This window comes from Caretta caretta, chromosome 2, assembly GCF_965140235.1.
Source record: "Caretta caretta isolate rCarCar2 chromosome 2, rCarCar1.hap1, whole genome shotgun sequence".
Classification (NCBI taxonomy): Eukaryota; Metazoa; Chordata; order Testudines; family Cheloniidae; genus Caretta; species Caretta caretta.
Window position 1 is genome coordinate 269,472,830 of NC_134207.1, and position 67,114 is coordinate 269,539,943.

General features: G+C 48.0%; 1 protein-coding gene and 1 long non-coding RNA gene across 5 annotated transcripts; one reads left to right on the forward strand and one right to left on the reverse strand.

Annotated features, from left to right (window-relative positions):
• Positions 1-10,508: 10,508 nt before the first annotated feature.
• LOC125633015 (GTPase IMAP family member 9) lies at positions 10,509-33,001 on the reverse strand. Of its 4 annotated transcripts, XM_075124706.1 has the most exons (6): positions 32,740-33,001; positions 28,758-28,832; positions 27,725-27,854; positions 26,972-27,006; positions 22,441-22,490; positions 10,509-11,729 (listed from the first exon to the last, which is right to left on the reverse strand). In XM_075124706.1, exons 3-6 carry the CDS (start codon positions 27,761-27,763, stop codon positions 10,819-10,821), a joined length of 1,035 nt encoding a protein of 344 aa, XP_074980807.1. In that variant the 5' UTR covers positions 27,764-27,854; positions 28,758-28,832; positions 32,740-33,001; the 3' UTR covers positions 10,509-10,818. The 4 variants fall into 4 exon arrangements, with proteins under 4 accessions (XP_074980807.1, XP_048698086.2, XP_048698085.2 ...); XM_048842129.2 differs by lacking the exon at positions 27,725-27,854; XM_048842128.2 differs by lacking the exons at positions 27,725-27,854; positions 28,758-28,832.
• Positions 33,002-58,972: 25,971 nt separating this feature from the next.
• LOC142070721 (uncharacterized) lies at positions 58,973-62,732 on the forward strand. The gene is made up of 3 exons (XR_012666671.1): positions 58,973-59,167; positions 59,751-59,836; positions 60,592-62,732. It is a non-coding gene; the product is annotated as an uncharacterized LOC142070721 (long non-coding RNA).
• The last annotated feature ends 4,382 nt before the right edge of the window (positions 62,733-67,114 follow it).

Below are 67,114 nucleotides of genomic sequence, written 5' to 3' on the forward strand. Positions count from 1 at the left end.
AAACTGTAATCTGTTGGGGTTCTTGGGGCAGTTGGCCTTTACATGCCCCAGCTCGTTACATTTAAAACATCATCCAGCTGACGGGTCACTGGGGCGAGGCGGGTTGCTGGAGAACGGGGTGGTGGAACGATAAGGTGTCTGGAGGGTTCTTTGGAAGGTAGGTGGGGCCTTGGGCGGCCCCCGGTAATAGGGTGTGGTCTGGGGTTGTCCCTTCTGGTCTCCACTCCAACTGCGACCAGTTTTCTTCTTCTCTGCCACTTCCACCCATCTGGCTCCAATCTCTCCTGCCTTGATTACAGTTTTGGGCTTCCCATCTAGGATATATCTTTCTATTTCCTCAGGAACACCCTCTAAGAATTGTTCCATTTGCATTAGGAAGGGCAAATTTACTGGAGATTCAACATTTGCTCCTGATATCCAGGCATCCCAATGTTTCACAATGTGGTAGACATGTCGGGTAAATGACACGTCTGGTTTCCACCTTAGGGCTCTGAACCTCAGACGAGAATGCTCGGGGGTTAGCCCCATTCTGACTCTCGCCTTGGATTTAAACAGTTCATACTTGTTCATGTGTTCTTTAGGCATTTCAGCCGCCACCTCAGCTAAGGGTCCACTGCGCTGCGGCCTCAGCTCTACCATGTATTGGTTGGTAGAGATGCTGTACCCAAGGCAGGCCCTTTTGAAGCTTTCTAAGAAGGCCTCAGTATCATCGCCTGCCTTGTAGGTGGGGAACTCTCTGGGATGGGAAGTGGTACCTGTAGAAGGATTGCTAGGGTTTGTTGGTATATTCTGCTGAGCCTTTACCTTCTCCATCTCCAGTTCATGCTTCCTCTCTTTTTCCTTCTCCTCCTCCACATGCTTCCTCTCTTTTTCCTTCTCCTCCTCCACATGCATCCTTGTCTCCATTTCCCTCCTGTGGGCAGCCTCCTGTACCTCCTTCTCCATCCGCATGAGTTCTGTCTGTCTTTCATGTTTTTTTTTGTTTTTCATCAGCCTGAAATCTGGCTAATTCCAGCTTTTGTTGAGCCGTGGAGTCTGTCATCCTAACCTCTCTGTTTTTAACTAACTTTACACCCGAGGTTTAGAAATAAAACAATCAAAACTTGGCTTGTAAAATTTTGCTGTGCTGGAATAGGATACCTATTCTCCGATAGTGATTGTCAGCCTACAGAAAAAGACAATTCCCTTTGTCTCTACTCTGGCCCCAAATCAAAGCAAAACCCCCAACTACTTGGAAACCTGCTTTCCAGCAGCCCCAAAGGAAAAAAAATTCCTTTTCAAATCTGTGCTCCTTTTAAAAAAAAATCAAAATGCTAAAAAAAAAAACCCTGCCACTTTTGTCTCCAGGCAAATGGGTAGAACACCCCCCTATTTACTTTTCGGGGGGAAAAAAACCTCAGGTTTGTGAAGACTGTGAATTTCCCTGCAGGAGGTTAACTACTGTGCCTCCAGGCAAAGAAAACCTGCAATTCACAAAGATAATCCCCTTTTGTCTCTGCTCTGGCCCCAAAGCAGAGAAAAAACTAGCTGCTTTCAGCTGGACCTCCTTTCCAACAGCTCTAAAGGAAAAAAAAATTTCCTTTTTAAAATCTGTTTTTCTGGTTCAAAAAATCTCAAATTGATCTCAAAAGGATTTCAGGTTAATCCCACCACTCTGCCACCATGTCAAGGTTCCTTCTCCACTCTGAACTCTAGGGTACAGATGTGGGGACCTGCATGAAAACCTCCTAAGCTTACTTTTACCAGCTTAGGTTAAAACTTCCCCAAGGCACAAACTATTTTACCCTTTGCACTTGGACTTCCACTGCCACCACCAAACTTTATCTGGATTCCTGAAAAAACAGAGTTTGGACATGTCTTTCCCCCCAAAATCCTCCCAACCCTTGCACCCCACTTCCTGGGGAAGGTTTGGTAAAAATCCTCACCAATTTTGCATAGGTGACCACAGACCCAAACCCTTGCATCTTAGAACAATGAAAAAAGCATTCAGTTCTTGAAAAGAAAAATTTTAATAGAAGAAACAGTAAAAAGAACAGGACCACTTCTGTAAGATTAGGATGGCAAATACCTTACAGGGTAATTAGATTCAAAACATAGAGAATCCCTCTAGGCAAAACCTTAGGTTACAAAAAGACACAAAGACAGGAATATTCATTCTATTCAGCACAGCTATTTTCTCAGCCATTTAAAGAAATCATAATCTAACACATACCTAGCTAGATTACTTACTGAGTTCTAAGACTCCATTCCTGTTCTGTCCCCGGCAAAAGCCTCACCCAGACAGACGCGGACCCCCTTTGATGTTCTCCCTCCTCCCAGCTTTTAAAAGTATCTTGTTTCCTCATTGGTCATTTTAGTCAGGTGCCAGCAAGGTTACCTTTAGCTTCTTAACCCTTTACAGGTGAGAGGATTTTTCCTCTGGCCAGCAGGGATTTTAAGGGGGTTTTACTCTTCCCTTTATTTTTATGACATGAGTCAACAGTGTGCTCTTGTTGCCAAGAAGGCTAATGGCATTTTGGGATATATAAGTAGGGGCATAGCAGCAGATCGAGGGACGTGATCGTTCCCCTCTATTCGACATTGGTGAGGCCTCATCTGGAGTACTGTGTCCAGTTTTGGGCCCCACACTACAAGAAGGATGTGAAAAAATTGGAAAGAGTCCAGCGGAGGGCAACAGAAATGATTAGGGGACTGGAACACATGACTTATGAGGAGAGGCTGAGGGAACTGGGATTGTTTAGTCTGCAGAAGAGAAGAATGAGGGGGGATTTGATAGCTGCTTTCAACTACCTGAAAGGGGGTTCCAAAGAGGATGGCTCTAGACTGTTCTCAGTGGTAGTGGATGACAGAACAAGGAGTAATGGTCTCAAGTTGCAGTTGGGGAGGTTTAGGTTGGATATTAGGAAAAACTTTTTCACTAGGTGGGTGGTGAAGCACTGGAATGGGTTACCTAGGGAGGTGGTAGAATCTCCTTCCTTAGAGGTTTTTAAGGTCAGGCTTGACAAAGCCCTGGCTGGGATGATTTAGTTGGGGGTTGGTCCTACTTTGAGCAGGGGGTTGGACTAGATGACCTCCTGAGGTCCCATCCAACCCTCATATTCTATGATTCTATGATTCTATGATTCTAAGGATCATTCTGCAGACCTGACATGTCCAGCGGTGGTGCCAGAATTTTACGAGGACAAAGACAATTTTCCTGGAGATCTCTGCTGCGCTCACCCTGGAGCTGCAGTTACAGCACGCCAACATCTGAGCTCCCATACTCATTGATAAAGGAGTCCCAACTGCCCTCTGGAAGCTGGGGCTGTGGCTAATAATTTGACGTGAGCAGATCAACAGTTGAGGTTGTTCTCATGCAGGTGTGTGGTGTTATGCAAAAGGTACTAGTTCACCAAGTCATACTCATAATCCTTGATAATGCTCAGGAGGTTATTGATGGCTTTGCAGGTATGGGGTTCCCGTATTGAGGCAATTGATGGAACCCATGTGCCTATCATTTGCCTCCTTCACCGGTTATCAGAGTTATAAACAGAGAGGGGTCTTTCTCGTTGGTATGCCAAGGGCTGGTGGATCACTGTGGCAGGTTCATCAGTGCAGGGTGGTCTGGAAAGAGCCACGGTGCCACAGTCTTTCAGACCTCGTGTCTGTTTGCATTAATGAACAGTGGAGAATTTGCCACCATGAGGATCACGAGGACATTAAGGGTGTGGAGATTCCTCCTGCCATCCTGGGAGAACAAGTTTATCCTCAGCTTTCCTGGTTGTTGAAGCCCTTTGCAAGGCCCTTGGATAAAAGAAAGAAGCTGTTTAGCTATTGCCTGAGCAGTTGCAGGAAGACAGGGGGGTGTCTATTTGGCCATTTAAAAGGCAGGTAGTTTTGGCTCATGACAAAGTTGGAGGCTACCTGCCTCAGATTAAAGCTGTGTGCTGGGTTTTGCCCAACATCTGTGAGAGAAAGGGAGAGACCCTGTCAAAAAATGTATGCAGTAAAACCACAAGTTTATCCTCCATATTCCTCCGTAAAACCCATCTCCATCATGCATACAGGACACTGCCTTCTGATAATGGCTAGACAAGTGGTGATTTGTGTTTACTGCGACTGATCACCTAAGAACTGTGCACATTGCAAACCTATGCTAAAATAGCCAATTATTTTTGTAAACTCATCCTTTCCCCCACCCCTCCGTCTTCTGCCACTTGTTTGTTTCACCTTGCTATGATGGGGTGGATAAAGCCCACATTGGAGAGATAAATGTGCAAGAACAATTCTGGGCCCATGAACCCCTGCCCTGACAGTTCTGCTGAGCTTGCTCCAGTTGGAGGAGGGACTTAAAGGGGAATCTCCTCAGCACAGCAGGGTGGTGGATGAAGAAAGGAAGATCTGCGCTCACTGCTACAGAGGGATGATGCCTAGAGGCTATTCCCAGGGGAGGTCTTCTGCACAGAAAAAGGACCCCCTCACTTGCTGAGACCCAGAGACCACACTGCCAGGGGCAACTGGAAGCCATGAAATGCCCCAGAGGGGGGGTAGAGAGATAGGAAGAGACCCAGAGGAGAGCATTAGCCGACTGCAGGTAGAGGACTCCTGCCTTTCAGTGCTCATGAGGGGCCCATGGGTTGGAACCAAGTAGAGTGAGAGGGACTGGGGCCCCCTAACCCCATACCACCAAGCAGTGCTGTCTCCACAGACTCTGGCCACTAGGAGAGGAGGCTTGTATTACATCTTGTGTTTTTCACTCTAAGCTTGTAGACACATGGACTGCTTTTACTATATGTTTGTACTGCACCTAGCCCAATGGGGTTCTGAGCTGGTTGAGGTGACTAGATGCTACTTCATTATTATCATCAATTATTGCATTACTATCTGGAGGGATGAACATTCGATCTTCTGTGCTTGAGTTTTATTCAGAACTGCTTTGGAGGTGCTAGGAGAGCTTTGAGACACAACGTGTGCTTTAGGCAGGTTTCTTCCTGGCTGCTGAGGCATTGGGTTCTTTACTTGTGAAGACTACCTGTGCCTCTGTCAAGGTTCCTTCCCCACTCTGAACTCTAGGGTACAGATGTGGGGACCTGCATGAAAACCTCCTAAGCTTACTTTTACCAGCTTAGGTTAAAACTTCCCCAAGGCACAAACTATTTTACCCTTTGCCCTTGGACTTCCACTGCCACCACCAAACGTTTATCTGGGTTACTGGGAAAGCATTGTTTGGAAACGTCTTTCCCCCCAAAATCCTCCCAATCCTTGCACCCCACTTCCTGGGGAAGGTTTGGTAAAAATCCTCACCAATTTTGCATAGGTGACCACAGACCCAAACCCTTGCATCTTAGAACAATGAAAAAAGCATTCAGTTCTTGAAAAGAAAAATTTTAATAGAAGAAACAGTAAAAAGAACAGGACCACTTCTGTAAGATTAGGATGGCAAATACCTTACAGGGTAATTAGATTCAAAACATAGAGAATCCCTCTAGGCAAAACCTTAGGTTACAAAAAGACACAAAGACAGGAATATTCATTCTATTCAGCACAGCTATTTTCTCAGCCATTTAAAGAAATCATAATCTAACACATACCTAGCTAGATTACTTACTGAGTTCTAAGACGCCATTCCTGTTCTGTCCCCGGCAAAAGCCTCACCCAGACAGACACAGACCCCCTTTGATGTTCTCCCTCCTCCCAGCTTTTGAAAGTATCTTGTCTCCTCACTGGTCATTTTGGTCAGATGCCAGCAAGGTTATCCTAGCTTCTTAACCCTTTACAGGTGAAAGGGTTCCTCTGGCCAGGAGGGATTTTAAAGGTGTGTACCCTTCCCTTTATATTTATGACAGCCTCTCTTGAGGAAAGAGGGTACAAATTCCTTTAATGGATGCTTGTGTTTGGCCTCAGCTCAGAAACACCTGACAGTTTATCCAATTGGGAACCAAATGTTAGTATTCCATTTTGGTTAACGTTATGGAAAAGGCGGTGCCAAAACAACTCAGATTATCCCTCAGATTTCCTGAATCCCGGGTAATTCGGTTTCTAACATGCACATGGCACAGCAACTGCTTCTGTGTCAATGGTTGATATTCTCGTCAGGATGGATGAAGATCAGGCGCTAGGTCCACAAAGGAACTTAAGCTCCTAACTGCCATATTAGATGCCTAAATCAAAAATTTAAATTCTCCAAATCCCAGCTCCACTGTCACCTAACCCTGCAGGCACCTAAATTTCCTGCTGTAAAGTCCCCAAAGTGCCCAAATTTATGCTGCTGTGTAAAGCTTGAGTCCTGACAACATCTGACTCACACCTAAGCCCCATGAGATGCGCAAACTAGTAATTTCCCAACCCTGACCTAGCTCACCTGTAGTGCCCAAATGATGGCTGAGGGAGAAGTGGCTCCCCCCCACTATGCCTGCTAGCCCAGTGGATAGGGCACTCATCCAGGGTATGGGAGAGCTAGGTTCAAATCCTTACTCTGCCTGGTATTGAACAGGGACTTGAACCCAGTTCTCCCACTCCCAGATGAGTTCCCTAATCACCAGGCTATTGGCTGTAATAGAGGGGGTATCACTCAGCCTCTCCTGTTCAAGGTGTTCCACTTTGTAGGCCATGGAATAACAGAAATGTAGGGCTGGGAACATAGGCACTGACTCTGTGGATGCTCCAGGGCTGCAGCACCCATGGGGAAAAATTAGTGGATGCTCTGCACCCACCAGCAGCCAAGCTCCGCCCCACCTCCCCCACACTTCTCCCCACTCCTCCCCCCCAGTGCTTCCCATCCACCAGCCGCCTAACAGCTGTTTGGCAGTACTTAGGACTTTCCAGGAGGGAGGGGAAGGAGCAGAGACGTGGCCCACTCAGGGGAGGAGGTGGAGAAGAGGCGGGGCAGGGACTTGGAAGCGGGTGGGATGTGGGAGGGGTTGAGGTGGGAAAAGGCAATGCAGGGGTGTGGCAGTCGAGCACCCAGCGGGCAGAGGGGAAGTCGGTGCCTATGGCTGGAAGGAACCTCAACAGGATTTGCGTGAACTTTGGTTTTAAACTGAGTTGGGATATTAGTGTGAGCAATAGGCCCAAAGCATGCAAATATAGTACCAATCTATAAAAAGGGAAATAAGGACAACCCGGGGAATTACAAACCAGTCACCTTAACTTCAGTACAAGGAAAAATAATGGAGCAAATAATTAAGCAATCAATTTGCAAACATCTAGAAAATAATAAGGTGATAAGTAACCGTCAGCATGGCTTTGTCAAGAACAAATCACGTCAAACCAACCTAATAGTTTCTTTGACAGGGTAACAAGCCTTGTGGATGGGGGGAATCAGTAGATGTGGTATATCTTGATGCAGTAAGGCTTTTGATACTGTCTTGTATGACCGTCTCATAAACAAGCTAGGGAAATATAAGGTGGGTACATAACTGGTTGGAAAACCATTCCCGGAGAGTAGTTATCAGTGGTTTACAGTCAAACTGGAAGGACATAGAAGGAGGATCCTGGGAACTACAGGCCAGTCAGCCTCACTTCAGTCCCTGGAAAAATTATGGAGCAGGTCCTCAAAGAATCAATCCTGAAGCACTTGCATGAGAGGAAAGTGATCAGGAACAGCCAGCATGGATTCACCAAGGGAAGGTCATGCCTGACTAATCTAATCGCCTTCTATGATGAGATTACTGGTTCTGTGGATGAAGGGAAAGCAGTGGATGTATTGTTTCTTGACTTTAGCAAAGCTTTTGACACGGTCTCCCACAGTATTCTTGTCAGCAAGTTAAGGAAGTATGGGCTGGATGAATGCACTACAAGGTGGGTAGAAAGCTGGCTAGATTGTCGGGCTCAACGGGTAGTTATCAATGGCTCCATGTCTAGTTGGCAGCCGGTATCAAGTGGAGTGCCCCAAGGGTCGGTCCTGGGGCCGGTTTTGTTCAATATCTTCATAAATGATCTGGAGGATGGTGTGGATTGCACTCTCAGCAAATTTGCGGATGATACTAAACTGGGAGGAGTGGTAGATACGCTGGAGGGGAGGGATAGGATACAGAAGAACCTAGACAAATTGGAGGATTGGGCCAAAAGAAATCTGATGAGGTTCAATAAGGATAAGTGCAGGGTCCTGCACTTAGGACGGAAGAACCCAATGCACAGCTACAGACTAGGGACCGAATGGCTAGGCAGCAGTTCTGCAGAAAAGGACCTAGGGGTGACAGTGGACGAGAAGCTGGATATGAGTCAGCAGTGTGCCCTTGTTGCCAAGAAGGCCAATGGCATTTTGGGATGTATAAGTAGGGGCATAGCGAGCAGATCGAGGGATGTGATCGTTCCCCTCTATTCGACATTGGTGAGGCCTCATCTGGAGTACTGTGTCCAGTTTTGGGCCCCACACTTCAAGAAGGATGTGGATAAATTGGAGAGAGTCCAGCGAAGGGCAACAAAAATGATTAGGGGTCTGGAACACATGAGTTATGAGGAGAGGCTGAGGGAACTGGGATTGTTTAGCCTGCAGAAGAGAAGAATGAGGGGGGATTTGATAGCTGCTTTCAACTACCTGAAAGGGGGTTCCAAAGAGGATGGCTCTAGACTGTTCTCAATGGTAGCAGATGACAGAACGAGGAGTAATGGTCTCAAGTTGCAGTGGGGGAGGTTTAGATTGGATATTAGGAAAAACTTTTTCACTAAGAGGGTGGTGAAACACTGGAATGCATTACCTAGGGAGGTGGTAGAATCTCCTTCCTTAGAGGTTTTTAAGGTCAGGCTTGACAAAGCCCTGGCTGGGATGATTTAACTGGGAATTGGTCCTGCTTCGAGCAGGGGGTTGGACTAGATGACCTTCTGGGGTCCCTTCCAACCCTTATATTCTATGATTCTATGATTCTATGACATATTGAATGGGGTCCTGCAGGGATCAGTTCTGGGTCCAGTTCTGTTCAATATCTTCATCAATGATTCAGATAAAGTCATAGATAATATGCTTATAAAGTTTGTGGATGATACCAAGCCGGGGGATGTTGTAAGTGCTTTCCAGGATGAGGTTAAAATTCAAAATGATCTTGACAAACTGGAGAAATGGTTTGAAGGAAATAGGATGAAATTCAATAAGGAGATAAGAAATATGTGGACAAGTTGGAGAAAATCCAGAGAAGAGCAACAAAAATTATTAAAGTTCTAGAAAACATGACATATGAGGGAAGATTGAAAAAAAATTGGTTTGTTTAGTCAGGAAAAGAGAACACTGAGGGGAGGACAAGATAACAATTTTAAATTACATAAAAGGTTGTTACTAAAAGGAGGGAGACAAATTGTTATCCTTAACTTCTGAGGATAGGACAACAAACAATGGACTTAAATTGCAGCAAGGGAGGTTGAGGTTGGACATTAGAAAAAACTTCAGGGTAGTTAAGCATTGGAATAAATTGCCTAGGGAGGTTATGGAATCTCTATTTATGGAGATTTTTAAGAGCAGCTTAGACAAACACCTGTCAGGGATGATCTACATAATACTTAGTAATGTCTTGAATGCACAAGACTAGACTAAAAGACCTCTTGAGGTCCCTTCCAGTCCTTCGAGTTTATGATTCTGTGAAATGATGTGTGTTCATGAGCAGATTCAAATTTTTGTTGTGATCTTTTTGGACATTTTGGACTGAACTAAGTAGTTAACTGGTGTTCAGCAGCATTCTCAAAGGAGAAACATGAACTTGTTGACAACTTCTCACAGTTCTTCATGGTACTCCCTCCAAACCCTCACTTGAACCTCAATCTCTTTTGCACATGCAGCCACCAACAAGTCACAAGTTGTACATCTCTCTGATCCATCCACCTCTCCAATAAAACAGACTCAGACTACTTGACCTAATGTCTCCAGACACCCAAGGCGGCAATGTGTCCTTCCCTCAACAATACCATTCCCTTGTCTCCCCAGCAGCCATGCTGCCAACCATGTTCCTTCCTTCCCACACTTCTACCTCATTCTCTTACCCACCCATTCATCCCAAGCCTATGGCCACGGGTCATCAATGAAGCAAGCAACATGGGAGGTCTTCAGACAAGGGTCTTATTGAAGTTTCCCCCTCTATTGGCATGTTACAGTGAAGCTCCTGATAGCATGTTATACTGCATCCTTCAGTCGTCAGCAAAACTGTGGCCCAGTCATTTTGCATATTTTAAAATTGATTCACACCTGTGACTGTGTAGGGAAGCAGCCATCAGTTTCTGGATCAGCATCTTTTAAAGTGACTGTGCAGTAACAGGACTTCGGTGTGTGTAGAGCGTTATTTCTTACAGAGCATTCTCTGCGAGGGGCTCTGACCTTTGGAATGTCGCCTTCCACACGCTGGTCCGAAACAGCCTGACACTGCTCACCTTCTGCACACCCTGCAAAGTTCACATTCTAAAAGACAGAAGCAGTTGTAGGGGGCTGCTCTATTGGGGAGAGAGTCCGGTGTGAGGGGAGAGTTTAAATCTACACTGGGCGTGCTGACTCTTCATCGCTATAAATTATGTGTTGTTTGAAATGACCAAAATTTGATACAATGAGATTTTAATGGAAATGCTGCCATGTTTATTATACTGCCACCATTTGGTTTTCCATAAAAAAAGTACAGATTTGACACATCTGTTTACAATCCTTAATGGAATCTCTTGTGTGAAGTTATTGTAAAACAAATCTAAATGACTTAATCTAATCATAATTTGCATGTTTGTCTTTTGCTGTACTCGTGGTAAGAAGCTGAGCTATAGAACATAGGAAGCTGTAGAATTAGAATGAAGAGAAATTCTGTCCATGATTATTAATAAACTACATTTCAACTGCAAGAGAAAAACAAATAGGAAACTGAGTTATCATCATTAACCAAACCAGTAATTATACAATGAAAGAATGCACCTCCATCCTCTCCTACATATAGCACATCCTATCCTACATATAGCATATATCACAAATATCACAGGTCTCCATAGATAAACTGTAATTATACGACAACATGCTTTCCCAATTCTGTTTAATACCCCACAATGCTCAGATTCTGCCATGTCTTTTTGGTTTGTGATGTGCTGTTTCACGTCTTCTCCAAAGTTTTTGCATTTTTCTTCAAAGTTTCCATTAACATCACTGAGCACCACCTCTGCCTTAAAATATAATTCGCTAGTATAATATGAGTTTCCGTTTTCCCACACCATTCTCTCAGCTATTTCTATCAGCTTACTAACCTGCTCTTTCTGTTCTGCTCCAGTTGCTTTGTTATTGAAAGCACAGTATCGGTCCCCACACTTCTGAATCAGCGTCTGGAGATCTCTGTTATCCGAGTGTCTCACATAGTCACTCAGTGAACCATCCCCTAAATCTTCTTTTCGGGTGAACAAGACGATCATGTACCTCATGGCCTCAACTCCAAAAATCTCCTCTACTCTCCTCACTGCGTCCTTGTCTTCTTCAGTGTAACGGCCCAGCTGGGTCACCAGCACCAGAGCGTGCGGGCCTGGGACAGAGAGCGCGATACAGCGACTGATCTCTTGGTAAGTGTCTGTGCTACAGATCTTTGGATCAAAAATTGCAGGAGTATCAAGCACTCGAACTGTCTTTCCATTCCAGATCCTACTGCCAGCTTTACAAATCTTAGTTACTGTCTGTGCTCCCAGTATGGATGCAAACACTCTCTCACCAAGGATGGTGTTTCCTGTTGCACTTTTCCCAGCTCCTGTTTTACCTACAAGGACGATTCTCAGTTCTGATTCCCCGTATTGGCTGTGGTAACACGAATCTGTTCAGAACAAAAATAGTAATGTCACTTCAGAGATAACAAAGTTCAGCCATGGGGGAGAGATTGATGTTTTGACATTACAGCAATGACAGGGATTTTTTGGGTGCAATCTTGCCTCCCGCTGCTTTGCTGTGTGGCCTCCCTGTGTCTCAGTACCACCACCCCGTAAAGGAGTCGCAGTACTGCTATAGTTAGGGCTGAGAATCACTTATTGTTTAAAGGATGACTTTTCTAAATCCTCTAAAACCTGCTTGGATTGTCTCCACATTTGCTGTGCCTCCTGGAGATCTAGGGCAGGGTCATTGATCTACATTTGGGGTAATTTGAGCCAGGAGTTCCTGACAGAAAGCCCCCCTAAAAATATCATGTGACATCAACACTTTTTGATTCTTCTAAGATTTGTTTTGCCTGCAGCTGGGGCTCCGACTGCGATGCTGATCCTCCCTAAACGGGGATATAACCCATTCAGGATTGATCTCGGCTAGTGCACCCACCCAGGTCTCCTTTGGGGAAGGAATACTGAACCAGCTATTGCGGCTAAAGTGTAGAACTCCAGTATGGGCTGACTCAAACTGATGCTCTAGAGCAGGGGTCGGCAACCTTTCAGAAGTGGTGTGCCGAGTCTTCATTTATTCACTTTCATTTAAGGTTTCGCGTGCCAGTCATACATTTTAACGTTTTTTAGAAGGTCTCTCACTATAAGTCTATATATTATATAACTAAACTATTGTTACATGTAAAGTAAACAAGGTTTTCAAAATGTTTAAGAAGCTTCATTTAAAATTAAATTAAAATGCTGATCTTACACCCTGGCCCGCTCAGCCCGCTGCCAGCCTGGGGTTCCGTTCACCTAGGCCGACAGCAGGCTGAGTGAGGCCTGCGGCCGGGACCCCGGCTGGCAAGGGGCTGGTGGCCAGAACCGCAGACCGGCAGTGGGCTGAGCAGGGCCGGCGGCTGGGACCCCAGACCGGCAGTGGGCTGAGCGGCTCAGCCCGCTGCCACTCAGCCCGCTGCCAGTCTGGCGTTCCGTCCGCCGGCTCCTGCCAGCCACGGTCCCGGCTGCCGGCCCCACTCAGCCTGCTGACAGTCTGGGGTCCCGGCCCTGTCCACATAGAGTGGGTACCTACCTTCTCCCTGGTTCTAGCCATTCTCTTCCTCTCTCTGCACTGAGATGAGGGTGGGAGTGTGCTGAGAACAGGGCTGGGGGTGAAGGAGCAGGCTGGGGGTTGGGGTGCAGGGTCTGGCCAGGAGCTAGAATGAGGGAGGGGGCTCAGGGTTGGGGCAGGAGGTTTGGGTGTGGAGTGCTTACCTGGGCAGCTCCCATTTGGTGCGACGGGGGGAGGTGGGAATGTGGATGTGTGTGTGTGTACAGGCACTCCCGTTTGGTGCTCAGGGTGGGGATATGGGGGGTGCAAGAATCAGGGCATGGGGTATGGGGGGGCTGGGTATGTGTGGGGGGTGCAGGAGTTAGGGCAGGGGGCTGGGGTGTGTAAGGAGGGTACAGGAGTCAGGGCAGAGGGGGCTGGTTATGTGGGGGGGGATGGGGGTGCTGGAGTCAGGGCTGGGGCTGTGCGGGGGGTGCAGGGGTCAGGGCACAGAGCTTGGGTTTGTGCGGGGTGCACGGGTCAGGGCACAGGGCTGGGGTGTGTGAGGGGGGTGCAGGGGTCAGGGCAGAAGGCTGGGGGGGCGTGAGGGGTTCAGGGGTCTGGGTAGAGGGATGGGGGGTGGGCTGGGGTCGGGGGGGTGCTCCCAGCCCCCTGCTCTGAGCGGCTCACGGCAGGGCGCTGGAGGGGATATGCCAATTCCACTCCCTTCCCCAAGGTCCAGCTCCACTTTTCCCTCTCCCCCTCCCTCGCAAGGGCCATCGGCGGCAGGGAGAGAGAGGAGGAGGGGTGGGAACCCGGCAAGCCTGGGGAAGAGGCGGGGGGAGGGGGAAGCTCGCCTGCCCTGCACGGAGAGAGCCGGGGGTGGGGGGCGGAGAAGAGTGGGCCGGGCCGGGCCGGGCAGGATTTTTAATGGCATGCTGCTGACTGCCGGGGTCCACAGCGTACCATTAAAAATTGGCTCGCTTGCCGTCTTTGGCGCGCGTGCCATAGGTTGCCGACCCTGCTCTCGAGAGAGTGAAATGGGCATGTGCGGCAGCAATGGGGCTCTGTTGCAAGCCAGAAGCTTGCAGGCTCTGTAGTTACTGCAGCTTGATGGCTCCAGGTGACATGCTGTGGTCGTTGAATCTGAACACTTCTGGTTTAAGAACATATTTTAAAGTGCTCTAAAATCCATGTGCAGACTCCAAGTTTAGGGCATGTTTACACTCCAAAATTAAGTTGACCTAACTTATGTCGGCATAAGCGGCTACAGTAATTAGATCTCTTGTGCGTGTCTATACTTAGCTCCTTGTGTTGGCGATGTACGTCCTCACTAAGAGTGCTTGCACCAAGTGAACTGTCAGTGAGGGGCATTGTGGGACAGATTCCGAAAGCCACCAACTGTCAGTGTGAGCAACGCAGCGTCTACACTGATACTGCATCAACCTAACTACGTCGATGTTGACTCTACGCCGCTCACGGAGGTGGAGTTATTAAATCGGTGCAGTGGGAGAGTTTCGTCAGTGAGAGTGAAATGTTCGTGTAGGCACTTACAGAATTAGTCGACATAAGGTGCCTTGCATCAACCTAACTCTAATGTAGACCAGGGCTTACTTTGGAAGTTTTGTAAAGGAAAACAGCATTGATTTACTAGAGGGAAGATAAAAGACTCTGGAGACCAGTTAGGCTCATACAATCATGACTCATGCTCCTCACCTGATTCTGAAAGGGCCAGGGTTCTGTGGCTGGAAGGAGCTGACACAGGCCAGAACAATGAGGGAGAGGGACAATTTTCAAAATAGGATATACAAATGACCCAAACCCACAACGAAGCACAGACAGCCACCAGCATTTCATTAGCATAAGAAAATAAGGACATTGTCATGTTAATGGTGTCTTCGTGATCAGGGAAGTGCTTAGAATCCAAAGAGGGTTGTTTTCAGAGTTGTGTTCAGTGTCCTACAACACACACACACACACCTTGATGCACAAGGTGCTGGAAATGCTGGGTAGCAACCTCAGGGTAAGGATGGGTCTGAACTAGGGGGGTGGAAAGAAAGGGGAGAAAATTCAGTTTGTTTTTTAATTTTAAATATTCCAATCAGGTCTTGTCTGACCAGCACAAGAGCAGAAGGAACAAGAAAAGAAGGGGAACCTCTCTGAGGATTATATTCATGTATTAGACTTATAGGCCAGAAGGGACCATCATGATCATTTAGCCTGACTTCCTGCACATTGCAGGCAACAAACCTCATCACCCACTCTCCACTTTAAACCTGCAAGTGACTCAGGCCCCATGCTGCAGAGGAAGGCTAAAAACCCACCAGGGTCTCTGCCAGTCTGACCTGGGGGAAAGTTCCTTCCTGACCCCAAATATGGTGATCAGTTAGACCCTGGAACATGTCAGGAAGACCCACTGGTCAGACACCTCCAGTTCCAGTGTCCGTAACTCAAGAAGTACGTTGATAAATTGGAGAGGGTTCAGATATATAAGCCCTAGAATGTTAAAGGCCCTCTTCCCTATCATCTGAGAAAGGATTACGTCAGGTCAGTCAGGATCAGCTGAAAAGAGGTTACCTGAGGTCAATGAGAAACACCTGAATCCAATTAAGGGATTTAATTTGAGAGAAGAGAAGAAAGAGAGGGAGACAAGCTGTTACTATGTTAGTGGTGGCAGGGAAGTGAGCATCTCTGAAAGGAGAGGCTGTGCTTCTTCCCATAGGGGAAACAGACAGGGGGAAGGTTTCAGAGGGGCAGCCGAGTTAGTCTGTATCAGCAAAAAAAAAAAGGAGTCCTTATGGCACTTTAGAGACTAACAAATTTATTTGGGCATAAACTTTCGTGGGCTAAAACCCACGTCATCAGATGCAAGCAGTGGAAAATACAGTAGGAAGATATATATATACAGAGAACTTGAAGAGATGTGGGTTGCCATACCAACTCTAACGAGACAAATCAATTAAGGTGGGCTATTATCAGCAGGAGAAAAAAACTTTTGTAGTGATAATCAGGATGGCCCGTTTCAAACAGTTGACAAGAAGGTGGGAGTAACAGTAGGGGGGAAAATTAGCATGGGGAAATAGTTTTTAGTTTGTGGATGGGTCATTACATACTTGACCCTCTGCTATTTAATATTTTGATTAAGAACCTTGAAGAAAACAAACATTTGCAGATGACACAATCACTGGGGGAGTGGTAACTAACGAAGAGGACAGGTCACTGATACAAAGCAGTCTTGCTTGTGTGGTAAGCTGGGCAGAGGAAAACAACATGTGTTTTATTATGGCTAAATGTAAATGTGTACATCTAGGAGCAAAGAATGGAGGCCATACCTACAGGATGGGGGATTCTATCCTGGGAAGCAGTAACTCTGAAAAAACTTTGGGAATCGTGGTGGCTAATCAGCTGAACATGAGCTCTCACTGTGATGCTGTGGCCCAAAGGGCTGTTCGGATGCATAAACAGTGGTACCTCAAGTAAGAATAAAGAGGTTATTTTACCTCTGTATTTGGCACTGGTGCAGCCATTTTTGACACGGAACGTAACTCTTTCACCACTTGTGCCCATAGGCACCGACTCCGTGGGTGCTCCAGGGCTGGAGCACCCATGGAGAAAAATGTGCGGGTGCTCTGCACCCACCGGCAGACAAGCTCCCCCGGCCCCTCCTCTTCCCTGCCTAGGGTGACCAGACAGCAAGTGTGAAAAATTGGGACAGGGGATGGGGGTAAAATAGGAGCCTATATAAGAAAAAGACCCAAAAATCGGGACTGTCCCTATAAAATTGGGACATGTGGTCACCCTACCCCTGCCTCCTCTTCCCCCGAGCGTGCCGCATCCCCGCTCCTCCCCCACCTTCCCAGCACTTCCTGCCTGCCAGCTGCCTAACAGCTGTTTGGCGGTGCTTAGGACTTTCTGAGAGGGAGGGGGAGGAGCAGGGACATGGTGTTGTGATGTTATTGATAGTATCTCTAACCATATAGATTGCTGTTGCAACCACTGTTATATATTTGCAGTAAATATTGTACAAAGGTTGTCGTGTGAGGTTATGATTTGCTGGTTATGATTATGCTATCTGTATATGTGTATCATTTTTGTAGTTGAAGTTATGAATATTGGCTGTATACTGTCTGTATTTCAAACTTATGCTATGCTTCTGGGTGACACCCCAGACAAGTTGGTGTCAGCTCTGCCTAGCCTGCTTGATGGCCCATTAAGGACCATCAGCGATACAACTGACCCACTGAGAGGAGGCAGATATGCCTTGTGACTTAGCAAAGTATGCAGGGACTTGCCCATGTGACTCCAAACTCCATTTTGCTGTACTTTTCCACAGTAAGAACAAAGAGGTGTTCTTACACCTGGAAAAGACTATAAAAGGCTGATGCCTCATCTCCATCTGGTCTTCAATCCTGCTGCTTACCTCTGGAGGGACTTTGCTACAAACGGAAGTGCTAAACAAAGGACTCATGACCCATCCCAGCTGGGAATGTACTCCAGGGACTTGATTTGAACCCACAGTTTATTCCATCACTGCTACAAGCCTGAACCAAGGACTTTTCCATGACTGTGTGTCATTGATTCCATTGAACCCATTCTAGCTCTCATCTCTATCTTTTTCCTTTTATGAATAAACCTTTAGATTTTAGATTCTAAAGGATTGGCAACAGTGCGATATGTGGGTAAGATCTGATTTGTGTATTGACCGGGGTCTGGGGCTTGGTCCTTTGGGATTGAGAGAACCTTTTTTCTTTTACTGGGGTGTTGGTTTTCATAACCATTTGTCCCCAAAATGAGTGGCCCTGGTGGTGATACTGGGAAACTGGAGTGTCTAAGGGAATTGCTTGTGTGACTTTCTGTTAGCCAGTGGGGTAAAACCAAAGTCCTCTCTCTTTGGCTGGTTTGGTTTGCCTTAACAGTAAAGGAACCCCAGCCTTGCCCGGCTTTAAGCAATTTGTCCTGAACTGGCTCTCTCAGTTGTGTCCCGCCAGAACCAGCATCATTACAGGCATGCTCAGGGGAAGAGGCGGAGAAGAGGAGGGGCAGGGGCGGGGACTTGGGGAAAAGGGGTGGAATGGGGTGGAGAGGGGGCGGGGCTGGGGTGGGAAAAGGTGGGGAGGGGCAGGGACTTTGGGGAAGTGGTGGAATGGGGGCGGGGCAAGGGCAGTGCAGGGGCGGGAAGAGGCGGTGCAGGGGCGGGGCCAGAGGGCAGGAGTGTTGAGCAACCACAGGGCAGAGGGGAAGTCAACACCTATGCATTTGATCATTCCTAAAAAAGGTTATAACCATTGATTTTAACATTCCAATCATGGGAATCTTCCCACCAAGTTTCAGTAATACCAACTAACTCAGATTTATGCTCATAAATGAACAATTCCAATTCCTCTTGTTTGTTACCCTGGCTACTATCATTGGTGTACAGGCAATTCAAGAATTTCCTGTCTTTATGTCCTGTGGTTCCTTGATTGTTTTTTTTTTTTCTCAACATCTCATTTTTGTACAGATTGAGTGCTCAGATCTTTCCTCTTTTTACCCTCCCATTCTGTTATTAGTTTAATGCCCTGCTGAATACTGTAGCCAGCCTGTCCCCAAGTACTTTGGGCCTCCTTCTATGGGATACTCTGATGTGGGGCTCCTCAGTCCCTCCTGTTCAAGCTGTTCCACTGTGGATAAATCTATAGAAGAAGGTTCCAGGATTGTCACTCTGTCTGTGTCTTGCTCTGAAGCCTGGAATGTCTGTACAATCAACGTGACACACTAGAAACAGCTACAAGCATGGCTGGGGGCTCTTTTTGTTCAGAGTATCACCAGGTTCAATCATTACTGGGGTTTGCAGCATGACACTGCCCACTAGTTAAGTGCTCAGTGATTTTCAACTCATAAATTTTCCCTTATTTAAAATGGCCACCATCAGCTCTTACTGTCAGCCTGGGGGTGGGGAGGTGGTGCAGAAGGGGATCCTTTCTGAGCAGCCAGAGAAGGTAGTGTGGCCAGCTCTGAGGAACTGATCATGAATCACAGGATCTTGGCACGTGCAGGAGAAGCTGTCACAATGACACCAAAAGCTCCTCTGATTCTCTGGTTTTCCGGCATGTTGACAGGGCTAGAGCCCTGCCCTGCCACTCCCTGAGCCCTACCTGCATGTATGGCCCAGAGCAAAGAGAAGGTCCTTGGGCAGTGGGAGGCAGGAGAGGGGGGAATTGGCAAAGTGGTGCTGCTGAGAGCTGGGAAGAGGAGAAGCCCCCAGGGAGCAGGAAGCAGGGAAGTGCTGCTGTTTGATCCCATGGAGAGATGCCCCAGAGCAGCAGGAGGGAGAGACGTGTTTCTGCTGGGTCTGGACACTACTAGGGAATGGCGGCAGTTCCCCTCTGCTAGGGGTGAGGAAAGGGCAATTGGAGTCTCCAGCTGAGCAGCCAGGAAGAGGCCTGCATTTTTGTGTACATTAAAGTTTGACTTTTCAGCAGAGGATTAGAGGGCAGTTACAATGTCCAAAGCCAGACTATGATGAACGCAGTAAGTACGGTATAAGTGCAGAACTACACTGAGCCTGCGGAAACAGATCTTGGTTCAAAACTGTGTGAAAACATGGACAATCATCCTTAGTAATCTAAGAGACAACTGGGAGGTGGGAGTGTTTGAGTTAGGTCATAGGAGTCAAAGCTGTCACATGTGCCTGCATTGCAATTTGACAATGTGCATGTTTCGCATTCACAGTCTCTCTCTGTTTATTGCCGCATGTTTTCTCCCAGCAGTCACTGTTACTTCACCTGGCTTTACGAATTACAGCCAGGCAACACAACAGGCTTTCAGCTAGTAATTAAGTAATCATTGGTGCAGGGGGAATGGACCCTGGGTCTCCCATCTCCTAGTGGGTGCCCTAACCATGGGACTATAGAATCATTCTCCTTCTCTCTGACCCGGTGACTAAGTATTTATACACAGTGGAACAACTTCAGCAGGAGGGGCTGAGGGAGCTCATACCAGAGTATCCTGTGCTCTGGTGGTTAACGCATGCTACTAAGATGTGCAGGAGACCCCTGTTCAAATCCTCTCTCTGTCAAGAAGAAGGGGGGAAGTGAACTTGGGTCTCCTGCAGCCGGGGTGAGTGTCCCAACCACTGGGCTAACAGTTAGAAGGCACTGTCTCCTCCCTCTGGATTCTGAATGGGACCTGATCTAGCAGGCATGTTCGAGTGTGTATCCTGGACTGGGCCCTGCAGCAAGAAGGTAAGAAGGTGCTTCTCTGCCTGTCCTGTCCCAGTTTGTGGATTGCGCTGGGGCTCAGGCATCCACATGCCTAGGGTGAGGCAGCCTGTGAATGACCAGACACAGACATGTAGGCGCCTAGGAGGACTTGTGGATCTCAGTGGGCCTTAAAAGTGAGACTCAGACACCTATGTAACTTTGGGGATCGGGGATCAGGAACTTGAGAGTTCCTGCTCTAGGGGGCCCCTGTGGAGTAAGTAACATGAATAGAGTTAGCATGGCATTTTCCTTGGCTTGACTGACACAGCACATGTCTTCCCCTTCACTGAGGTGTCTGGGCTTCCTTGCTCCTCCTCTTTTAGGATATGTCTGCACTTCCAGCTGGAGGGGTAAATTCAACCTCAAGGAGACACACCTGCACTAGTTCTGATAGCATTAGCACACTAAAAGTAGTGTGTAGCCATAGCAGCAGAAGAGGCTAGCCACCCACGTACATACCTAGCGTCTTAGACAGGTACTTACCTGGGGCTGCTAGCCCGTTGCACCACTCAAATCTCTGTGACTACACCTTATATGTAGCACACTAGCTCAATCAATGTGTACGGGTATGTCTCCTGGACATAGCGTAAGTGGCCATGGGAGGTTCCTGGCTGAGTGAGACCCCGTCAGATTGACAGGCAATAATGCCTTTTAAACGGTAAGTGTTTAACTTCAGTTCGTTCTTATGCTTGTTCCACTAGGATTTAAAGGCACCTAAATGTCTACTTACATCATTTCAATTATTTATAATTAAATTATTTAAATGAAAATTATTATTTTGATAGCATGCCTATCACTGTAGCAGAGCAACTGATCCCATGGTAAGAGGAGAGAATAGGAGTAATAAGAATATAGGTGTTAATTAAAGAAAGACAAAACATTCACATGGCGTGATGCATATTCATAACGTGTACAAATGAGAGAATTCCATCGTTAGGATAAAATGTCCAGATTTCTGGACCTTCAGCCTTAACAAATAGAGTTGGGTCAAACAGGCGCTGTTAAGGGAGTGGATTAGCTGACTGCTTTCCCATACAAATACTGTCGGTCAGAATTTCAATCAGGGCTCAAGCTGTTGGAGTGTCTGTCAGGCATCTCTCGGGCATGAAGAACAAGGGGTATCCTCTGCAATACAAGTTCCAGGACAACTTAGAGGAGGACATGGATTGTCATTGCTACAGAGGGTATCTGACAGATGTGGGACTTACTCCAGGGTCTGCTGTCCTCGGAATCCAGAACTGCATTCACTTTGCCAGTGTCGATTCTTCCACACCTGCTATTCCCTATACATTGCCACTGTCCACTAAGGTACTCATAAAGCCCCATCACTGGAGTATCAGAGAATCTCAGTCTTAAGGCCAAGGTCCCCTCAGGTCACCTAACTCCCATTGAAATGGGAGCCCTGGTCTCCCACAGATTGAAGAATTGCAGGGCAAGTCCTGCTCAGCCCAGAATACGTTTCCAGTTTTGGTTCTCCCTATGTCCTGTGTGTTTGTTGTTGGGGTGAGGATGTGGAGGAGAGTAAGGTGGGGTGAGGATGTGGAGGAGAGTAAGGTGGAGCTAAGAGCACACAGACCCTGCTTCATGTGCTCCTGGACTAGCCCTGCAGTAGGGGAAGGGAAGGTGGGTGCTGGGCAAGGAGCTGTAAACTTTTGAATCTGGCAAATTAACAGGAGCTGAGTCATAGCTAAAGGGGCAGCGTCTGAGAGTATGTGAAGGGCTCCTGCTCTCCTCTGCAAGTGAGATGATGAGACATAGCCTGAACCATATTCTTTCCACTCCCCTTTGTTTTCTGTTGTCACAGATATGGGAATTTGCTGTACTAACCTGAACAAACCTTACTGAATTACGTTTAAGTAGCTTTGGAGTCCATTGCTTTAAAAAATGCAAAGACTATCTATTATTGTGAGATTGTATGCAGCTTCTCTAGGAGGGAAGTGTTCTGAGCTTCAAAGGACTCCTTCAAACGATGTGCCAGACAAGAATGGTCTTTGGGGACAATATGTGTGAAGTGGAATTCCTCAGAAGTATCTAGGGGGAGGTGAATGCAAATACCTTCCCCGTTTATGCAAAGACCCAACCTTTTGAAGCTACTCCCTGAGGAGAGAACCATTGTCTATGATTTACCCATTCCCAGATTAAAGTCCAAGGCTGTATAGGGGAGGGAATAAACATTTCATGAGCGTGCTTGTTCTGAGGAAAAGGTGTTAAGAATTTGTAACTACAGGAAAATCCCTGTGTGGGGTTTGAAGGACTAACCCCGCCAGAGCCATTATTAGTATAATTATTAGCATGTGTGTTTGCTCTTTTATCTAGAACACAGGAAAATCTGAAATGAGCCCTATGGCACAAGTGAAGGCAAAATACGATATATTGTTTTTTTACCATGGGGAGCTTCTTCGTCTGCTGCCTGCTGTTTTCTCACCATATTTTTTCTGAAATATTAATGGAAAAACAGCACCATTTAGAAATTTATAATCACCTAGAAGTGTAGCAAATACAAATGGAGAGCTAGAACACACAGTATCTCCTTACATACATTTGTGCAGTATTGATCACCAGAAATTGAGAAGGATTTGGTGGGAGAATCAAAGGTTGTCTGAAGAGTATTTTTTTCTCTCTCTCCTTTTTTTTATTTAGTTATTTTTACGATGTTGAGGGGCTCAGGAATCCTGCCCTCATGGAATTATTTAAATATTGTGTGAAAATTCTGCATGGAGACCGTGACGGTTAATCAAAGCCCTGACTGAGCTTGTTTTGGTTCTTCCAGGCCATCGGGGACCCATGAAATCAGTTGCCCCTTCTGCATAAAGTCTGAACACAAAGAGATGGGGAAGTACAAGTGGAGCCCTTCACACTGCTACAATGATTGTTGACCTCTAGTTCAGAGCTACTGTACAATGAAAAACACATGGAAAAGTGTGTGTGCGGGGGACATTTCAAACTCATCTAGGTGGCTTAAGAATCAATGGGACTTGTGCTTCTAAGTCACATGCCAGGATTTTCAAAAGTGACTCGTTAATTTAGATCAGGGGTCTGCAACCTATGGCACGCGAGCCAATTTTTAATGGCACGTTGCGGACCCTGGCAGTCAGCAGCATGCCATTAAAAATCCTGCCTGGGCCAGCTTGGCCCGCTCTTCTCCACCCCCCACCCCCGGCTCTCTCTGTGCAGGGCAGGCAAGCTTCCTCTTCCCCCCGCCTCTTCCCCCAGCTTGCCGGGTTCCCGCCCCTCCTCCTCTCCCTCCCTGCCACCGATCAGCTAACGGCCCTTGCTATGGAGGGGGAGAGGGAAAAGTGAAACTAGACCTTGGGGAAGGGGGTGGAATCGGCATATCCCCTCCAGCGCCCTGCCATGAGCCGCTCAGGGCAGGGGGCTAAGAACACACCCCCAACCCCAGGCCACCCCCCCAGCCCTCTGCCCTGACCCCTGCACCCGCCTCACATACCCCCAGCCCTGTGCCCTGACCCCTGCACCCTCCTCACACCCACCCAGCCCTCTGCCCTCAGCCCTGTACCCCCCTCACACCCCAGCCCCGTGCCCTGACCCCTGCACCCCCCCACAACCCCAGCCCTGACTCCGGCATCCCCCCACATAACCAGCCCCCCTGCCCTGACTCCTGCACCCTCCTCACACACCCCCAGCCCCCTGCCCTGAATCCTGCACCCCCCCACACCACCACCACCCCGAGCACCAAACAGGAGCTCCTGCACACACACACACCCACATTCCCACCCGCACCCCTCGCACCAACTGGGAGCTGCCCAGGTAAGTGCTCCACACCCAAACCTCCTGCCCCAACCCTGAGCCCCCTCCCTCATTCTAGCTCCTGGCCAGACCCTGCACCCCAACGCCCAGCCTGCTCCTTCACCCCCGTCCTGTGCTCAGTGCACTCCCACCCCCAGCTCAGTGCAGAGAGAGGAGGAGAATGGCTAGAACCAGGGAGAAGGTAGGTACCTACTCTGTGTGGACAGGGCCGGGATCCCAGACCGGCGGCAGGCTGAGTGGAGCCGGCAGCCAGGACTGTGGCTGGCAGGAGCCGGCGGACGGAACCCCAGACCGGAAGTGGGCTGAGCTCAGGCCACTGCCAGTCTCGGGTTCTGGCCGCCGGCCCCTTGCCAGCCGGGGTCCCGGCCGCAGGCCTCACTCAGCCTGCTGTCGGCCTAGGTGAACGGAACCCCAGGCTGGCAGCGGGCTGAGCGGGCCGGCAGCGTAAGATCAGCATTTTAATCTAATTTTAAATGAAGCTTTTTAAACATTTTGAAAACCTTGTTTACTTTGCATATGACAATAGTTTAGTGTTATAATATAGAGACTTATAGCGAGAGACCTTCCAAAAAACGTTAAAATGTATGACTGGCACGCGAAACCTTAAATGAAAGTGAATAAATGAAGACTCGGCACACCACTTCCGAAAGGTTGCTGACCCCTGATTTAGATGCTTATATTTTTGGGTGTACACCTAAGACACCTTGAAGGGGACAGATTTTCAGAGAGTGGGTGCTCAATAATTTCTGCAAATCAGGCACCTTTTAGGGGTCTCAAGTAGGGCCCTCAAAACTGAGGCATCAAAATTCAAACTGGAGGGCTACTTCAAGCAGAGAAGGGCTACTAGGATGATCCGAGGAATGGAAAACCTACTTTATGATAAAAGTGGCAAAATGTCCAGTGCACCTTATAGACTAACAGACGTATTGGAGCATAAGCTTTCGTGGGTGAATACATGACATGCATCCAACAAAGTGGGTATTCACCCACGAAAGCTCATGCTCCAATACGTCTGTTAGTCTACAAGGTGCCACAGGACTCTTTGCCACTTTCACAGATCCAGACTAACACGGCTACCCCTCTGATACTACTTTATGATAGAAGTCTCAGGGAGCTTCGCTTGTTTAGCCTAACCAAGCACAGGCTGAGGGGAAATATGATCACTCTCTACAAATACATCAGAGGGACAAACCAGGGAGAGAGAGGAGTTATTTAGGTTAAGTGCCAATGTGGACACAAGAACAAACTGGCCACCCACAAGTTTAGACTTGAAATTAGATGAAGGTTTCTGACCATCAGAGGAGTGAAGTTCTGGAACAGCCTCCCAAGGGGAGCAAGTGGGGGCAAAAAACCTAACTGGCTTCAAGACTGAGCTTGATATATTTATGGAGGGGACAGTGTGATGGGACTGCCTACAATGGCATGTGGCCCAACAGTGACTGCCAGTAGCAAAAATCCACAACAGTCAGAGATGGGGCACTAGATGAGGAGAACTCTGAGTTACTACAGAGAATTCTTTCCCAGGTATCTACCCTGGCAGGTCTTGCCCACATGCTCAGGGTCTAACCAATTGCTGTATTTGAGGTTTGTAAAGAATTTTCCTCTGGATCAGATTGGCAGACCCTGGGAGGTTTATACTTTCCTCTGCAGCATGAAGCATGAGTCGCTTGCAGGTTTAAACTGGTGTAAATGGTGAATTCTCTGTCACTTAAGTCTTTAAACCATGATTTGAGAACTTCTATAACTCAGCCAGGGGTTCGGGGTCTATTACAGGAGTGGGTGGGTGAGATTCTATGGCCTATGTTGTGCAGGAGGTCAGACTAGATGATCACGATGGTCCCTTCTGATCTAAAGACTATGAGTCTAACTCTCCAGTCATTTTGAAGAATCTTAGCTTTAGGCACTTTTGAAATAATTCATATAGAAACTGAGAAAAACTGAGAAAAAAAGTATTAAAAGGGATAACATTTTTAAAAAGAGAAATTTGTCTAAGGTACAGTAATAATTAAAGAGAGGCTAATACGAAAAGGTTAAGGATTAATAATAATGGTAATAGTTAAAAGTTAATAATTAGCAAAGAACACTCTGAGGTGGATAAAAAAAAGATTTGCATGAACTGTGCATTATCTAAACTGAATGAACAATGAGAGGAAAATGTCTTCTCTGTAATTCTATGTGAGCAGGAAACAGAGCCAGTTCCAGAGGCACAAAATAAATCAAGCTGAGCACACCCTACTTCAAAACAATTTAATTGTTAAATTAATGTAACAAATGGGCTCAGTGACCAATATGTCTTTTAACACAGCCAAATATAGTGTCACCCATTCATAAAAAAAGAATGCAAGTCCCAGTTGAAAGAGGGGGATTGTATCCAGGACAGCAGTGACTCTGAGACAGGTGTAGGGGTGCCCTAGTGCCCTAACCAGGAGATGTCACACTAAGATTAAATAGGTTTTGTAGTCAAAGAGGAAAGGATCCATTGGTGGTGGTTCAGATTGGCACTAATGACACTGCGTTGAGGGATATCTTGCAGATAGTGAATGACTTTAGGGACCTCCGAAGCATGTTGAAGAAGAATGTCCAAGCGATCTTCCGCAAGATCCTTCTTGTTCCACAAGCAAAGGAAGACAGAAGGCAGAAGTTTATGGAAGTGAACCACTGGCTAGGTAAGTGATGTAGGGCGAAAGATTTTGATATTGTGGAATACATTGCTCCACCTTCTATGGGGTGTGGAGATTGTATAGTTTGGATGGCCTACACCTCCATAGAAAAGGGACCAATTTTCTCAGGACAGGTTGGTTACAGTAGTCAGGAGGGCATTAAACCATCAATAGAACAAGAGGGTAAGAAGAGGAAAGATGAGTACTCATCACAGAATTAATATCTTGAGAACAAAAATAATCAAGGAACCAAAGGACATGAAGAAAAACATTCTTGACTTGCCTATACACTAATGGTAGGAGCATAAGTAACAAACAAAAGGAACTGGAATAGTTCATTTATGACCATAAATTCTATCTAGTTGGTATTACTAAAGCCTGAGAGATGATTTCCATGACTGGAATATTAGCATAAATCATTATATCCTATTTAGGAAGGATTGAGTGCAAATGGAGAGTGGGAGTGATAGGATGAAATATTGCATTACCTGTTTATGATCTTGAATGCTTGTGGATCAATGTCCTAAGAGATAAAAAGCACAAGATAAGGTATTAGTTGGTGTCTGCTACTAGCCACCAGATCACACTAGGGAACAGGATAACTGGCTCCTTATGCACCTGTCTATAATGTGTAGGAAAAAACCTGCATGATCACGGGGGACTTCACTCTGAATGACAAATGCTGGAGGTCTCACGCTGCCAGTACTAAAACACCCTTGGAATTTCTAAATATTATACCTGACAATTTCCGAATTCAAAGAGTGGTGCAGAAAGTGTGGTGGGGAATTCTACATTAGCCCTCATCTTGGTGGATAAAGACGAACTGATCACACAACTGAATATTTATAGTAACTTGGGTACAAACGCTCATGACATTTATAATGTAGAAACCGAATAAAATCCAGACCAGTGATATATATACTTGGTGCTTTAAAAAGGCAAATTTCACAAAGCTGATAACAATTAGAGCCAATGCAGCTGGAAGGAAGAATTTAATCAGAAAAAAATGTGAATAATAATTAGGAATTGTTTAAGAACGCTTTACTAGAAGCCCAAAAAGCCACAATCAAGGAAGAAAGCCATATTGGTTAAAATGCCAACCTGGTTTAGAGGGCAAGTGAAGCAGCTATACAAATAATAATAAAGGGGAAGTTGATAGTAATCAATATAAGGCCTAGTCTACGCTGCACAGCTTTGTTGACAAAAGAGTAGAGGTTTACACACTGAAATGCTCCTCTCACCAATGTATCTCCTCTGCTAGGCCGACATAATAAAGCCATCTCAAAGAGAGGCTTATGTTGGTGGAGTTAGGGTGAGGCAGTGTTTGTGTAGAGACTGCATTCCTTACATCAGCTGTTGGCTGTCATTCTTCTGTGAAATTGACAAGAAAGTCAGGTAGCTAGAGCCCAAATGACCCCCGCTCCTCTGGGGAGCTGGATCCCACTCATGGCTAGGAGCTGGAAAGAGAAGCCCAAATGGATGGACCCTACTCCCGGCTGGGGGTCAGAAGCCCAGGTGGCTGGACCCCACTCCTGGCTAACAGCCGGGGAGAGAAGACATGGCTCTGGAGCCAATTGACAAGGCTGTCCAGCAGTGAGCGGGTGTGGGGATAAAAGACTGGAGCAGCTGGACCCTGTTCCCTCGGGGCAAGAAGCACTGGGCAGCTTCCCACCCCTGCTCCCATTAGGGAACAGGGAGGTGAGAAGCACTGGACATCTTCACCCCCACACTCCTGGCAGGGAATGCGGAGACAAGAAACCGGGGTGACTTCTCCCCACTCCCAACAGGGAACAGGGAGCTGGATGGAGGAGGCAGATTGCTGGGAGCCTGTGGGGCAGCCAGGCAGGGAGCTGTTAGCGGAGCTGAGAGACTGGGGTCTCAGCTCCTGTCAAGGTTCCTTCCCCATTCTGAACTCTAGGGTACATATGTGGGGACCCGCATGAAAAACCTCTAAGCTTATTTTTACCAGCTTAGGTTAAAACTTCCCCAAGGTACAAACTATTTTACCTTTTGCCCTTGGACTTTATTGCTGCCACCACCAAGCGTCTAACAAATATATAACAGGGAAAGAGCCTGCTTAGAAATGTCTTTCCCCCGCCACCAAAAATCCTCCCCAACCCCTACAACCCCTTTCCTGGGGAAGGCTTGATAAAAATCCTCACCAATTTGCATAGGTGAACACAGACCCAAACCCTTGGAACTTAAGAACAATGAAAAAGCAATCAGGTTCTTAAAAGAAGAATTTTAACTGAAGAAAAAAAGTAAAAGAATCACCTCTGTAAAATCAGGATGGTAAATATCTTACAGGGTAATCAGATTCAAAACATAGAGAATCCCTCTAGGCAAAACCTTAAGTTACAAAAAGACACAAAAACAGGAATATACATTACATTCAGCACAGCTTATTTTATCAGCCATTTAAACAAACCAGAATCTAACACATATCTAGCTAGATTACTTACTAAGTTCTAAGACTCCATTCCTTTTCTGTTCCTGGCAAAACAACACACAGACAGAGAGAGCCTTTGTTTCTCCCCTCCTCCAGCTTTGAAAGTATCTTGTCTCCTTATTGGTCATTTTGGTCAGGTGCCAGCGAGGTTATCCTAGCTTTTTAACCCTTTACAGGTTAAAGGGTTTTTCCTCTGGCCAGGAGGGATTTTAAAGGTGTTTACCCTTCCCTTTATATTTATTACAGATCCCCCCACTGTCCCTGTTAGGTTGGTGGAAGTGCTCCTGGTGAGGACACACACCACTGATCCAAGGAAGGTATTGTGGACATCAGCCACCACAGAAATTATTGCAGTGACTGTAAGTCAACTGTAAGTCATAAGTCAACTTATAAGTCGACCTAACATAAGTCAACTTATCTTTGTAGTGTAGACAAGGTCTAATTCAGAAACTAGGAGTGGAAGAAAATTGATAAGGGAAGCAAAGGGACACAAGGAAAAATCTGTGGTCAACAGAGTTAGTCAATAACAAGGAAATTATAAATTATATGGGGGCAAAAGAATGCTAACAATGGTATTAGTCATTACTAGATGTGAATGGTAGAATTATCAGTAATGGTGGTGAAAGGGCAGGAGTTTTCAACAATATTTCTGTTCTGGCACTGGAGAAAAAAAATCATGTCATTTGATAAGACTCTGTCCATTCCATAGTATCTCAGGAGGCTGTTAAACAGCAGCTACTAAAGTCAAACATTTTTAAATCAGCAAATCTTGATAACTTGCAACCACGAGTTTTAAAAGAGCTGGCAGAGGAGCTAATTGAAAAATTGATATTGATTTTCAGTAAGTGTTAGAACATTGGGAATTTCCAGAAGACTGGAAGAAACTAATGCTGTATCAGTATTAAAAACAGTAAAAGGGATGACCCAAATAGTTATGCGTCTGTCAGTCTGATGTTTATCCCAGGTGAAGCCATAGAGTGGCTGATATGGGACTCGATTAATAAAAAATTAAAAGAGGGTAATATAATTAAGACCAATGTACATGCATTTATGGAAAATAGATCCTCTTAAAGTAAGTTGGTATCTTTTTTATGAGATTACAAGTTTGGATGATAAAGATAACAGGGTCGATATAGTATTCTTACATTTCCATACTTGATACCGCACAGCGTTTTGATTAAGAAACTAGAATGATGCAAAATTAAAACAGCAGACATTAAATGGATTGAAAACTAGCATCCACATTTCAAGAAGGATGTTGAAAGATTGTAGAGTGTTCAGAGCAGAGCCACGAGAATGATTAAAGGATTAGAAAACCTGCGTTAGAGTGAGAAACTCAAGGTCAATCTGCTTATCTTAACAAAGAGAATGTGAAGAGGTGACTCGATCATAGCCTCTAAGTACCGATGTGGGGAACAAAAATTTGATAGAGGGATCTTTAATCTAGCAGACAAAGGTATAAAAATATCTAATGGCGGGATGTTTGAGCAAGACAAATTCAGTCCGGAAATAAGGCACACGTTTACAATAGAGAAAAGGAGGACTTGTGGCACCTTAGAGACTAACCAATTTATTAGAGCATGAGCTTTCGTGAGCTACAGCTCACTTCCTCAGATGCATATCGTGGAAACTGCAGCAGGCTTTATATATACACAGAGAATATGAAACAATACCTATTCCCACCCCACTGTCCTGCTGGTAATAGCTTATCTAAAGTGATTTCCAGCACAAATCCAGGTTTTCTCACCCTCCACCCCCCCACACAAATTCACTCTCCTGCTGGTGATAGCCCATCCAAAGTGACAACTCTTTACACAATGTGCATGACAATCAAGCTGGGCTATTTCCTGCATAAATCCAGGTTCTCACATCCCCCCCACCCCCATACACACACAAACTCACTCTCCTGCTGGTAATAGCTCATCCAAACTGACCACTCTTCAAGTTAAAATCCAAGTTAAACCAGAACATCTGGGGGGGGGGAGGGGTAGGAAAAAACAAGAGGAAACAGGCTACCTTGCATAATGACTTAGCCACTCCAAGTCTCTATTTAAGCCTAAATTAATAGTATCCAATTTGCAAATGAATTCCAATTCAGCAGTTTCTCGCTGGAGTCTGGATTTGAAGTTTTTTTGTTTTAAGATAGCGACCTTCATGTCTGTGATCGCGTGACCAGAGAGATTGAAGTGTTCTCCGACTGGTTTATGAATGTTATAATTCTTGACATCTGATTTGTGTCCATTTATTCTTTTACGTAGAGACTGTCCAGTTTGACCAATGTACATGGCAGAGGGGCATTGCTGGCACATGATGGCATATATCACATTGGTGGATGTGCAGGTGAACGAGCCTCTGATAGTGTGGCTGATGTTATTAGGCCCTGTGATGGTGTCCCCTGAATAGATATGTGGGCACAATTGGCAACGGGCTTTGTTGCAAGGATAAGTTCCTGGGTTAGTGGTTCTGTTGTGTGGTATGTGGTTGTTGGTGAGTATTTGCTTCAGGTTGCGGGGCTGTCTGTAGGCAAGGACTGACAATAGAGAGTGTAATTAAACACTGGACTAAGTTACCAAGAGTTGTGGTGAATTTTCTCTCAATGGAAAATTTTAACTCAAGACTGGATATTTTTCTAAAGCCCCACCAAAAGGGAGCAAAGTCTAAGTAGCCCAGGAGAGCCCTGGGATGGGTTCCAATCCCTCTGAGAGGGGACCAAGCACCTGCAGCATACACATGCTCATATTTAGGACATCTTCATAGTCTGTGACTGGCATCTCAAGAGGGCAGAGTCTGGGAAGCTTGAAACGCACTAGGAGCTCCTCAGAAACCTGCTGCATCCATTCTGATTTATATGTTCACTGTCAACCACCTAGTTCTTCTCCTGGAAATCAATATCTAATGTACAATTATTTATCTAAGGTTCATTACTATCAAACAATTTCCAAGGGAATCTCCTTTCTCCTTTGAAGTTCAGGGATGATTTAGGCACCCAAATCCAGGTTTTTAAAGGTATTTAGGTGCCTAAAGGTACAGATAGCCACCTAATGTAATTTGCAAAAGCACCTAAGCAGGTTTGGTGCCTAAGTTCCACTGAAATTAACGAAAGTGCTTAAAATGCTTCAAATATTTCTTGTAAAAATGTGAGCAGACAAAAATGTAGGATCTAGCTGGTCTGCATGAAGTGAGAAAATCATGTTCTACCCAGGACTTGGTGGAATCATTGAAAATCTCACTTTTCCATTGTACTTTCATCACCTGTGGCAATGATTCAACATACAGTATGTTAAACCAAATCCCCACAAGGTATCCTAGATACATACCAGGTTTGATTCTTTGAGGTGCTGAGCGCCTGCAGAGAAGGTTTGCGGGCACTGGGCATCTCTGCACCCAGCTGAGCTTAGCACAGCGACTGAGTAGGGAGGAAGGTGGCTTTACAACACCTTTATGCCTCCTCTAACTTGGGACAAAGGCAGGAGCGGGGGGGAGGGCTGGACTCTCTCGCAGGGTAGAGTAGCCTCCAGACTGCCCAAAATGACACCCAGCTGCCTTGCGGTTGTTGCAGCAGTTGGGAACAAGAAGTTACATCATCTGTGCATTTCAAGCATTCTCTGTCGGAACTTTGTTCCCCTCACTCCCGCCCCCCACATTCTCCCATCTCAGGCAGGCTTTAGGCACCCAAATGCCAGAGAGAAACCGGCTTGTTCCCTGCATTTCCACCTGCCTAACTCAGACATATTTTCATTTTTCACTCTTTGTAGGCAGTTTAAAATACTCCCCCTTGCCAACCCCAGTCCCTCCTATACATACAACCTTTTCGGTGTCAGTTGCGTTTGGAGATCAAATCTGTGATATTTCTTCAGATGAAGCAGATATTTACAACTTCTGCACAGTCCTCCCAGCTTGTGGTATTACCCAAAAATGTCTGAAGTCTTCTGGTTCCTCTTTTTGACAGTAGTTTCGTATTAATAGTGGATGAAACTGTTGTGAAAATGAAAACGAACTACTCAGTGATTCAAATTTCTTTGTAACTAAATGCAGTGCGATGAGCCGCTGCCACTGACCAGGAAATACCTTTTGCTAAACGAAGAAGTCTGAATTTTACAGGAAGTGGGTTTGTGCTGAACGTATGAGAACATTCAGCCTGCATCCAAACTACCCTGTGTTTAAGGACAGAACAACATCAACAGCCATAAAGAAAGCCACACAAAGATTATATGAACAGCATGCAACAGATCTAACCATTTAGACATGACAAATGCTGCATTTTGGCAGGGGGTTACGCTAGATGACCCTTGCGGTCCCTTCTAACCCTATGAGTTTGCAAATATGTGCCATTTTAAGTGAGTAAATAAATACAGGACTGTACCCAGGAAGATGTATGTGTGTGAGAAACAAAGAAAAATGCACAACCAGATTCATCAGAGATCTATACAATATTTGTGTGTGTATCTATCTATATAAAAACCTTTTGATGCTCTGACAAAAGTAGCGATCAGAAATCTTGGGCTGTGATATTTTTCTCTGATGACACATTGTAACCATTAACGATTAATAATAATCATATCTCTATATGTATTATTATTTTGGTAGCATGTGAAGGCTCCAGTTGAACCCCATCATTCTGAGTAGTGTTCAGACACAGAAAAGACATACTCCCTGCCCACAAGGGCTTACAGTATAAAGACACAAACAGAAATGAAGACTAGGGGATGGGATAAAACATACAAACAAAAGAATCTGGTGAAGAATTGGGATGTACTAAAAATGTGCCAGATTTCCCCATACAGAAAACATACAAACTGCAACATGTGGGAGGCATACGGTGCATCCTTTTAGGGAGGCAACATCAGTTTGTCACTATAATTTTGCAGATATTTCTAAACTATTTTATTGACAGAAAAAGAAAAAAAACCCAGGTGAATCCTAGTAGTTTTGGCAGAACAGCAGCATCCTGGAAGGACAATGTAAAAACTGGAGGGATCTGTGAAGCCGAAGTCTGCATTCAGACAGCTAAAGCCAAATTTTCAGAAGCAGAGGGGAGAATTCTATGTGCAAATAAACAGCTGCAGTTACGCAGGAATTACTGAGATTAGACATTAACCACATACACAACTAGATACCGAACCAAGGGTCTGTGCTCTCTGGGGTAAACTGGATCTACACACTGTGGCAATCATCTCTTTGTTTTTGTACAGCACCCAACGCAATTCAGTTGCCCACTCAGAATCATAGAATCATAGAATATCAGGGTTGGAAGGGACCTCAGGAAGTCATGTAGTCCAACCCCTGCTCAAACCTGGACCAATCCTCTGCTAAATCATCCCAGCCAGGGCTTTGTCAAGCCTGACCTTAAAAACTTCAAAGGAAGGAGATTCCAGCACCTCCCTAGTGAAAAAGTTTTTCCTAATATCCAACCTAAACCTCCCCCACTGCAACTTGAGACCATTGCTCCTCGTTCTGTCATCTGGTACCACTGAGAACAGTCTAGATCCATCCTCTTTGGAACCCCCTTTCAGGTAATTGAAAGCAGCTATCAAATCCCCCCTCACTCTTATCTTCTGCAGACTAAACAAGCCCAGTTCCCACTAATTCTTCCCAGTTTGTGAGCAGCAGGTCAAGAAGACCTCTGCCCCTAGTTGGTTCCTCCAGCACTTGCACCAGGAAATTGTCCCCTACACTTTCCAAAAACTTCCTGGATTGTCTGTGCACCGCTGTATTGCTCTCCCAGCAGATATCAGGGTGATTGAAGTCTCCCATGAGAACCAGGGGCTGCGATCTAGTAACTTCCGTGAGTTGCTGGAAGAAAGCCTCGTCCACTTCATCCCCCTGGTTTGGTGGTCTATAGCAGACTCCCATCATGACATCACCCTTGTTGCTCACACTTCTAAACTTAATCCAGAGACTCTCAGGTTTTTCTGCTGTTTCATACCGGAGCTCTGAGCAGTCATACTGCTCCCTTACATACAATGCAACTCCCCCACCCTTTCTGCCCTGCCTGTCCTTCCTGAACAGTTTATAACCATCCATGACAGTACTCCAGTCATGTGAGTTATCCCACCAAGTCTTTGTTATTCCACTCACATCATAATTCCTTGACTGTGCCAGGACTTCCAGTTCTCCCTGCTTGTTTCCCAGGCTTCTTGCATTTGTGTCTAGGCACTTGAGATAACTTGCTGTTTGTCCTGCTTTCTTATTATGGGGCAGGAGCCCTCCCCTCTCAGGCTCTCCTGCTCGTGCTTCCTCCCGGTATCCCGTGTCCCCACTTACCTCAGGGCTTTAGTCTCATTCCCCCAGTGAACCTAGTTTAAAGCTCTCCTCAGTAGGTTAGCCAGCCTGCTTGCGAAGATGCTCTTCCCTCTCTTTGTTAGGTGGAGCCCATCTCTGCCTAGCACTACTCCTTCTTGGAATACCATCCCATGGTCAAAGACACCACCTGCGTAGCCATTCGTTGACTTCCACGATTCGATGGTCTCTACCCAGGCCTTTTCCTTCCACGGGGAGGATGGATGAGAACACCACTTGCACCTCAAACTCCTTTATCCTTCTTCCCAGAGCCACGTAGTCTGCAGTGATCCGCTCAGGGTCATTCTTGGCAGTATCATTGGTGCCCACGTGGAGAAGCAGGAAGGGGTAGCGATCCGAGGGCTTGATGAGTCTCAGCAGTCTCTCCGTCACATCGTGAATCTTAGCTCCTGGCAAACAGCAGACTTCTCAGTTTTCCCAGTCAGGGCGGCACATAGATGACTCAGTCCCCCTGAGGAGAGAGTCCCCGACCACCACCACCCGCCTCCTTCTCTTGGGAGCGGTGGTCGTGGAACCCCCATCCCTAGGACAGTGGATCTCATGCCTTCCAATCGGTGGAGTCTCCTTCTGCTCCCTTCCCTCAGACGTATCATCTAGTCCACTCTCCGCATTAGTACCTGTGGAGAGAACATGAAAACGGTTACTTACCTGTATCTGCATTGCTGGTACATGGACGCTCCCCTTTCTTCTTCTGGAGGTCACATGCTGCCAAATTTCTTCACCGTCCTCCTGTCCCCGCTGCACAGCCTGCTCTGAATCTTCAGAACATTGTGTCCGTAGAAGCATATCCTGACGTCTGTCCAAGAAATCTTCAGATTCTCTTATGCAACGCAGGGTCGATACCTGTTGCTCCAGACCTTGAACCTTCTCTTCCAATATGGAGACCAGCTTGCACTTTGTACAGACAAAGTCGCTTCTGTCCTGTGGAAGAAAGACAAACATGGCACATCCAGTGCAGGACACAACAGCTGAACACTCCCCATCCATATTACCTTCCTTCTAGGAGCTTCCTCAGGAGTTGTAGTAACTACTCAGAGAAGCCGGCAAGATGTCAGCCTCAGTGGGCTCTCCCCAGGCAAACTCCCAGGCAAACTCCCTATGTTAGCCTCTCTGCTGTTCACCGCTCAGCTGGTACCATGTTTTATAACAGTCTGGGCCACTCAAGGCTCACCTGGAACAAAGCACTCCAAATTCACACTGTTCAAACAACCAAGCAAGCAAGCAACACACGGTCAAACTGTCAAACTGTCCCCACAACAGATACTTGCTTCATTAGATCCTGAATTTGTGGCTTCTTAGGAGATGATGTAAAAGCAGGCTCCATTCTCTTGGCGTTTTTAAAGGGAATATTGATTAATGAGAGTGTAACAGGGGCAGGGCTTGGATGGCCAGCCAGTCATCTGGTTTGATTGCCTGGCTCTCAGCTAGGGTTGCCAACTCCCTTGAAGCGGACGCCATTTTGTGGCGATGGTGTCTGGTCCAGGACAGCTGGCAACCCTCCTCTCAGCCTCCCTGCCCCATAACAGCTGAGTGTCCTCAGTCTTTAAGGCTGAGAGATGGGTAGGGGGACTCAATCCCTTCCTCTCCACTAAGTCTCAGCCCAGGGCCATGTGCATGTCAGCCCTTGAACAGGGGGTTGGTGTCCCTCCCAGCAGGGAGTCAGAATCCGCTGCCTTGGGCTACTTCCTACCAGTCTGTTAGTCCATTCACATTGGGGCAGAGCCCCCTAGTCCAATATACCAGGCAGTTTGTTACCTGCAAGATTCCCCCGGGGGTCAGACAGCACCTTGCTGCGTTCCCAGGCTCCTCCGGGCTGGGCAGCTGCAAGCTGGTGAGGGCAAGCCCCACAATGTCTCTGGGGCTCACTCAGTTAGTAATCTGCAGTGCTGGGGATTCCTCCACAGTTGCCCTTTGTCAGGAAACCAGTGCTTGCCTGCAGGGCTGTGCTCTGTGCCTTCAGAAAGGGACCTCCCACCATCTATGCCACTTTATGTCAGCTGAGAGCTTCCCCCCACCAGGGAAGTGTTACCAGATTTGCCCATTACTTTGGGGTACACTGATTTATGAGGGTTTCTCTTCGGGGGGGAGGGGTTCTGTAATTCTATCAATGTACTGCTTGTGTCACTTGTGTTTTCATATGGAGTTCTACTTCTCCCTTCTGCAAGTCCCCTCCCAATGGAGCTTCCTGCAGGACCGAGATTCCCCAGGACTGGGTTCCTCCAGCCCCAGAACCAGATGAACACACACACACACACACACACTAATAAAGCGAGTCTGAGTGGACCGGGTCAATCAGCACTCTCAAGCTGACCCCTTATATGTCCCTGGGCTCAGTGGCCTGGGTCAAGCAGCACTTTCAAGCTGCCACCCTCGTATTTCACAGGTTCATCACGTCCCTATCCCCACTTTCATGTTACAGTTGTTCTGGTCGTAACCCACTCGATGAGCAAACTCCACAGGATTTTGGGGCACTACGGGGATCTTTATCTTAGGTAAAAGAAGTGTTGCTGCAGAGTAAATGGGGAAGCCAAAAACACAAGAGAGTAAAGTTCGGGCGGGGCGGGGCGGGGCGGAGTGGGGCAGGGGGGAAGCAACCAGCTTAACCATAAACGTTATTTATTGAATAATAGTGATAACCACACATGGAGAGCCTAAATAAACATGACAGTTACATTATTAAAGATTACAGAAGTCATATATAGAAAACTATACCTGATCAAACAAGTCAGGGTTAAAAGTTATACCTGAGGTAGAAAAGAAAACAGAGAGAGAGAGAGAGAGAGCTGGGGTCTCACCACTCCATGAAGCTTGAACTTGTGCTTCCCGGTGATGGTGGTAGCTCGGGGTCCTGAGTGCTGGAGACAGGCAGAGCCCCTAGCACGATCAATCAGGAGAAGATGAAGTCCCAGTGGGACTAATGCAGAGTTTGGATCCAGGCATCAGAACATGTACTTGAGCGTGGGTAGGGGTTTTTTGTAGGGCAACAACAGTGGTTCCAGGGAGAACACTAGATTTGTTTATGGGTAAACTGATGACTCAAGGGTTTTCTTTAGGCTAGACAATAGGAACTGATCATTCCTGGGTATGTGTTGCGGTTCAAATACAAGACAGCACAAAGCTTTAAGCAAGCAAACAGGCTGGTCTGCCAACGGACTGGTGCTGTCAGCTTTCCACCCTCTCCTTTATTCTTTCTCTCCCCCCGCGCATTACATTCTCCAACAGATAAAAGGAATACACTGGCTTTGTTTAACATTCTTATTTACCAATTTCTATCTACCGCATTCCTTGCTCTCGGGCCTTGAGCCCAGTCCTGGGAGGCTTCCCACGGTTCATGTCATCTGGGCGAGATTCCAAGGTTCATGCCCTTGAGAGGAGCTGTGTGTGCACAGCTCCTACACAACACTCCGGGTGTGCCCTGAATGTTGCCAAGTGCATGAGCCTTGTATGAATCCTACAGGTACGGGTGGTGTTCCTTCAAGGGAGCTCACAATGCAATTAGGCAGCTTCAGTATTTTGGATATCAGTCAAGGATTCACTACTAGAATTGGTCTGATAACTGTTGAGCTGGGTGTGTGCAAGCGTGGGTTCATTGACATCTGGAGAAGAGATCCCCCATGATGCATTGCTTCCCTGCTTTTCTGGTCCCAGAGTTCAGAGTGGTTCTTGCCTTGGAATCTCTGTTCTCCATTCTGTATGCTAATGGAGATGCCTCCCTGTCCCATTTTTGATGCAGATGAGGCTTGGGGAGTTGCCTTAATCCTGTCACCCTTGTCAGGAGGGGTGTCATAAATAGGGGTTTAGGTTTGTCTCCCACGGCCTTTTCGTTGCTTTCTGTAAGTCTTTCTTCTGATTGGTTTTGGTTCAAGCAGAGCCTGGGGTGTGGGGGTGTCCTTCATGAGTCAGACAGGCTGGATACTGTGCCCTGGTTCCCCAAGAACACAGAGCTGACTGGTGTCAAGTGTCCCAGACACAACCCTAGGAACCTCCATCTTGCAGTGTCCAGTTATGCCCACTGGATGCTGCAAGCTTATATGAGTTTGTCAATTTAACAAAGAAATTGATATGTACCAGGCTTGTTATCCCAAGGGGAGCCTCTGACATGCTTCAAACCAAACGCACTGCTTCAGATAGAATAAACAAACTAATTTATTAACTACAAAAGATAGCTTTTAAGTGATTATAAGTCAAAGCATAACAAGTCAGATTTGGTCAATGAAATAAAAGCAAAACACATTCTAAGCTGATCTTAACACTTTCAGTGTCCTTACAAACTTAGATGCTTCTCACCACAGGCTGGCTGGTTGCCCTTCAGCCAGGCTCTCCCCTTTGATCAGCGCTTCTGTCACTTGGTGGTGACGTCTGTAGATGGAGATGGAAGAGAGAGGAAAAGCATGACAAACGTCTCTCCCTTTTATCATGTTCTTACTTCCCTCTTAGCTTTGTCCCCCACCCCTGCTTCAGGGTCAGGTGAACATTATCTCATCGTAGACCCTGACTGACCAAGGGAATGGGGGTGACTCACTGGACAGTCCAACAGATCCTTTATTGCTGCCTAGGCCAGTATCCTTTGTTCCTGTGAGGCTGGGCTGGGTTTGTCCCATACATGCCCTGATGAGATGTGAACTGCCCCTTTGGTCCTGGAGAGTTTTGCCTGGGCTTGTTTTAAGCCATGAGGACACATTTTCAGCCTCATAACTATAAACATGAAATTACAACTTATAACATTACTACAACAACAATGCTCAGTGCATCATGAGCCTTCTGAAGACACCCAACATGACAAACTTTGCATTGGATACCACACAACCATACTATGAGGATGAACATGGGGGTGCAGGGTCTTCCCCCGAGATAGAGTGTCACACCTGCCCCCTTAGTTTACTGCAAGAGGGTTAGCCACTGACTATCTCGAAGGCAGTTTGTGTTATAGTTCTCTTGGCATCCAGCCATTAAGACCATGAGGCAGCGTGCCTCAGTTTCCCCATTCAGCAAACCAGGTTTTTTAGGGTTTCTCTGCTGTGATAAGCTTTAAACCTGTTTACAGGTATTAACTGAAAAGTAGCATTATCATAAGGTTTAACTTCCATGTCAAAATTCTTATCCCCAAAACTTAATATTAATACCAAAATTTTTATCACAGATGGGTATTTACAAGTATCTTTATGATACAATGCCCTCTGTTCAGATAGTGTAGTTTGTTCATTACCCATGGCGTCCTTTGACTCATGCCCATATAATCAGTCACTGGCTTTTCTTTCCCTCCAGTGTCCCCTCTGTGTGGACTCTTCATTTAATCATGTTTCTGGAATTTTGGTATCTCAGGATCTGGCAAGATAAGAGTCTAGGGGGATCCTGCACATTGGCTGGCCCTTTGGGGAGCAGTCTCCCAACCCCAGGACTGTACATATACCAAAAATCCAGCTCTCTTTTTGGGGGGGGGGGGGGGGGTACTTTGGGGCTGTGAACACTTATCTGCACCACCAGGGTTCCAAAAGCTTAGTTTTGCGTTTGCATGAAAGGTGCCTTTGGGGCTCTTGCTAATGCTCCGTTCCTGTCCCGTATCCTGCAATCTCAGTCAAGAACCAGTCACCTAATGTCTGATCTCATTTCCCAGAGTCAGTTGGGAACCTATGGGACAGGGGGCTGCTCTCAGCTGAGAGCCATTAGCATGAGGCAGCTAACACACGTGTAACACTAGTCCAGGATCGCCACACACACGGCTGCAGCACACAGGTTATTGTGGTTCAGCCTAGGCTGAGCCCTGGGACACACATGTTACCTAATCCCCATCTAACACGAGCTTTTCCCTAATCTAGACACAGGTGAACACCTGGTACCTCGATTTCACTGGTCCAGGTCAAGCTTCAGGGAACCTGGAGCCAGCATGGACCAGTGAAATTGAGGCAGGAGGTGTTGGCCTGCATCTACACTCGGGCTAATGTTGATATTAGGCCAGGTTTAGCTAACCCTGACCTATACTTGACCTATTCTCCACTGCTGACCCCCAAATGGGGCACCCTCACCGGGGAAGAGGAACATCCACCTGCAGAGGCAAGAGGCAGAAAGGGAGATTTGCAGAGGCACAAGGGGCCACTAGGCTCCTAACTCCCATGGAAAGTCAATAGGGGTTAGGCACCTCACAGCAATGGTGGCCTTTCACTCTGCCCCAGATTGCCCAGGCAGCCTGCTCACAGCTCCTCCTCCATCCTCCTGAGCCTTCCTGGCCCCTGCCTGGCTCTGCCGGGGCTCCAGGATTTCCCCAGAGTTCCCCTCTGCAGTGTATTGAAGGGCAGTTGCTGAAGCTTTGGGGCCTCAGACTGGGGTTATCTATAACAGGGTTTTGCTTGTGCTGCCCTCTTCCCCCCGCATCTCACCCCCCCCCCCCCGGGGCACTCGCTCATTCACTCACCTGCCCACACAGGCGACACCTGCTCCCAGGTTTGCGGGACCAGCCTGGTTTGGAGGATCTGGCCGGGGAGCTGACGAGGGCAGAACCGGCACCTGTGTGTGCTGCACCCCCTGCCTGTGACGTCACCGTGGGGCTACTGCTGGGGCAGCCCCTCCTGGTGCGGGGTCCGTCCTGGGGGACTGATACTCACATGGCAGCTCCGTGTCCCGTCACTGCCCCAGTGTGGGGACTGCAGCATGCGCCCAGCTCACTCTGTGTCCTCACGTGGGGGTGTGACACACCAGCCTGGTGTCCTAGTGTGGATGCTGGGTGCTGAGGCCAGTCTCATGTATGGAGTCGTGTGGTCCTGACACAACACGGCACCTCTGGAGACTCAAAGCACTGGGGACCCTGCTTGCAAGAGGCGGACAGACCCATAAAAACCAGGCCTGTCCCCGGATCTCAGAGGGGCTGGAGCCCCCACTCGGTGCCTGGCTAAAGGACGTGTTCACTTCTCTGCCTGGCCAGGGTGTGCTGCGGGGGGGGGGGCGGTCAGGGGGTGGGGAAGGGGTGTTATGGGGGGGAGCGGCTAACAGCAGCCCCGAGCACTGCAGCTCTGACAGGCTGACAGCGCACCTCGGGCTCCCTGGCTCCCATGGCCTTTCTGCAGGTCCCTCTGCAGCACAGGGCGTGTGGCAGGCAATGACCCAGCTGTACCCCCCTCTCCTGGCATGGGACAGATGGAGGGAGTGAGGAGCAGCCAGAGAGGGGATGGTGCCACCCAGCCACTGAAACACAGATGCCATCAAACCCACCAACCCCAGCTACCGCCTGAAACGTGCTCCCAGAGACAGAGCCAGCGAGCACCTTCAGCAGCCACGGAGGAGGAGGAATGCCGGGGTGAAATGAGGGAGCAAAGGGAAACACACTGCCCAAGTTGAAGGGTCACAGCGCTGGGCTCGGTTCAGTTCGCTGTGCAATAGAATATTCACTGGGCTCTGGTGCAGTGTTTCCAGGTCACTCTGGGAGCAGCCTGCTCTGGAGATGGGCAGGGGGCTGGACAGGCCTTTCCCACCTCTAAGGGCTGGGACTACAGGGAAACCTCTCCAGAACCATCTCTCCCCGCGGAAGGGAAGGCAGAGAAACCAGGTCTCTCTGTGTTATGGGCGGCTGCTCACCCACTTCTGGGATTTGGCGCCATCGTGTGTCCTTTTGCTTCCCCAATTCATGATGTGGTGTTAGCTGTCATTGTTTATTCAGGCTGCTGTTACGATACTAACAGTGGAAAGACAGAGGCGTTATTCACAGATTGTATCTTGCTCCACTGGTGGATCTTGGGCTCTTTCACGTAACAGCAATAATACAGACAGGAGGCAAAGACAAAACAAGAAGCTCCGCAGCTTCAGGGTGAGCTTCAGCCTGCACAAGTGGCCAGGTGACTCCAAGTGCAGCCGCACACACAGCAGAGCAGAACTTGGCTTTCCGTTGTCTCTTTCCTCATACAACGTGCCCCTGGGGGATCATCAGCAAGGATTGAACCCAGGGGGCAGACATCTAAAACCAGGAGCCGCAGCACTTCGCCAAGCAAGTATAGACACAACCAGTCTTCTAGGCAGGGCTGGATTTATACCTTACGCACCCCTAGGCCCAGCATCGTCAGCGCTCCCCCCACCCCCAGCTGACCTTTGTGTTTTCCGTAAAAAATGAAACTTTTAACCCACTTTTAACTTTTAGGTGCCAGTAGAACACCGGTGCCCCAGGCAGGTACCTACTGTGCCTAACTGGAAATCCAGCCCTGGTTCTAAGCATGTACTGGACACACCAATACCATCCGGCAAGCAGTGGCTAGCAGTGGTTGGAGATGTGGGGCTCAGCCGTTATACTGAGGAACATACAAATCACCAAATTTCTTATTACAGCCACTTATGATCATCAGTCATAGTCCTCTCTTCTGACAAGCCAAAATCCCTGATAGTTCCTCTAAACCCTGCATTCAGCGGACATAGTCTGGCCGTTGACCATGTCTAAGAGTTTTCTCTTCACCTGTTCCAAGGCGTATCACAGGATGAGGCATTTGATTGGCGGAACAAGACTGATCGTTGACACAGAGAGCCCTAGATCTCATTTATAAGACAAATGTACAGTTTGGGGTGATGGCCAGGCAGTTTGGATTTCTTGGGGACTAGGCAGTTTGCCCCATTTGACCTTCGCTTTTCTGGGTCTCACATCAAGTTATTCCAAACTCGTTTAAACTTACATTTTCTACCCCTTTAAAGCTGTAGCTTAATTAAGGCTCCTTGTTGGGATGGGCCTATTGACTCTCATTGTCTTTTCCTCCAAGAGGAAGCCAAAGGTTTGGAAGATGCATAAAGGTGATTGATGGCAATCTGAGAACAGATTGAGACAGAGTGAGAACCACCACTCTTAGTAATATATTTTCAGGAGAGACAAGGTGAGGGAGGTGACATCTTTTATTGGATGAACTTCTGTTGGTGAGAGAGACAAGCTTTCGAGCTACACAGAGCTCTTCTTCAGGTCTGGGAAAGATACTCTGAGCAATCACTCTGAACCTGACCTATCAGTCCTCACCCTCATCCTCAAAGGAAACCTGCACAACACTTTCAAAAGATGAGCCTGTAAATTCACAACTCTGCTAGACACTAAAATCATGGGCTGAACAGAGACATGGGAGTCCTGGCTTATTACAACCATCTGTAACCCACGAACCCCTGCTGTTTTACCCCATGGCTGCAGAGTTGTTAATGGGCCACTCTGCCTTGAATGGTCCCTTGGAAGGTGTGTTAACTACTGATGCTAAACAATTTGTTCTACCTAGCATTTAGCTGTGATGCTCAGGGTACCCTTTTAAAAAAAATGTTGATATGTTGAACATTTTAAGACCTTGTTGGATTGTATCTATGATCATTGTAGGTGACGTTATGAAGTATTGTGATATGTGCCACTGAAATATGTTGCGAGGCTGGGAGATGCCCACAGCTGGCCTTTCTGTAGGGACAAAGGAGCAGCCATCACTGGCCAGACAGGTGTTAATGGCTCATCAAGAAGAATTACTCCTGGGGGAATTCTGCACCACTGCCCACGTGCACAATTCATGCGTCCTGCAGAATTTTTTTCCAGAAAATACATTCTGCCCAAGCAGTGCTGCAGTTCTGCCTTTCACCCTCCAGATGCTGCTTTGGCACCAGAACAGCCAGCAGCATGAAGGCAGCCGTTCCTCTGCCTCTTTCTGAGCTTTGTCCCTGGTCCAGCACAGAGACAAAGCCGGAGATGATTTGTCTGTTACCAGACAGGGGATGCCATTGTGAAGAGCGCGCCGCTCCACCCCGGCTGCCATGACCTTACCTGCGCAGTGCGGGCGAGGTCACACCGGCTGGGGCGGGCCAGCGAGCTCTTCAAAACGGTGTCCGCCGTGCGGTTTGATGGTGTGGGTGAGGTCACGCCAGTGGGGGTGGGACCATATCAGACGGGGCAGGGTCACGCCGTTCCCAGAAGTACCAGAACATCCGGTATTCCAGGAATGCGTGAGTGGCCCCCCTACTAGGAGCTTCCATTTGAGTCACCCGACCCCAATCACCTGACCACTCCTTGACCCTTCCCAGCTGTGTCTAATTACCCCAAATGCCAGTCTGGGGCAGCTGGGAGAGGGGGAGCACTGCCCCACTCCTGCTACAACATTTCAGGTCTCAGGCCTTTGGAGGAACTGTGGTCTGGGTTTTTTTCTACCTTCAATCTCCCATAACAGCCCCTTCCCCAGGACCAGCAGCCTCTCTCCCAGTGACTGCTTCCAGGCCTGCATCCGCTTTTCCCTGGACACATGGAATGAGTAACTACGTCCTCTAGCCTTAAAGGGCCAGACCCCCATTACAGGCTGCATTGCTGGAGAGTCTTTGTGGGGCAGGAGAAAGCTGATCCAGTGGTCAGTGCAAATTCCCTTCTCTGGCTTTAGCGTCCTCAATATTGGCTGTTTGTCAAAATCTGAACATACCTCTAGTAACCCCACCCCCCACTATTAGCTACGGTGTGTTTGACAGCCGCTAATAACCTGTGCAGAGCAAAGCCTTGAGTTCAGACCCTTTTGCTTTTTATCTCTCTAGCTTTGTGAGGTGTCAGACAAACTTGCTGCCATGCTGTGGGATTCGTCACAAACCTGAAACCCCAGGGGCATGTCTCTGCACTGAGCACGGTCAGTGCAAAGGAGGAGATGGGGTGCTGCTTACGGACAAGAGCCTGGCCTCATCTCATCTATCGATCTTACTTGCTTGAAAACTCCTGAGACAGACAAAACGCCGAGACAGATTGCAGTTTGCCCTGAGGCTGCAGTTGGCCACAGAGGCCATGCAGAGACTGCAGACAGACTGACAATACCCCCGGAAGGGGGCAGAATGGAGTTGGGGGCACAGCTGGAGTGCTGTGTCCTGAAGCGACGCTGCGGCCCAAGGCGCAACATGGGTCCAGCTACAGGCGGTGGAGACAGAGCAGAGCAGACACCAGGCGAGACACCAGCCGAAGGCAGTGCACTCAGACTGGATTGAGCTAATTCCCAGACTGACCAGCAGGAGGTGCCGCGGTGGTGAGTCTGCGCCCCGTCACACCCAGCAATCAAGGGGGCAAAGGGACTGGTTGGAGCCCTTGCAGCCAAGGCGTGAAAGGGCTTGTTTGGTTTGTTTACACTCTTGTTTTATCCTGCCAGGGCAGGTGGAGGGGTCGAGGAGAACTCTTCCTTTGGCCAGAGATCTCAAAGCACCAAACTACCACCTCATTAATGCAGCCCATTACCAGATGTGGAGGGAAGCTGAACCAGCAGTCGCTCCAGGCAGAGAGTCAGGTGAGCAGCCCTTTACTCTCAGATTCAGGAATCTGGCTTTTCTCATTTCAAAATGTCCAAATGCCGGGTGTCTTGGAGTCACCAGACCTTAGGTCAGCAACAGGCTTCCGGAATTTCTGTCTAAAAGTGGGATGTTCCTTGCACTCAGGTGTATTTAGAGACTGAGGTCTGGAAAGTTTTGTTAGCTCTTAAGGCATGTTTAAGTGTTTGTACAAAGCATTCCTCTAGTCCCTGTGTAGCAGGGTGGTGTGGAGCTGAATGTCTGTGCTGAATTCCATTTAAAGACGTGATGCCTAGCCTTCATCCATACAATGCCAAAATGACCTTCATGAAGAGTTTCCAAACCCCGAGACTGACGTGATTTCGGAATGATCACTCGCATTCCTCCCAAAACACAACTGTGATTCACAGATAATTCACACTGATGTGACACGAATGGTCTGAACTGGGGATTCTTTTGATCCAATGCTCTACCTTGTAGCACCATCCCCTTCACAAGAGAAAGCACATCATCCTTAGTGGTTTCTTCGTTGATGTCTGCGCTAGTGACGGGTAACCTAGCCACCAAATTGAGACAAAGCACTTTGTCGCAAGTTTCTTTGGGTTGATGAGAGCTTGGACTTGGCAGATGTGACTGCCCATCAGCATTGCCGTGCTGAGTTCCTTCACAGAACTGAATAGTATAGGAATGAGCTGAAAGTAGCAAGGCCCATCGTTGCATACGAGCAGCAGTTAGTGACGAAGTTCCACACTTTGGTCCAAAAATTGAAAGTAACAAGCGATGATCCTTCAGCAAGGTAAAATGTCTAGCACACAGATCGGAAATTTCCAAATTCTAAAGATAATGCTCAGAGCTTCTCAATCTGTTTGCGCATAGTTCTTCTCAGGCATGGTGAGTGCTCATGAGGGAAGGCAATTGGTTTTTTCATGCCATTAGGAAAAAAGTGGGGAAAAACTGCACCCACTCCAAGTGGTGAAGCATCACAAGTCAATTGCAGTGGTAACAAAGCATCTAAGCATGTAAGAGCATTGGCTGATTTCAGCAGTTTCTTTGCTTCCTTAATTTCACACTCGCAATCTTTAGTCCATTTCAAGTTTTTATTTGCTCATAACAGTTCACACAAAGGTGCCAATACGTTTGCCAGATTAGGCAGAAATTGGCTGTAGTAGTTAAGCAGTCCTAAAAATGAATTTAACTGTCACATGTTCTCTGTCAATTTCCTTACGCTCACGGCATCAGTTACGTGTCCAAGGTATTCAAATTAAGGTTTGAAAAACTCACATTTGTCTCGGCGCACTCTCAGTCCATGGACTTCCAAATGTCGCAAAACAGCATCCAAATGTCAAAGATGATCCTCTTAATCCTTTCCTGTATTAAGAATGTCATCCAAATAGCACTGAACTCTGTTCAGTCCCTTCAGAATCTTATCCATGGCTTTCTGGAAGAGGGCAGGTGCCCAGTGTGATACTGAAAGGTAACCTGTGGTAGCGAAATGTAACCCACACACCTCCTGGGGGTGGGGTTCTGTCCCATCTCGTGGCACCGAGACCACTTACGGAGAGAGATAAAATGAGTCTGCTCGACAGCCTGAGCTAACAGCCAGCTGGCTTTTAGCTCCTGCGGTAGAGGCTCATGCACTAAGCTCCAGAGGCCCCAGGTTCGATCCCGCCCGTCAGTGACCAGGGTCTGATGGCATTACGCAAACAAGACTGTTTGTGAGATATTTGCGAGATGCCAGGTCAGTCTCCATTTGTACATATGTGCTGAGCAAATCCAATTTACTGAAACACTGTCCTCCACCAAGGATAGCAAACAAATCCACAATATGAGGTAGTAGGCAATGCACATAAAACTGGATTCAGTGTCACTTTGGAAAGTCAGATGGAGCCATCCTTCTTGATCACTGGTATCATGGATGTAGCCCACTCACTGCTGCGATGGGTGTAGCCAGGGGTGAAAGTAACTTAAATTTCTTACAGGTACTGTCATATCATATGAATGCAGGGGGCTCAGGGCAGGGGGTTAGGGGTGTGGGAGGGCTCAGGGCAGAGGGTTGGGGTGCAGGGGAGTGAGGGCTCTGGGCTGGGGGTGTGGACTCTGGGGTGGGCCCGTGGATGAGGGGTTTGGGATGCAAGAGAGGGCTACAGGTTTAGGGAGGGGCTCAGAGCTGGGGGTTGGGGTGCAGGAGAGGGTACGAGGCTCTGAGCTGGGGGTGCAGGCTTTGGGGTGGGGCGAAGATGAGGGGTTTGGGGTGCAGGAGGGGGTTCTGGGTTTGGGGGGGGCTCAGGGCTGGGGCGGGGGGTTGGGTCTTGGGCTTACCTTGGGCAGCTCCTGGGCAGTGGCGCTAAGGCAGGCTGCTTGTTTGTCTTGGCTCCATGCTGAGCCCTGGAAGCGGCCAGCAGGTCTGGTCCCTAGGTGGGGGTGGGGGGCAGGAGGCTCCGTGGCATGCACACTGCTCTTGCCCACAAGCACCCCTCCGCAGTTCCCATTGGCCGGTTCCCGCCCAATGCGATTTCGGAGCCGGTGCTCAAGGCAGGGGCACTGTGCAGAGCCCCGTGGTTCCCCTGCCTAGCCTGCCTTGGCTCCGCAGCACCGGCAACCGGACTTTTAATGGTCCGGTGGGCGGTGCTGACTGGAGCTGCCAGGGTCCCTTTTCAACCGGGGGTTGGGGGATGTGGAGGGTGTGGGGGGCTCAGGGAAGGGAGTTGGGGGGGCTCAGGGCAGGGGCTTGGGGGCATGGCGGGGTCAGGGCAGAAGGTTGGGGGGGGGGTGTGTAGGGGTTTGTGGGGGGGGGGGAGTTGGGGCTAGGGCAGTCCCGGTTGCAGTCGGTGACCCTGCCCTGCACTGCTCCTGTTCCCAGCCAAATGGGAGCTGTGGGGGTGGTGCCTGCAGGCAAGGCAGCGCACGAAGACCCCCAGCTGCTCCATTCCCCCCAGGGGCTGCAAGCCACAGGGACAGACCTGCGCTGCTTCCCCAGCTCCTCTCCTCCCCCACAAAGTGCACCGTGTCCCCGCTCCTCTGCCTACCTCCCAGCGCTTCCCGCTACCAAACAGCTGTTTGGTGGTGCTTAGGGCTTTCCCGGAGGGAGGGGGAGGAGTGGGGACACAGCACGCTCAGGGGAGGAGGCAGAGAAGAGGCGGGGCCGGGGCGGGGATTTGGGGAAGGGGTGGGAATGGGGCAGGGAGGGGGCGGAGTTGGGGCGGGGATTTGGGGAAGGGGTTGGAATGGGGGCAGGAAGGGGTGGGAAGAGGCGGGGCAGGGCCCCATGGAAAGGGTGGAGTGGGGGCAGGGGCAGAGGGGAGGTCTTGAACAGAAGTAATTCTAAAAGTAAATGCGTGGTTTGTTGTTTGAGTGGGGTGCATTATTGAGTGTTTATATTTTATTAAAACCCCTCGGAAATTACTTTGGCATCGAAAAAAAGAACACTTGTGGAAGAAAAGAGAGTTTTCCAAGACAAATGGGAGAATTTATATTTTTTCACAGAGGTAAAAGATAAAATTCAATGCCTTATTTGTCAGCAAACGATTCCTGTTCCCAAGGAGTATAACGTATGACAGCCCTACCACACGATGCACTGTGAAAAATGTGATGCATTCACTGGAAAAATCCGAGAGGAAAAAGTTCGGCAACTTAAAGCAGCATTTGCCAAGCAAAGAAATTTCTTTTTGGAGATTAACAAATCTAGTGAAGATTCAGTAAGAGCAAGTTTTGTAATAAGCAAAATGACAGCTAAATCATTGTGACCTTTTACAGAAGGCCTATTTGTAAAAGAATGTCTTGTGAAGGCCAGCGAAATTTTATGTCCTGATAGGAAGAAAGTTTTTGAAGGCATAAGCTTGTCTGCCACTATGGTTGCCTGCAGGATAACGGATTTAACGGATAATGTACAAAAACAATTGATTCAAATGGCAAAAGACTTCACAGCATTTTCAATTGCTCTTGATGAGAGTACAAATGTATCAGATACTGCACAGAGTGCAGTGTTCATTACAGGTGTGGACTGCAATTTGAGTATAACCGAAGAATTGCTAGACGTAATGCCACTGAAGGGTCCCACAGTGGGACGTGACATATTTCAAGGACTGGAAGAGTGCATTGAAAAAGCTGCGCTGCCATGGAACAAACTCGTATCTTGGGCTACGGACGGTGGCCATCAGCGTGCTCTGAAAACGTTGGCATGGTTGGATGATTGAAGACCGAACGGAACAGGCCCAATAGACCAGGCATTGGCTTCACCAGCATACACTGCATTTTGCACCAAGAAGCCCTGTGTAGTAAAAGTCTACAAATGAAGGAAGTTATGGATGTAGTTGTTAAAACCGTTAATTTTATACATGCACGAGGGCTGAATCACAGACAGGTCACTTCTTGTCTAGCAAGTATGGACAGCGAATATGGGGAACTTCTGTATCACACTCAAGTGAGCTGGCTGAGTCGTGGAAATGTTCTGAAGGGTTTTTCGCACTTAGAGAGGAGATTGATTCCTTCATGAAAATGAAAAACAAGGAGGTTGCATAGCTTGCTGATTCCACTTTTATCTGAAGCCTTGCTTTTCTCACAGACAGAACTGATCACCTGAACGCACTGAACGTGAAGCTTCAGGGCAGAAAACAGGCGATAACACAGATGTATGACAGTGTGAAGTCATTCAAAGTCAAGCTTACTTTGAGGGGGAAACAGCTGACTGCTGGCAATTTGGTCCATTTCTCAACTTTGAATTCCTTAGGAAAATCCTTGAAAGAATATGCAGATATCATTTCTAACTTACACATACAGTTTGATGTGCGGTTTAAAGATTTCAAGGTGCTTGAACCACCTTTTCAACTTTTTTCCACACTATTTTCTGTAGAAATTGACAATGTTGCAGAGGAAATGAGGATGGAGTTAGTGGAGCTTCAGTGTGATACCATTTTGAAGCAGAACTATACAGATGTTGGAATTCCAGAATTCTACCGGTTTCTTTCACAAGAAAGATTTCCCATGTTATTCTCTGCTTCCGCAAGGGTAATGGCAATGTTTGGAAGTACATAGATATGTGAACAGTTTTTCTCTTCCATGAAGATTAACAAATCTGTGTTAAGATCAAGGCTCACTGGTGAACATTTGCGAGCAACACTGAGATTGGTTTCATCTCCGGATATCAAACCTAATATTGATGCTCTGGTTGATGCAAAACGCTGTCAGCTAAGTGGACAAAAATGAAATGACTGTCAAAATTAGCACTTCGCATTACAATTTTTAAAAAGTTAAGACATTGATTTTTAATAGCATATTACTCTTCATTTTTTTTCATTTTTGACTATACTTTTGTATCGTTGTATGAAAAGGTTTCAGTGTCGCAGCCCTTGGGCCAATGTACTAGTCCTCATGTGGCCCTCGTGGTGATCTGAGTTTGAGATCCCTGATCTTGTTGAACTTTCACCTGGCGTATCCCTTTTGGGACTAACTTTTCTCTGGTATAAGGCTTCAAAACCGTGGCAGTTTCTTCCGGAGGAACTTGTGACAAAGTCTGGTGACAGGTGAATGCAGGAGACAGCAGCTCCAGTATCAAGCTCCAAGCTTGTAGGAACTCCTTCGATCGAGGGTGTGACCCTGATGCCATCTCTGACTCCAGCTTCCGATAACCCATGTAGTGCTAGGTCTTGGGCAGTGTCACTAGAGCTCTTGTCTTTTCCCACATTATGAATTCCTGACTTCGATGCTGTCTTAGGTTCACTCTTCATAGGTGTCTTCTCGGGTGGGTGGTTAGTCTGTGCTCCTGGTCATTGAACTCTGCGACAGGACACAGCGAGGTGTCCTTTCTTCTGGCACTTCCTGCGAATGACCTGGCAGGCCCATCAATCCTGCTCTGCATGCACAGTTTGTTCACAACATCCACATGGACATTCCTTACATGTCTGTGTTTCTCTGCGTCACCAATTCAGAAGGTGAATTTCTTGGTTCACACTAAATCCCAGGGTAACTGTCTCTGCAGTTTCCATGGCCCTAGATATTTCAATAGCCTTCTTGAATGTAAGTGCTGATGCAGTCAGTAACTTTTTCTGAATCTGGTCATTACATAATCCAGAGACAAACTGGTCATGCAGAGCATCACTTACCGTTTGTCCGAACTGACAGTGCTCTGACAACTTCCTTAGAGTAGGAACTCCGACTCTCCACTTCTCTGTCGTCGCCGATGGAACCAATATCATTCCGCTGTCATTGATGGGGTTGGAGAAAAATGTCCCCACATTGCTGCCGAAATTGTGATGTGCGTGGCCGTTCTGGGCACAGTTGGAGACAAACGCTCATGCAGCAGTCTGCGTGCCTGCTTGGTCTACAAGACTGAAACTCTTCGTCTGTCTGGATTGGAGTTGCAAGCTACAAATTACTCAAAATGTTCAAGGCCCACCACCCAGAATTCACAGTGGGAGCGAGGCCTCAGATCCTAGACGTCACCTCTGCCACAAGAAAACAGATTTGTTTGTAATGTGCTCTGTCTGAGCTGGATTTCCATGTACTGGCTCCTGCCTATGTAAGCGGGGGGATAGTCCCGCTATTGTGGGGAACTTTCCTGGCTTATACACGACCCCAGTGGAATTGGCTAGTGAAAGGATCTGAGTCCTCACTCCCACTCCCTTTACCCAGAGGCCTGCCTGACCTCGAGGGCTCCCCTCCCACTCTCCCGTGTGGCAGAGTCCTCATAACCCCAACAAAGCTGACTCCAGGATTCTTGGGGGGCTCGACTCCAACCTTGCTGTGGTCACTTAGGGCAGGGGCTAGGGTGTCCCCACTCCGGGGTGCTCTCTCTGCACTGGATGCTTCCCTGACCCACTGATCGTTACATACAGTTCAAAGCAAATACAATTTATTAAACAGCAACCAATTAAAATAATAAGGAAAACTGGGAAAGGTGACAGGAAAACCCATCCCCCCGCTCTGTGGCAGGGACCATCACAAACAGCATCTCTGGGATGTCAGGGCAGTTCACAGTCTGTTCCTCACACGTCCCAGGCTCCTGCCCAGGCCCTGGCTATGCTGCAGGGATGCTACGGGTCAGACACTCGCTCTGGTGGTGGCCACGCGCCCTCAGGCTCCAGGTGGCAGGACCCTTCTTCCCAGCATCGGCCCCCATGTCAGGGCTACAATCCCCCTCCGAGTCTGGCCTGCAGAGCCTCTTGGCTGGGGCGTCTCTCTGCGCTGGGCCCACTGCCCCGGGTCCCGGTCGCTCTGCCCAGCTGCTCTCCGCACCCAGCTCTGGACGGCTCCAGTCCCAGCTCCAGCCCCACCACTCTGCCTCAGCTCCAGCTCCACTCTGCCTCAGCATGGCTGCTGCTGCTGCTCTGCCTCCAGCCCCCTGGGCTGCTTCTCTGACCCCTCTGGCTCCGGTTGCTGCAGCTCTGCTCCCAGCACAGGGTCTGCTCCCTGCGCTGCTTCTGTGACTCTGCTCCCAGCTCTGACCTTCTCCCTGGCTGCTTCTCTGGACCCTCTGGCTGGCCCAGCTCTGCTCCCAGCTCAGCTTGGGCCCCTGCTCTCCCCTTAGTTCGGCCCCCCTCTGTCTGACCCAGGAAATTCTGGCTCACATGGAGGATGGGACCCCCCTGGCCTCCTGACTCCCTGATTACCCTGCCCACCCTGTCAATCAGGCTGACCTGGAGCATTGGCCTCTCCCCATTGCCCCTGGGGACTGTCAGTCTCAGGGATCTGGTTTCCCATTGACCCTTCCCCTTCCTTTTTGTACTGGGAGCTAGCAACCAAAACACCCCCAATGAGTTTTAGTGAGGGGACAACAGTCCCCTTACACTAGGAACTAATTGCTGCCGGTCCAGGGATGCACTGCGAGCAGCCAGCCACCCATAAACCTGAATGGGACATGCTCCCCAGGGCCGTGCTTAGGCATATGCAGTGTATGCGGCTGCGAAAGGCACCCGAAAATTTGGGGCACCCATGGGTCTCAGTGGCCACCCTCCTGCCTCTTCCTATCCCTGTTCTGACTCTTCCTGCAGGCTCCCACAGCTCGCTGCTGCAGCCTGGTGAGTCTTCCTCCAGAAGGGATCTAGTAACTTAAAAGTGAAAAAGCCTCCAACCTGCCAGACTGATTAGCACAACATTGAAACTGTTAAAGAGCCATTCAAGGGGGAATGAAGCCATTTAACAGGCATTTGCCAATCCCCAGGTATAGACTGTCAGTTTCTGAATTTACTGACAGAAACAGTTGTACATTGCAGTAATATTTACTCAGAACATGTCAGTCTACAGGACCTTAGTTTAAAATTTGCTTTAAAAATATTTCATTAGTGAGTTGCTGAAGATTTTAAAATCACATCTCTAAAAAATCCTTGCATAGATTTTTAGATGCACAATCTGAATATTCATCTTTAGCCTTAAATGCTCGGATCTTCAGACATATAGTTTTTTAAATAAATCCTTCAAAAGACCACCCTTCTCTAACATACACATTTTAATTGTAATTACTATAGTACAAAAAACTTGCTTCCAAAGTCTTCCTGTCCATCCCTTTCTCCTTGAAGAGAGCCCTTAAAGGGACAGGATCGCTGGACAAACGAGTTTCCCTTTCTTTACTTCTGACTATTTGATGAACCAGTTTTAAGAGAACCCTCCAGCAAAATCAGCACCTGGTCAGATATAAAACCCTTTGTTGTGCCTAAAATCTTTGGAAACATATTTTTTAAAGTTGGTGAAATTTCATAAGCATGAAATTTAATAAGAATAATAAGAAAATAAGAATATTTCCAACACACCTCGGAACAACATACTAATCCACAGAGACCTCCCTACCAACCCTACAAAAAGAAGGATTCTAGGTGGACTCCTCCAGAAGGTCGAGACAGCAGACTGGACTTCTACATAGAGTGCTTCCGCCGACGTGCACAGGCTGAAATTGTGGAAAAGCGGCATCACTTGCCCCACTACCTCAGCCGTGCAGAACACAATGCCATCCACAGCCTCAGAAACAACTCTGACATCATAATCAAAAAGGCTGACAAAGGAGGTGCTTTTGTCATCATGAATAGGTCGGAATATGAACAAGAGGCTGCTCGGCAGCTCTCCAACACCACTTTCTACAAGCCATTACCCTCTGATCCCACTGAAGGTTACCAAAAGAAACTACAGCATTTGCTCAAAAAACTCCCTGAAAAAGCACAAGATCAAATCCGCACAGACACACCCCTGGAACCCCGACCTGGGATATTCCATCTACTACCCAAGATCCATAAACCTGAAAATCCTGGGCGCCCCATCATCTCAGGCATTGGCACCCTGACAGCAGGATTGTCTGGCTATGTAGACTCCCTCCTCAGGCCCTACGCTACCAGCACTCCCAGCTACCTTTGAGACACCACTGACTTCCTGAGGAAACTACAATCCATCGGTGATCTTCCTGATAACACCATCCTGGCCACTATGGATGCAGAAGCCCTCTACACCAACATTCCACACAAAGATGGACTACAGGCCGTCAGGAACACTATCCCCGATAATGTCACGGCTAACCTGGTGGCTGAACTTTGTGACTTTGTCCTCACCCATAACTATTTCACATTTGGGGACAATGTATACCTTCAGATCAGCGGCACTGCTATGGGTACCCGCATGGCCCCATAGTATGCCAACATTTTTATGGCTGATTTAGAACAACGCTTCCTCAGCTTTCGTCCCCTAATGCCCATACTCTACTTGCGCTACATTGATGACATCTTCATCATCTGGACCCATGGAAAAGAAGCCCTTGAGGAATTCCACCATGATTTCAACCATTTCCATCCCACCATCAACCTCAGCCTGGGCCAGTCCACACAAGAGATCCACTTCCTGGACACTACAGTGCTAATAAACGATGGTCACATAAACACCACCCTATACCGGAAACCTACTGACCGCTATTCCTACCTACATGCCTCCAGCTTTCACCCAGACCACACCACACGATCCATCGTCTACAGCCAAGCTCTACGATACAACCACATTTGCTCCAACCCCTCAGACAGAGACAAACACCTACAGGATCTCTATTAAGCATTCTTACAGCTACAATATCCACCTGCTGAAGTGAAGAAATAGATTGACAGAGCCAGAGGAGTACCCAGAAGTCACCTACTACAGGACAGGCCTAACAAAGAAAATAACAGAACGCCACTAGCCATCACCTTCAGCCCCCAACTAAAACCTCTCCAACGCATCATCAAGGATCTACAACCTATCCTGAAGGACGACCCATCACTCTCACAGATCTTGGGAGACAGGCCAGTCCTTGCCTACAGACAGCCCCCCAACCTGAAGCAAATACTCACCAGCAACCACACACCACACAACAGAACCACTAACCCAGGAACCTATCCTTGCAACAAAGCCCATTGCCAACTGTGTCCACATATCTATTCAGGGGACACCATCATAGGGCCTAATCACATCAGCCACACTATCAGAGGCTCGTTCACGCGCACATCTACCCATGTGATATGTGCCAGCAATGCCCCTCTGCCATGTACATTGGTCAAACAGGACAGTCTCTACGTAAAAGAATAAATGGACACAAATCAGATGTCAAGAATTATAACATTCATAAACCAGTCGGAGAACACTTCAATCTCTCTGGTCACTCGATTTCTGGCCTGAAAGTGTCTATTCTTCAACAGAAAAGCTTCATGAACAGACTCCAACGAGAGACTGCTGAATTGGAATTCATTTGCAAATTGGATACAATTCACTTAGGCTTGAATAGAGACTGGGAGTGGTTGAGTCATTATACAAAGTAACCTATTTCCCCTTGTTTATCCCCCCCCCCCCCCCCCCCCGTTCCTAAGACGTTCTTGTTAAACCCTGGATTTGTGCTGGAAATGGCCCACCTTGATTGTCATACCCATTGTAAGGAGAGTGATCACTTTAGATAAGCTATTACCAGCAGGAGAGTGGGGTGGGGAAAGAGAAAACGTTTTGAAGTGATAAACATCCATTTTTTCATGGTCTGTGTGTATAAAAACCTCCTCACTGTATTTTCCACTTTATGCATCCGATGAAGTGAGCTGTAGCTCACGAAAGCTTATGCTCAAATAAATTGGTTAGTCTCTAAGGTGCCACAAGTCCTCCTTTTCTTTTTGAGAATACAGACTAACACGGCTGCTACTCTGAAATAAACACGTCTATTGTTATGGAGATCACACAAAATAAATTATTGTCCCTTTTTCTAAAAGCAGTGAACATTGTTATGAACACACTACACCGCTGTGACTGATTAATTTAACATAATGTCTTTGTTTCAGTGAGTTAAATCTGTAGTACTCTGGAATGATTCCTTTCTGAAGGCTTAAGAGTGCATTTAAAATATAAGATCAGCTTAGAAATACTGATTAAGAAAATGTAAAACAGAGAAGAGCTGCATCATGTATCCCATAATATTTCACGTTGTATTCAGCACGGCAGCTGACTCGCCCTTACTACAAAGTTTTTGCAAATAAATCTCTGACAAACTTCTGGGCATATCAAAAAACCTGTCACTGACACTTTTTATTTCCAAATTTAGTGCTTTTAATTAGGTACCTTCTGCATGTCCAGTCGTCACCATCTGACATGCAGTGGAAAACACGCTCCATTTTCTCTAGAAAGAAATGGCAGAAGAGTGTTTTTTTCAAATGTCATTTGCTTCATTTGGGTTCAGGGATTTGGCTGGAAGGGGGTGAGCAGGAAGGAGGAGGGAAGAGACGGAGGAGATAGTGGGGAGAGGGCGGGGCCTGGGCGGAGTGGGGGCGGGGCCTGGGTGGAGTGGGGGAGGAGCAGGGGTGGAGTATGGGCGGGGCCACAGGCAGAAGAGCTGGGTGGGGAGAGAGGATCCCCAAGCGGCAGCTTCACTCACCGCCCATGACAGCAGGTGAGAGCGGGTCGGCTCCCGCACACCCAGCGCACACTGCCCTCTCCTTCGGCAGGGGCCGGATTCACAGAGCCGAATGCACCAGTACTGCGCATTCTGTGTGAGGGAGAGGGTCCGGGGGTCTCTGAGGGGAACTGTGACTCTCCGCCACCGTGAGGTGGGCCGGGAGGCTCGGTATCCTTTGCTGCCTCGTCCCTCCCGCCCTGGGCTGCGACCCCGGGCTGCCGTCGGGCATAGGGGCACCAGTTTAATAATACTGCGTAGGGCCCCATAAATCCTAAGGATGGCCCTGACGCTCCCTGACCCTCTCACAGCTGATAGGTGTATCTGGTCCCATCACGGCTTTGGGAAGAAGGCTGGCATGTGAAATAGACCCATTCTCCCTCTAACCTTTACTAATCCTCGACAAGAATTCTGCGGATTCAGCAGCCATTAGCTGAGACACTGAGTGCAGGAAGCAAACAAGGGAAAAACCAAATATCCTGCCCCAGAAACACGGAAAAAGACAGACCTGGATTCCTCATCATTCTCCAGTTTACAACGAAATATTCTTCTGGCTTATCTGAAAGGGAGAAGTGACAATAAACTGCTGAGAGGCTTTTCTGCTCAGGTAGAACATTATTAATTCTTATTGTTTCTATTGCAGTAGCACAAAGAATCTCGTTGCACTTGGTGTTGGACAGGCACAGAGACAGACACAGCTTCCAGCATGGCCAGTGTTTACCCTAGACTCAGAATTCAGCATCATTCGTTGCAGGAAGACTTTAGAACGCTGTCAGCCACTGTTTAATAGACCTGGGTTTCTATTGACAACAAGCTAAATCCTTGGAGTTTGTGAGTAGTTTTTATGTGACTCTTTTAGTAAGAGGTGACTTTGGTATAAATTCAGACTCGCCTTCTATACAATTAACAAACAGGCTTTTAATTTAACCTCCTGTTGCTACAGTGGGGACGAATGAAATGGGCTTTGCTTGTTCCTGTGCTGTTCATCCCGGATGATATTTCTGAGGAATAGAAAAGGCAGCTGGGTGGTGCCACCGTGTGGCATTTGCTGTTCACATCTAAAGAGGGACTGTTTTATGCCTAAGTAATTTAAAAGTTTGGGGCCAGATTCTGATCTGTTTTAATCCAGTAATAACTTCTCTGAAATCAGCAGAGATTGTCTGAATTTCCATCGGTGTGACTGAGGGCACAGGCCCGTACTCTTGTAAAGCTCCTCTGTGATTTCAGCACTTTTGTATATAGCAATATAGTGAAAATTCATATTGGAAATAAAGAGCAAATTTTGAAGTGCGTGTGATTAGCCACTGGAAGGAGCTTCCCAAGGGGATGTGGTGGATTCTTTGTCATTTTAAGTCTATAAATTGAGATTCGATGTCTGTTTTCTAAGACAGTTTTTCAACCTTTTCGATACCAGGGACCAGCTTGCTGCATTTCTAAACTGTGTCAGAGAGATCTCAGGGACCAGCGCCAGCCCACAACCCGTCGCTGAAAAACACTGTTGTAAGAGATGCTTGAGTTTAACTACCAGTTACTAGGCTCACAGTGTCACTTACATACGAGAGAAGAATAATTCCTCCTCCAATACAGGAATTGCTGGGTCCTGAGTGAAATTCCCCAGCCTGTGTGTGCAGAAGATCATAGAATCAGAGAATATCAGGGTTGGAAGGGACCTCAGGAGGTCATCTAGTCCAACCCCCTGCTCAAAGCAGGACCAACCCCAACTAAATCATCCCAGCCAGGGCTTTGTCAAGCTGGGCCTTAAAAACCTCTAAGGATGGAGATTCCACCACCTCCCTAGGGAACCCATTCCAGTGTTTCACCACCCTTCTAGTGAAATGGTGTTTCCTAATATCCAGCCTAGACCTCCCCCACTGCAACTTGTTCTGTCATCTACCACCACTGAGAACAGCCAAGCTCCACCCTCTTTGGAACCCCCCTTCAGGTAGTTGAAGGCTGCCATCAAATCCCCCCTCACTCTTCTCTTCTGCAGACTAAACAAGCCCAGTTCCCTCAGCCTCTCCTCATAAGTCATGTGCCCCAGCCCCCTAATCATTTTTGTTGCCCTCCGCTGGACTCTCTCCAGATGGGATTGGCATAATGGTCCTTCCTGGTCTTAAAATCTATGAACCACTGCTGAATTTGACCTCAGTGTTCCGGGATATTGACTCTGGTTTGGGGGCGGTGTTTGTCTTTGTTTTTTAATGTCACCATCCACTGTCAACAAAATAACTTCAGAATTCCTTTATTATACCCAGCAGGTGAGGTCCCATGGTTGAAAAGGAAAAGCATCAACATGGAGCGGTCTCAAGAAGCTGGGAAGAGAATGGCTTCCAGAGCTGTGACAGTGGGAGACACTGCAGGAGCCCACACAATGTGATACAGGAACCGAGCAGGAAACACACTAGACATTAGTGTGTTGTGGAAGAGGTTCCAACAAAGCCACCAACTTTATACCCATATGAATGTGGGAAAGAATCCAGAGGAGAGGTGTTAGATGTATCCCTGTGGGTCTGCAAAGGGCAAACCTAACAGAAATATCCTCAGGCAAAGGAAGATGCTCAAGGTGCATCCAGGTATCTGCATCCAGGGAAGAGGGCGGTGTAAATGCACTGAGTGTGGCAAAAACCTTCCGGCAGAAGAAGATCCTGAAGGTGCATCAGATTGTGCCCATGGGGGAGAGGCCACACCAAGGCAGAGAGTGTGGGAGAAGAGCTACCGGCATAAACAGATGCTTCTGACACACCAGCATCTGCACACGGGGGAGCGGCCATATGCCTGTGCTGAGTGTGGGAAGAGCTTCCGGCAGAGGAAGATCCTGTTGAAGCACCAGACGATCCACATGGGGGAATGGCCCTATCCCTGCACCGACTGTGGGCAGAGCTTCTGGCAAAAGGAGATGCTGATCATCCACCAGTGTATCCACACCGGGGAGCGGCCCCACGCCTGCCTACGCCGCGGGAAGATCTTTCGCAGAAGAGCGGCTTGAACAAGCACCAGAGAGTCCACGGGGTGGACGTGACCCCGCATTGTGCCCAGTGTAGGAGGGACATCGGCAAGACTCAGGGGGTCTCGATACACCAGGCCTCCTATCGATGTCCTGAGTGCAGCATAGACTTGAGTCTGAGAATCCACCTGCAGGACATGATACATCGCTACAGTGACAGCAGGAGGGGCTTTGGGAAGGAGCCAAAACCGATCAGGCCACTGGAACGCCATGCAGCAGAGAGGCCCTTCACAGGCACAGAATGTGGGAACAGCTTAAAGCAGAGCAACCACATGCTGAGCCACCAGCAGCCCCACGCCCTCGGCGAGCCACCAGCAGCCCCACGCCCTCGGCGAGCCACCAGCAGCCCCATGCCCTTGGCGAGCCACCGGCAGCCCCACGCCCTCGGCGAGCCACCACATATGCAGCCAGTGTGGAAAGAGCTTCAGCCAATGGATACATCTGACAGCGCACGAGAAAACTCACACAGCAGAGAATCAGATTAAATGCACTGACTGTGGGTAAAATCGGTTCCTGGGAGAATAGCCCCATCACATGCTTAGAGTTAGGGCAGGGGAAAGAACGCTTTCTGTGTGTCGGTGGTGGAGGGACATCTTAGCAAGGGAATGACACAGGAAGGAGACTCCGTAGGGGTCTATTTACATGCAAAGAACCACAGAAACAGATTGTGTTTGAACATCCCTGCTCTGACCAAGCTCTGCTCAGCACCAGACTCGGGGAACGTGGGGTCAAGGGGCTTTAACACCTTTACACTCCCCTGATCCAGGAGTCTGTCCCCAGCCTATGCGATAGCACCTCATAGCTGCTCTAACATGTCAGCTGCTCAAAGCCCCAGGGAGCCGTTCCGGCAGCAGGGGATTGCCGGGGTGCAAGTTCACTTTGGACTTGCCCCTTCACCACAAGGCACATCACCTGTTAACGTGGTTCTACACCACCCGAGAATTCCCCAACACTGTGGGGATCCTCAGCGTATCCCCTGCTTCCACGGCTGCAGAGGGCAGCGAAGCGGCTGAGACAGACGTGTCATTGCTGAGTTCTCCTCCCCCAGCTGAACTCACTGGGAGAGAAACTCAATAAATGTGAGCAAAGCTGTTTTGAATGTTCCATGCCACACTAGGCCCTGATCTACACTAGGACTTTAGGTCGAATTTAGCAGCATTAAATCGATGTAAACCTGCACCCGTCCACACAATGAAGCCCTTTATTTCTACTTAAAGGGCTCTTAAAATCGATTTCCTTACTCCACCCCTGACAAGTGGATTAGCGCTTAAATCGGCCTTGCCGGCTTGAATTTGGGGTACTGTGGACACAATTCGACGGTATTGGCCTCCGGGAGCTATCCCAGAGTGCTCCGTTGTGACCGCTCTGGACAGCACTCTCAACTCAGATGCACTGGCCAGGTAGACAGGAAAAGAACTGCGAACTTTTGAATCTCATTTCCTGTTTGGCCAGCGTGGCAAGCTGCAGGTGACCATGCAGAGCTCATCAGCAGAGGTGAGCATGATGAAGTCCGAGAATCGCAAAAGAGCTCCAGCATGGACCGAACAGGAGATACGGGATCTGATCGCTGTTTGGGGAGAGGAATCCGTGCTATCAGAACTCCGTTCCAGTTTTCGAAATGCCAAAACCTTTGTCAAAATCTCCCAGGGCATGAAGGACAGAGGCCATAACAGGGACCCGAAGCAGTGCCGCGTGAAACTTAAGGAGCTGAGGCAAGCCTACCAGAAAACCAGAGAGGCGAACGGCCGCTCCGGGTCAGAGCCCCAAACATGCCGCTTCTATGATGAGCTGCATGCCATTTTAGGGGGTTCAGCCACCACAACCCCAGCCGTGTTGTTTGACTCCTTCAATGGAGATGGAGGCAATACGGAAGCAGGTTTTGGGGACAAAGAAGATGATGATGATGTTGGGGACACTGGGGCATGGCCACTAGGTAACTCGAGGGGATGGAAGACCACGAGTGTCGATGAAGCCCCCTCGCACTAGGCCCAGGTGTCCTTGGCTCCCCCTCCTGCCTGGAGGCACTCGCAGCAGCTCTGCATACTAGGCCCAAGTGTCCTTGCCCCCCCCCGCCTGGAGGCACACACAGCAGTTATGCTGAGAATCTGCAACAATATGTTGCAGAGTCAGACTGCCTGAAATTAAGCAAGGCCACACAGGGCAGATATGGAAGAACAATGCTGAATAAAGCAGCTTTATGTATAGTTTAACAAATGATACAGAGAATCAGGGAAATAGCTGGGAACTGGATTGGCTGGCTATATGAATACTTGGGGCAGCTTGCTATTGGATAAGTATGCTGGGAAAAAGGATGTATAAAAGCCTGTGTAACTTCCTGCTCGGTGTGCAGGATTTGAGATTTTATTCTCCCTGTACCTTTTTGCAGCTGCAAATAAACTTTTCTGCTTCTCCACCCCGTTGTGATTATTGGGTGTAGCACACCGGGTAACGAACCACTCAAACTGTTCTTCAGCCTCTCGGCACTGGGTGCCGGCAACAATGATGATGAGGTTGTAGATAACTCACAGCAAGCAAGCGGAGAAACCGGTTTTCCCGACAGCCAGGAACTGTTTCTCACCCTGGACCTGGAGCCAGTACCCCCCGAACCCACCCAAGGCTGCCTCCTGGACCCAGCAGGCGGAGAAGAGACCTCTGGTGAGTGTACCTTTTAAAATGCTATACATGGTTTAAAAGCAAGCATGTGAAAGGATTACTTTGCCCTGGCATTCGCGGTTCTCCTGGATGTACTCCCAAAGCCTTTGCAAAAGGTTTCTGGGGAGGGCAGCCTTATTGCGTCCTTCATGGTAGGACACTTTACCACTCCAGGCCAGTAACACGTACTCGGGAATCATTGTAGAACAAAGCATTGCAGTGTATGTTTGCTGGCGTTCAAACAACATCCGTTCTTTATCTCTCTGTGTTATCCTCAGGAGAGTGAGATATCATTCATGGTCACCTGGTTGAAATAGAGTGCTTTTCTTCAGGGGACACTCAGAGGAGCCCATTCCTGCTGGGCTGTTTGCCTGTGGCTAAAAAGAAATGTTCCCCGCTGTTAGCCACAGGGAGGGGGGAAGGTTGAGGGGGTAGCCACGCGGTGGGGGGAGGCAAAATGCGACCTTGTAACGAAAGTAAATGTGCTATGTATGTAATGTTAACAGCAAGGTTTACCCTGAAAGAGTGTAGCCACCGTTTTATAAAATGTGTCTTTTTAAATACCGCTGTCCCTTTTTTTTTCTCCACCAGCTGCATGTGTTTCAAGGATCACAGGATCTTCTCCTTCCCAGAGGCTAGTGAAGCTTAGAAAGAAAAAAAAACGCACTCGCGATGAAATGTTCTCCGAGCTCATGCTGTCCTCCCACACTAACAGAGCACAGACGAATGCATGGAGGCAAATAATGTCAGAGTGCAAGAAAGCACAAAATGACCGGGAGGAGAGGTGGAGGGCTGAAGAGAGTAAGTGACGGGCTGAAGACAGGGCTGAAGCTCAAATGTGGCGGCAGCGTGATGAGAAGAGGCAGGATTCAATGCTGAGGCTGCTGGAGGACCAAACCAGTATGCTCCAGTGTATGGTTGAGCTGCAGCAAAGGCAGCTGGAGCACAGACTGCCACTACAGCCCCTCTGTAACCAACCGCCCTCCTCCCCAAGTTCCATAGCCTCCACACCCAGACGCCCAAAAAAGCGGTGGGGGGGCCTCCGGCCAACCAGCCACTCCACCACAGAGGATTACCCAAAAAAAAGAAGGCTGTCATTCAATAAATTTTAAAGTTGTAAACCTTTAAAGTACTGTGTGGCATTTTCCTTCCCTCCTGCACCACCCCTCCTGGGCTACCTTGGTAGTCATCCCCCTATTTGTGTGATGAATGAATAAAGAATGCATGAATGTGAAGCAACAATGACTTTATTGCCTCTGCAAGCGGTGATTGAAGGGAGGAGGGGTGGGTGGTTAGCTTACAAGTAGAGTGAACCAAGGGGCGGGGGGTTTCATCAAGGAGAAACAAACAGAACTTTCACACCGTAGCCTGGCCAGTCATGAAACTGGTTTTCAAAGCTTCTCTGATGCGTACCGCGCTCTCCTGTGCTCTTCTAACCGCCCTGGTGTCTGGCTGCGCGTAACCAGCAGCCAGGCGATTTGCCTCAGCCTCCCACCCCGCCATAAACGTCTCCCCCTTACTCTCACAGATATTGTGGAGCACACAGCAAGCAGTAATAACAGTGGGAATATTGGTTTCGCTGAGGTCTAAGCGAGTCAGTAAACTGCGCCAGCGCGCCTTTAAACGTCCAAATGCACATTCTACCACCATTCTGCACTTGCTCAGCCTGTAGTTGAACAGCTCCTGACTACTGTCCAGGCTGCCTGTGTACGGCTTCATGAGCCATGGCATTAAGGGGTAGGCTGGATCCCCAAGGATACATATAGGCATTTCAACATCCCCAACAGTTATTTTCTGGTCTGGGAATAAAGTCCCTTCCTGCAGCTTTTGAAACAGACCAGAGTTCCTGAAGATGCGAGCATCATGCACCTTTCCCGGCCATCCCACGTTGATGTTGGTGAAACGTCCCTTGTGATCCACCAGAGCTTGCAGCACTATTGAAAAGTACCCCTTGCGGTTTATGTACTCGCCGGCTTGGTGCTCCGGTGCCAAGATAGGGATATGGGTTCCGTCTATAGCCCCACCACAGTTAGGGAATCCCATTGCAGCAAAGCCATCCACTATGACCTGCACGTTTCCCAGGGTCACTACCCTTGATATCAGCAGATCTTTGATTGCGTGGGCTACTTGCATAACAGCAGCCCCCACAGTAGATTTGCCCACTCCAAATTGATTCCCAACTGACCGGTAGCTGTCTGGCGTTGCAAGCTTCCACAGGGCTATCGCCACTCGCTTCTCAACTGTGAGGGCTGCTCTCATCTTGGTATTCATGCGCTTCAGGGCAGGGGAAAGCAAGTCACAAAGTTCCATGAAAGTGCCCTTACGCATGCGAAAGTTTCGCAGCCACTGGGAATCGTCCCAGACCTGCAACACTGTGCGGTCCCACCAGTCTGTGCTTGTTTCCCGAGCCCAGAATCGGCGTTCCACAGCATGAACTTGCCCCATTAGCACCATGATGCATGCATTGGCAGGGCCCATGCTTTCAGAGAAATCTGTGTCCATGTCCTGATCACTCATGTGACCGCGCTGACGTCGCCTCCTCGCCCAGTATCGCTTTGCCAGGTTCTGGTGCTGCATATACTGCTGGATAATGCGTGTGGTGTTTAATGTGCTCCTAATTGCCAAAGTGAGCTGAGCGGCCTCCATGCTTGCCTTGGTATGGCGTCCGCACAGAAAAAAGGCGCGGAATGATTGTCTGCCGTTGCTCTGATGGAGGGAGGGGTGACTGACGACACGGCTTACAGGGTTGGCTTCAGGGAGCTAAAATCAACAAAGGGGGTGGCTTTACATCAAGGAGTATTTCAGGCAGGACTTCACGGAGGGGTCCAATAAGAAATGGTGCACCTAAGTTATTGTTCTTATTGGAACAAGGAGATTAGTCTGGCCTCTGATTGATACATGGCTAGATTTACCTTGCTGCACCTTCTCTGTGAGTGACTGCAGTGTGACCTAGAGGAATGAGTCCCCTAGACAGGGGAGGAGGCAAATGAGTACAAAACAAATCTGTTCTATTTCTTGTTTTGATCCACTCCATCTATCTTTTACATCTTTGGCTGGCAGCAGACGGTGCAGAAGGACTGCATGCCATCCACATCTCATGGCTGCTCGGCAGAAGATGGTAC

Bases quoted from the DNA above. Each gene is read 5' to 3' on its own strand.
- LOC125633015 (XM_075124706.1), bottom strand. From the start codon at position 27,763: ATGGCTTTATTATGTCGGCCTAGCAGAGGAGATACATTG. The intron at 22,491-26,971 runs GTAATGCAATAT...TTAATATTTCAG, and splicing joins GCATTCAAGATCATAAACAG to AAAAAATATGGTGAGAAAAC. The intron at 11,730-22,440 runs GTAAAAAAACAA...TGTTCTGAACAG, and splicing joins AGACGAAGAAGCTCCCCATG to ATTCGTGTTACCACAGCCAA.